General features: G+C 36.6%; 2 protein-coding genes across 6 annotated transcripts in view; one reads left to right on the top strand and one right to left on the bottom strand.

Moving 5' to 3' along the window:
• The window catches only part of LOC132108053 (small G protein signaling modulator 2-like), a 48,752-nt gene extending 27,014 nt beyond the window's left edge, over nt 1–21,738 (top strand). Inside the window, exons 4-24 of one of the 3 annotated variants that reach the window (XM_059514521.1) lie at nt 4,005–4,169; nt 4,698–4,765; nt 4,961–5,109; nt 5,202–5,336; nt 6,109–6,233; nt 6,648–6,715; nt 6,880–7,043; nt 7,783–7,915; nt 9,908–10,042; nt 13,486–13,651; nt 14,950–15,014; nt 15,121–15,266; nt 15,381–15,509; nt 15,603–15,785; nt 17,522–17,887; nt 18,647–18,771; nt 18,986–19,068; nt 19,483–19,592; nt 19,716–19,812; nt 19,914–20,081; nt 21,275–21,738. In XM_059514521.1, the coding sequence (XP_059370504.1) occupies nt 4,005–4,169; nt 4,698–4,765; nt 4,961–5,109; nt 5,202–5,336; nt 6,109–6,233; nt 6,648–6,715; nt 6,880–7,043; nt 7,783–7,915; nt 9,908–10,042; nt 13,486–13,651; nt 14,950–15,014; nt 15,121–15,266; nt 15,381–15,509; nt 15,603–15,785; nt 17,522–17,887; nt 18,647–18,771; nt 18,986–19,068; nt 19,483–19,592; nt 19,716–19,812; nt 19,914–20,081; nt 21,275–21,363 (2,869 nt within the window). In that variant the 3' untranslated portion in view covers nt 21,364–21,738. Of the gene's footprint in view, nt 1–4,004; nt 4,170–4,697; nt 4,766–4,960; nt 5,110–5,201; nt 5,337–6,108; nt 6,234–6,647; nt 6,716–6,879; nt 7,044–7,782; nt 7,916–9,904; nt 10,043–13,485; nt 13,652–14,949; nt 15,015–15,120; nt 15,267–15,380; nt 15,510–15,602; nt 15,786–17,521; nt 17,888–18,646; nt 18,772–18,985; nt 19,069–19,482; nt 19,593–19,715; nt 19,813–19,913; nt 20,082–21,274 lie in introns of all 3 variants that reach the window. The other 2 variants (XM_059514519.1, XM_059514522.1) reach the window with 2 other exon arrangements.
• Nucleotides 21,739–24,387: 2,649 nt separating this feature from the next.
• Nucleotides 24,388–68,383, bottom strand: LOC132108052 (protein-tyrosine sulfotransferase 1-like). 3 transcript variants are annotated; one of them, XM_059514516.1, is made up of 7 exons: nt 68,017–68,383; nt 53,136–53,163; nt 52,162–53,100; nt 38,676–38,874; nt 26,951–27,001; nt 25,588–25,650; nt 24,388–25,088 (listed from the first exon to the last, which is right to left on the bottom strand). In XM_059514516.1, exons 2-6 carry the CDS (start codon nt 53,156–53,158, stop codon nt 25,615–25,617), a joined length of 1,248 nt encoding a protein of 415 aa, XP_059370499.1. In that variant the 5' UTR covers nt 53,159–53,163; nt 68,017–68,383; the 3' UTR covers nt 24,388–25,088; nt 25,588–25,614. The 3 variants fall into 3 exon arrangements, with proteins under 3 accessions (XP_059370499.1, XP_059370501.1, XP_059370500.1); XM_059514518.1 differs by having other exon boundaries at nt 52,162–53,163; XM_059514517.1 differs by lacking the exon at nt 26,951–27,001 and having other exon boundaries at nt 68,017–68,382.
• Between the last annotated feature and the right edge of the window lie 3,706 nt (nt 68,384–72,089).

The following is a 72,089-nucleotide window of genomic DNA, read 5'->3' as shown; positions in this document are numbered from 1 at the left end:
TCTGGTGTGCCTGCATCTGTGATGTGGTTTGATGTCCGGGCTGGAGGGAGATTGATGGCTGTGGGGTGTTATTGGCTTACACCCATGATGGACTCTCTCAGCGGTGTGCTCAACATTACAGCAGTCCTCCCAGCTCTCCACAGAGTCCGAAAAGATCTCAGACAGGCTTAGTCATAAAGACTGGCTTAAAGGAATAGTCCAGGTTTATTTTCAGCCTGAAGATGGGATTGTTCATCCCAAAATAATTTATTTACTCTTTACTTTTATTTACTTTAGTACTTACTTTTTTTTTTTTTTTTAAATAACTGGTTTTCACCATATAGTAAAAGTCAATGGGGTCCAAAACTATAATGGGTGGGGGGGGGGGTTGCTAAATAGAAAACAAGATATTTTTTAAAGAAAATCATACAGTTTTAAAATGACATGAAGGTGAGTAAATGATAACAAAACTTTCATTTTTGAGTGGACTGTCCCTTTAAGTCTTTTTTTTCTCTCTCTCTCAATGGTGCCACAATTTTTTTTTTACCCCCAAACGGCACTATTCATTCTTGGCTTTCAGCACTTGTGACAGTACCCTAAAGCTTGATTTTTTTTCTGGAATCTTCTGTGATTTCTTTATTTCTCTGAGCACAGCGACGACTCTGAGCTGGTGTCTAGTTCTCAGTAAAAAATAACATTGCTTTCTGTAATGCCATCTCAGCCAAAACATACAGTACAGTACTGTTTAAAAGTTTGGGCTTTGTAAGATTGTTTTCATGTAAAAAAAAAAAAAAAAAAAAAAGTCTCATAGCATTTATTTGCTTGGAAATACAATAAAAAAAAAGTAATATTTTGTAATATTATTACAATTTAAAAGAACTGTTTTCTATTTTAATGTAATTTATTCCTGTGATGGCAAAGCAAAATTTTCTCCAATCTTCAGTCACATTATCCTTCAAAAATCATTGTAATATGCTGATTTGCTGCTCAAGAAAGATTTCATATAATTATCAATGTTATAAACAGTTGTGGAAATCATAATAAATTTCTCTTAGGATTCTTTGATGAATAGAGAGTTCAAAGTAACAGAAAATGTATAGAAATGTATATAGGCTAAAGGAAATGTACTATCACTTTCGGTCAATGTAATGCATCCTTGCTGAATAAAAGTATTAATCTCACTTGCTGACCGCAGATTTTTAATCAATAGCTTAATTGACCCTTCGCAGATGGTTTGATTGACAGGCACTCTGACCAATCATAACGCCGGAACTGTGTAAAATTGTTTATTGAAGTCTTGGAACAATATACCTTCTGATATTTACTCAGGTTTATTTCTAGCTAATAACAACTAAAGAGGAAGAGATGATCGGTTAACGTGCCACTTAAAACGAGGCTCCTGTCACAACACATTGTAGAGCCACAAAATGGTATTTATTGTTTGAATGTCTTAAAAAAATGACACTTTGTAAAGCCAAAAGTAACCTGCTTGTCTTGTCTGTCGATACATTTTCAGTGTCCTCTTTGCTCCGTGAAGTATTTTTCACTGTGAGAACATGATGTGTGGTGTGAATGAGAGTGCCATGGCTTGTCGGACATAACAACAGAAACTAAGGGGGGCAGGTCTTTGCGAAGGGTCAGTTACGGGGATTTTGTCCGACCTGCTGTTGTTTGTCTGACCTGCTGTCGGTTTTTATAATTATTAGTTTTTTCTAGAATCTTTATCTTACTATCACTCTCTGTTTTTTAAAGTGATAAAATATAACTTAATTCACACCATATTTCTGATATTATCGATCAATCTTATCAGATTAATTTTGATCGTTGACTTTTATTTTATATCCGTGAGTGCAGTACACCTGCAAAGCGTTTGCACTCGTTAGCTTGTCATTAGCGTTTTCATTCGAACCTATCGCTCTTTTCTTTTCTCCTCTCCTCTCCTCTCCTCTCCTCTCTCTCACTCCAGTTTTTCACAAGTTCATCAAACAACCGCAGTAAGAATATTTCATCAAGCACGGTGAGTAATGGCTTCTCCTGCTATTGTTATTTGCACCTCTTGCCACATGTACAGTTTATCTCTGTCGCAGATGAGGGATTCACATGTGATAAATGCAGGAAAATAGTTAGGCTGACAGAGAAGATTTCAGAATTAGAGACACGCGTCCAAACTTTAATTGAGTACAGTAAGAATGTTAGGGCTCTAGATACGGCTTTGGATGCATCTAGCTCAGGGATTCCTGTACATTGTTCGGTTCCGGCAACAGAGCCCCTGCAGCAGGGCAACTGGGTGACGGTGAGGCAGCGTAGTCATGGGTCAAAACACCGCTCTTCTGTTCCGATCAAAACATTAAACAGGTTCTCCCCACTCAGTGATGCACCCACTGAGAAACCTGATGAAAGTGCTCTAGTTATTGGTAATTCTATTGTACGGAACGTGAATATAGAGACACCAGTCACCATAGTCAAATGTTTACCGGGAGCCAGAGCGCCTGACATCTTGGCTAATTTAAAAGTGCTGGCTAATGCTAAACGTAAATACAGTAAGATTGTTATTCATGCCGGCGCTAATGATGTTCGACTTCGCCAGTCGGAGATCACTAAAAATAACATTAAAGAGGTGAGTGAACTTGCAAGCACGATGTCAGACATTGTAATATGCTCGGGTCCCCTCCCTGCTTACCGTGGTGACGAGATGCATAGCAGATTGTCATCACTCATTGGTGGGATGTCTAAGTGGTGCCCACAGAATACGTAACATAGGTTTCATAGACAATTGGACGAGCTTTTGGGGCAGACCTGACCTGTTGAAAAGAAGGTCAGCGTAGCCACCAGGATCCAGTCTGTATCCAGATCAGAGGGTCACTGCAGTCACCCGGATCCAGTACGTATCCAGACCAGATGGTGGATCAGCACCTAGAAAGGACCTCTACATCCCTGAAAGACAGCGGAGACCAGGACAACTAGAGCCCCAGATACAGATCCCCTGTAAAGACCTTGTCTCAGATGCCACCAGGACATGACCACAGGAAACAGATGATTCTTCTGCACAATCTGACTTTGCTGCAGCCTGGAATTGAACTACTGGTTTCGTCTGGTCAGAGGAGAACTGGCCCCTTCAATTTAGCCTGGTTTCTCCCAAGGTTTTTTTCTCCATTCTGTCATCGATGGAGTTTCGGTTCCTTGCCGCTGTCGCCTCTGGCTTGCTTAGTTGGGGACACTTCATCTACAGCGATATTGTTGACTTGATTGCAAATAAATGCACAGACACTATTTAACTGAACAGAGATGACATCACTGAATTCAATGATGAACTGCCTTTAACTATCATTTTGCATTATTGACACACTGTTTTCCTAATGAATGTTGTTCAGTTGCTTTGACGCAATGTATTTTGTTTAAAGTGCTATATAAATAAAGGTGACTTGACTTGACTTGTTGATGGTTTGAGTGTCTTCTATGTCCGATGATGCAACTCTAATCTTAGATGTTCCGGCTCTTGTGTTACTAGTCTTTTATCTGTGGGATATATCTCTTTTAATGCTCTGAGGTGAGTCTTTTGGGATGACACATGCTCTGTCACTGTCATTGTGTGAATATGTGTGTGTTGTCCCGGTTGGCTGAATGGCCCGGCAGGTTCGAGTGGGTTTTGTGACTTCATCTGGCCCTCCTGCACTGTTGTAGATGAGCAGCCAGGTCATCCTATTGAGATGCTGTATGGAGAAGTACATGGACTTAGAAACATCCACTGACAGGCACAGTCATAATCCCTTTTGTGTCTCTTGCTTCTTTCATAAAACCAGACAATGCAAGTATGGGATTTTAGCAGGTTATATGAGGACAAATAGAAGCCCAGTCTTAGCAAAAACGTTCTTTTTAACTTTTGGGGGGAATTTGTTCTTTAAAAAGATTATTACTATTGTGTCACTTGGTCGCATAAGAGAATTTGGTTTGTAATGACTCTTTTCGCTTATGTGTTGTTATTATGTGTATGCATTTTTGAACATTTTATTGATGGTCTTTCTCAGGAGAACCCAGAGCACAGGACAGGAGCCCCTCCGGAGGCAGGGTTCCTCTGTCGGCCGAGCGCCTCAGCCACTCTCTGCACAGGCCATCAAGCACATATGGGTCCGCACGGCCCTCTTTGAGAAAGTCCTGGACAAAATACTGGAGTATATTGTGGATAATGCAAGGTAATTAGCATCAGTACTGTACTTCGGTTCATAAAACTTTGTATGATTTTGTTTTTAGCATTTAAAAAAAAAGTATAATCTTTAGCAAGTCTACAAACAATTATCAGTTTTTTGTACTTTACATTATAATGTTGTGAAATTTTAAAATTGACAATTTATGAGTGATTATTTGAATTTATTTAGACAAAATATTAAAGAATTTTAATACCAAACATTTATCTGTTATTAGCATAACATGAAACATTTTTTTTTAAATTTCGCTTATTGATATCAGATGGAATTGTAATATATACGTGTATGCCTTTTTTTCTTAAATAATAGTGGCTGCATAACATGCATTGCTCATCTCTCTTATGCAAAGTGGCAAATTTGCCAAGATTAAGGTTTGACATTTATCATTTGTCCACTGTGATTGTTTGGGCTGTCATGTGAAGCTTGTAAAATAATGTGTTATTTGTTCAGCCTTTGAAAGAGGTCTCTGGTTATTGACATACCCATTGTGTGTTTGCTGTTTGTGTGTGTCTGTAGTAAGTATTATGAAAAGGAGGCTCTCATGCACGACTCTGTGTTTGGCCCGATACTGGCGGCACTGCTGGGTGAGTCTATCTGATGCATAAAACACACTCGATCTACTCCTATTACAGCTAATCGAGATTTATAGATGTTCTTCAATAAAACATTGTGTTCAAATGGTGTTAGCATTTATTATTTTATTATAATTCACTCTTGCATCACAATATGTTATCATATTCTATTTGTTTTGTGTAAAAATCAATATTTTTCGTCTATAGTCGGGCCTTGCGCTCTGGAATACACTAAGCTCAAGACGTCGGATCATTTCTGGACAGACCCATCAGCAAATGAGCTGGTCCAGAGGCATCGCATTCACGGGGCCCACAGGGGCCAAGAAGTGTCACCGGGCTGCAGGCCTGCACTTGGGGTGAGAATAGCATATGTATAGGGGTGCTTGTGCAGTAGTTTTGTTCTAGTAAATAATACATTTAAAATCCAATATTGATGTTTTTTCCTCAGATACGAAAGCGTCAGTCCTCTGGAAGCATGTCTGAGGACAAGTTTGCAGCCTCGGCGAGAGAGTACGTTGAATCCCTGCACCAAAACTCACGCATTAACTTGCTCTACGGAAAAAACAATGTACTCGTTCAACCGGTAAGACAATACACACACACACACACACACACACACACAGATGCAAATGCACTTACAGGTAAACTAGTTTAAGTAGCATCTACAGTTCTTTTGATGAGTGTAATTAAAAGGGATTGATTTTAGATCAGTGATCCCATCTAATCGATATTTGGATCTCAAGGGCTGCAGATTATGGGGTTTGAGCCAGAGTGGTGTAGATAGGTAGAACTGTTCAAATTGTTGCCTTCCCTTGTGTAATGAATGGTCAGATGGTTTTCCCTGGCATTTTTAACGGATTTCCTGGCTGCTAGTTGGCTACTCTTGTGAACTGGAAAAGGCAGAATGGATTAGACTTTACACCACATTAGATTTGTCATCAAATGAGTCAGGCACGAACTGAATGTGTGCATGAAAGTGTCTGTGAGATTTGCAATGGTGACTGATGTAACTGGGCACAGAGAATGCTGGGTCTGGCAAGGACATCTAGAAATCAATAGTTTAGGCAACCCTTGCCAAAAGGTTTGCAGTGATTCAGGTTTAATTGGATTTCTGTGTGAAACCTGATGCATGTCGCAGCTCTCATCGTCACAGTAAATCGTCAGAGACGTTTTATTTATGTCACTCTGTTGCTTATAACACTCATTTTTCTTTAGTTTCTCCTTTTTTATTCTCTTTTTCTTGCATGTTAACTTATAATGCAAAGAAAAGTGTATTGCTGCTGATTATATAAGATATTTTTATACACAGTTGGGGAAGCCACTGTGTTTTATTGAATAGACTTTGTTCTTTGCAGAAGAAGGAAATGGAAGTGCTGCGTGGTTACCTGTCTCTTCATCAGACGGCCGAAACACTCACACTAAAGTGGACGCCCAATCAGCTAATCAATGGCACTCTGGGAGACTGCGACTTGGAGAAGAGGTAATATATGCTAAACACATGGGGAAATCTGGTAAATTAGGTCATCAGATAAAATGGGCCGGAAGAGCTTGGAATGATTTGAGATGGTCAATCACTGCAATTCATTTAGCTACAAATGTACTTAACATGTAGGAACTGAATTGATTTGTCCGAGATTACTAGGTTATACAGAGCAATTACTTTAACAGAGGATGTACAGTACAGGAAAAGCATAAGATGAGTGTCCTGATGTGCTGATTGCTTGTTTGTAAAGATAAGGTTGAAATGTTTGTAAGAAACAAATAGCAATTTAAATGTGAGATTATTTAGCAAAAACAACATTGATTATTTTATTGAAAAGACTGTTAGGTTGATGATCTGTTTTAACAGAACAATTTTCTCTCTCTCAAACACACTTTGTTTATCACCCTGTAGTATTTACTGGGACTACGCTTTGAGTGTGCCTTTAAGACAGATCGTCTGCATTCATTGTCACCAGCGCCGTAAGTCTGATTTTATTTTATTTTATTTTATAATTAATATATTTATTATGATATTAAGCTTCAGTGTAGCACATACTTCAGTATCAGTTATTGATTTTATTCACATTATATCAGATTTGTAATTATATTATATTTCATTTAACATTCATGTGAATTTCTGTTAGCGGACTGTGGAGGTACTCTGGTGTTAGTAAGTCAGGATGGGATCCAGCGGCCTCCTCTGCATTTTCCTCCTGGGGGCCACCTGCTGGCTTTCCTGTCCTGTTTGGAGACAGGTTTACTGCCCCGGGGTCAGCTTGAGCCCCCCCTCTGGTCCCAGAAGGGCAAGGTGAGTGTTTTGCTACAGAAGTTATTACAAATCATGTAATAGAATGTTGAAATTTGTCAGTAAAATTTCAAACATCCAAATCATTAAAAAAAATTTAATGAAAATTAAAATTAAGATGCTGAAATTTTACTCACCCTCAAGGCCATCCATGATGTAGATTTGTTTTTCTTCATTGGAACAGATTTGGAGAAACTTAGTAATATGTCACTTGCTCACCAGTGTATCCTATGCAGTGAATGGGTGCCGGAACAGATTTGGAGAAACTTAGTAATATGTCACTTGCTCACCAGTGTATCCTATGCAGTGAATGGGTGCCGGAACAGATTTGGAGAAATTTAGTAATATGTCACTTGCTCACCAGTGTATCCTATGCAGTGAATGGGTGTCGGAACAGATTTGGAGAAACTTAGTAATATGTCACTTGCTCACCAGTGTATCCTATGCAGTGAATGGGTGCCGCAAGAATGAGAGCTCAAACAGCTAATTAAAACATCAGACTCCAGTTCATCAGTATGATTTTTTTAATGGAATCTCATTCTGACGGCACCCATTAACTGCAGAAGATCCATTGGTGAGCAAGTCATGTAATGCTCAATTTTTCCAAATCTGTTCTGATGAAGAAACATCACATTCTAGTTTTTTGCTGGTTGACACACTGCAGATTAATAACGAAATGTTCCTTATTTGAAGTGAAAAGCCTAGTTTAGTTTAATTATGACTTTGTGTGTTTGCTTAACAGGGTAAAGTCTTTCCTAAGCTCCGTAAGAGGAACAGCACAGCCCGTTTATTGGATCAGGATGGAGATGGCGAGGAGCAGATCGCTGCAGACTATGTGTTTCGCATCGTCTATCCAGGGCACCATCAAGACTCAAGTGAGGCTCAGCAGACATCTCTGTCTCTCTTCACACATCCAGCATCTGTCCATCTATCCATCCGTCTATCCATCCATCCATGACCCCAAAAGGATCAAACACTTCAAAGCCACACATTAATATTCATGAATATTTAATTAAATTAAATTAAATTAATATAATTTGAAGTGTGACTTAAGCATCCAATCTACATCTTAAAACCCTGTTGGTACTCACATATTCATTACTCCCAGCCACTGTTCAGTCAGACCTGATTTCCCTGATGTGTGAATGCTGAAAAGGGCTGCATCTATGGGATGATATTAGACTCAAAATGATTAATAGATCCATGCACAACTTTCCATGTACTGCATAAATTTTATGCATGTATCTACCTAACCACTAACAGATGCCTTTCAATTTGAGTCTGTGGAATTCAGGATTAAATGATTTGAACATTATTTGTGCATTCATTCACATCTCTTTCAGAGTCAATTATTGAAAATATTTTTTTTTCTGTAATTCAACGGCACGTTGTCAGTTATTCCTTCCTTGTATTAATAATAATAATAATAATAATAATAATAATAATATGGATTGCGAGCTGTGTGTGTGGATTGGACAAGGCTGAAAGGGCAGAACGGAAGTCTCAAAATTCAAATGAACAAATTGAATCGACCCAGAAGAGATGTGATTGCCTGATCCACAAATGCACATTTTAATCACAATTATGATACTTTAATACAAACTATAATATTTGTATTTACAAATATGTCTCTATTTGAACAAAATGCTGCAAATTGATGTAAATCTTAATTCTGCAGACACTAGTTGAAAGCATTTGTTTGAGTATGACGCACATTTGCGAATTTCTCAAATCATGTACATGTTAATGTATCACACTGGGCCTTGTTCATTGGTAGTTGTGTGTGTGGGCTTCATGAAATGCTGTGAACAATGAAAATTAAGTCTCAAAATCCAAATGAACCAAACAAGATGGACTCGAACAAGATGTCAATAAATGCACACGTCACCTGATCCACAAATGCATTGATTCCTTTTTGCATGTTTTAGCATCTTTTAGCAATTTATTATGTATGAATGCAGAACAGAACATTTTTATTCACAAACGTGTCTGTATTTGTTCACATTGCTGCACAATCATTTAATCCTGAATTCCACAGACTCATATTGAAAGGCATTTGTTTGTGGTTAATAAGATACATGCATAAAGTTCATGCAGTACATGGATAATTGTGAGTGCATCTATTAATCATTTTGAGTCTAATATCATCCCATATGGATCAGACACCATCCCCACATATCATTGTTGTCTGTGTTTTGTTATCACTTTTCTGTGGAACATAACAGCCGTTGTGGAGGCTGCTGGGAGGGATGTGAGTATTAGACGCAGCCTTTAGATTTTTGAACTGTTCTGACTGGGATGACAGTGCTCCTTTTTATATCTGTGTATGTATGCACTGCAAAAAAAAAAAAAAAAAGATTTTGGCTTAATTTCCTGTTAAAATATCAGAACATCCTTAAAACAACATCCATTTACTTGAGAAGCAAAATTGCTTAAGATATCAAGCCTCGTTTTCAAATGATTTACATTTTAATTCAATAAATAATAAACATTAGAATTTTTTTAAATACTTTTTTTTATCAGTTTATAATTTTAAGATTGAAATTTCATATTTAGGATAAACCTTTTGTGTTTTGATCATAAAAAAAATTAAGTTTAATAAATTGAAATTTCATAAGGCTTAAAATAAGGTTTTGAAACAAGTAGAAACAATTTAAATAACTATTAATTCAAGATGCGTTCTCTGAAAACAAGACTTAATATGGTATGCAGTTGTGCTCATTTTAAGAATGTTTATATATTTTACTGCAAAACAAGAAAAAAATACTGATAAAATTTTTTTTTTGCAGTGTGTGTGTGTGTGTGAGTGGAACGTGACTTTGCCTCAGAGGCGGGTGCTAAACTGTGTTCTTTTATTGCCCAAGCAGTCACTATAAACTACCACCACACCACGGGCAGTCGTGCGCCCTCTCTGGACGACGATGAGGAGGAGGAAGATAGACTTCACGCTATGATCTCTATGATCTGCTCACGGAACCTCACAGATCCTAATGCCATGAAAGGTTTTTATCTCTAGTGGCCCACTTCATTCTCCCTCCTTCTTTTCACCCTTCCTCTCCTCCCACTTTATTTCCATCCCAACTGTTACCTGGTCCCCACCACCAGCGACCCAGCAGTGTGGCCGGTTGTCTGTCAGTGAGGACAGATTGAGACCCGGTAGCGTCCTAGCGACCTTGAGCGTTATGGTTCCCTTGTCAGTCTTAAAAGTGTTGGCCTGATCTGTATGCTTGTAACCATGGTAATATTTGCTGCTAGGTCAAGTGGCACAAGACCCTGAGTGTGTGGAGCACACCTGCATTCCATTGCACAAGAGAACAATTGATAGATGTATATGAAAAGTCACTAAACACCACATCTTAATTTCCATTAATTTCCATAATTTAATAATAATAATAATGTTGTAAGTACAACATGCATATACTGTTTGTAAAACTAATATTTTTTGCTATAATGAATAGTTCTAACCCAAAACAATTTGGTAAGAAAATTATTGGTTTAATTTGCATAGTTTAAACTGTCAAATAATTTTTATTATTTTTTATTATTTCATTATTTTGTTTATTATATTAGATATAATAAATTGTTATAAGTACAATAAGTATAAATGTAAAAAAAAATCTATTTAGCTAAAATGTGTATAGTTCTCCACAATAACTAAAAAAAAAATCTAATTATTGAATTTATTTACATAATTTGAATGTTGACTTTTTTCATTCTTATTTTATTTTATTTATTAAATGTATTACATTTTTATAAGTACAATATGTATGTATATGTGTGTGTGTATATTTTGCTAAAATGTATTTCCTTTTGAAAAAAAAGAGTTTCCTTTTGCACTCTTTGGTTTACCTAAGTAAGTCCTTGGAGAAGTCTTGGTTATTTTTAGGTTCTGTGTCTTTATTTGGTTTCACTGGCAAATGCTTGAGGGCTTTGCATGTCAAGTTTGCACATGTTATGTATTACATTTCTTTTTCGTTTAAACTTTGCAGCGAATGTGCTCCACTGCTTACTTGTCAGAACTGTGTCTTCTTCCCTTTGTGAATTCTCTCTTTTCCTCTTTGGTTTGAGTTGTCGTTGTTGTTTTGGTTTTCCTCCTGTGTTGAGTCGGTTTTCTGCAATGCTGTTCACTGTAATTCTTCACTAACTGCAGTCACCTTTCATTATATCAGTTAGGTCCTGTGGGGTTCTGGTGTAGTAGAATCAAGAATCGTTCCGTGAATGCGCCGCCCATTCGATCATAGCCTTACCAAAGTCCCATAGCCCACGTCAGACTTTTAGGGAAAGATATTGAATATATGCTCTCCGTGCACATTGTTATTTTGGTTACAGCCAGTGTATAGCAGGTCACCAGCTCCAACCTGAAGAATTAAGGTGAAGAGCATTTACTATTGACTTTTTTGGTTCAGTTGATTCACTCTCTTCATGTTTTTTACAACTACACACAGTGTACATTCCTCTTCTTCATTTGTCTTTATTTTTGTCATGGTTAAATCTGATGCATCCAGCATGGTAAGAGTGGTTACTGTCTGTCCCTCTATACGACTCTCCAAGCTCTACCAGTGCCTGGCTTGATTTGTGACACTGTGATTGATTGATCGAATGATTGGCAGGTCTCCTGGCATGGCATCCCTGCATCGTTTTACACCTTTTCCTTCTGTTCATTCATAGATGCATGTTTTTGATATCCTTATATTTTAGGTTTGCTTTGATTTCATTATGTGTGTTTAAGGCCATTTCTAACAGGAAGAAATATCTGGAAAAAAGAAAAGTACATCTAAATTGGGGCTGTCAATTTATCCTTTTTAGTGGTATTATTTTAAAAAGAACAAAATATGCAATTAATTGTTTCCGCACCTACACGTTAAACAGAGCAGTTCTAGCTTAAAGGGATACTCCACCCCAAAATGAAAAATTTGTCATTAATCACTTACCCCCATGTTGTTTCAAACCCTTCAAAGCTTCATTTGTCTTTGGAACACAATTTAAGATATTTTGGATGAAAACTGGGAGGCTTGTGACTCTCCCATAGACTGCCAATTTGTCTCCTCTGTTTCTCTCCACATTGCTGTAGCACCATTTTGGAGAATATGAGCTGAACGCAGACAGCGTACGCGCTTCTGAGTCAGCCGCGCCACAGGGTTGTGCTGTTTTCTTTCAAATCAAGGCGTAAAAATACATAAATGTGGAGAGAAACAGAGGAGACAAATTGTTGAATAAAGTCATTATTTTTGTTTTCTTCATGTACAAAAAGTATTCTCGTCGCTTCATAACGTTACGGTTGAACCACTGATGGCAGATGGATTATTCTGACGACGTCTTTCATACTTTTCTGGGCCTTGACAGTGAAACTTACTTGGCAGTGTATGGGACAGTAAAAAGCTTACTGGTTTTCATCCAAAATATCTTTAATTGACGAACAAAGCTTTTACGGGTTTGGAACCACATGGGGGTAAGTGATTGATGACAAAAATTTTATTTTGGGGTGGAGTATCCCTTTAAAGTACAATCTTTAGGCAACACTTTTTGACGAACCACACTTACAGTATGTGATGCCAGCAACATGTTCTTACATCAAAAAACAAAAGAATGGGGCAGAAGAAAGGGATATTTAAAAAGCCAAACTACTGTAAACCAGAGATATGGTGTTTTTAAAATTGCAGTGCTCATGGTGAGAGATGCTAAGAAACAGCATCACTTGACTCGTACAGATACTGTTTAAAAAAAAAAACAGTGTAGACATTATGCAAAAGTAAGTTGTGTGTAAATGGCCCCTATGGATAAACGGATAGTTTTATGTTCAATAATATGGAAATAAAACACATATTACAACATCTAGAGGCTCTTTTCTTAATTTCGATTATGTAATTTGGATCTGCCAAAATAACGTTTTAAAATCATTTTAAATGAGATGTTTTATCAGTCATAATTGATATGAGTAAATGTGTTTAATGTTAATTAAATTATATATAATTTAATCAATGTAATGAATTTCTTTAATTGATTGACAGCCCTAATCTAAGTACCATTCAAAATTAACAAATTGCTAAATATATAAAACATTTAAATCAGATATATTGCATTTTACTCTTCCTTAATTATATCATGGTTGAGCTGAGGCCTGAAATTCAGTGAGCTGAATAAGATGTCCATCCCAAGAGCCTAATTTCCAGTAGAGATGTTTGATGTCCAGTAGGGATGTGAAATGAATTCCCATATGGCAGCTTTCCACCGTACAACAGCTTCTTATTGTAGAGTAACTCTGAGAGGAAAGAAAATACCCACTTTCAATGATCCTAGTAATATTAATGATCCTATATATCTCAAATATGTTCTTTTAAATGCAGGTTACTGGAGCAGGTTTCATGTTTGCTTATTCATCTCTTATTTCCTCTCTCTCTTTCTCTTGCTCTGCCTCTTTTCCATCTATTCCACTCCCACATCCTAGTAGACCACGGGGACATGATGCAGGAGATGCAGGGTTTTGGCAGCAGCCTGTTGTCATGGCAGCAGGGCGAGTGCACCAGTCATATGTCATCTTGTCTGTCCTGCTCCACTGGGGGCAGCAACGCTTCCGTCGAGCTTCCAGAGAGTTGTTCCTGCATGCATGACCGGTGAGAGTTTTATTTGTTAGAAAACCCATTAAAAACAGTAATATTGTTAATTATTAATACAATCGAATACAACTGTTTTGTATTTGAATACAAATGTAATATCTAATTTAATTACATCAAAATTAATTTTCAGTACTTGTTACTCCAGTCTTCAGTGCCATATCCTTCAGAAATCATTCTAATGCATTAATTCGTTGCTCAAGAAATATCAGTGTCAAAAAACATGATTTTACAGGATTCTTTGATGAATAGAGAGTTAAAAGAAAGGCATTTATTTGAAACAGAAATCTTCTGTAACATTATCTTTACTGTTATTTTTGGTCAATATAATGCAAACTAGCTTAAAGTAAATATATTAATCGTATAGAATATGATCTTATTTCATAATCTTATTTAATCTTATTTAATATTGTCGTTTCCATCCTGTATTGTTTTTGTTATTATGTGGTGGAAACATTTCTGCAATTCTGGAAACTTTGTTTTGCGTAGCATTTTATGCATCCTAAATATGTACAAATAAATAATATTCTTACACTTACGCATAATTATTTCAATTTACTGGAAATGACAGTAGGGTGATGATATTTTTCTTAAATTCTTTATTTGTTTCATCTCAAGGTCATTACTTGCTCTGAGACTAACCATAGTGAAAACGTCATTAGTAGTAATATTGTTGGTTGTATCAGTTTTTTTCTTTTCTTTTTTGTACAGATTTATATAGATCATTATCACACAATAAATATCAAAATTATTTATTTCTTAGTTTGTTTTGGTTTTCAATGAATTTTCATATTTTAAAATGTAAATTCTGACATTAAAACTGATACATAAATCAACAAAAAGTGATGAAAGCATACTGAAAAATTTCCATGACATTTTTAAAGTGACTTTCATATTACCAAAATAAAACAGATGCAATCCCTGAGACATAAGTACCCAGATAAAAACTTTTTGATTTGATTGCATCATAAAATAATTGCTGTTAATAGTGCTCATTGTCTGTTTGATTACGTATTTAATTGATTTTTCTGTACATTTCTGCCATATGTACATTAACTGACAGTCACCACTGATAAGCTACTACTAAATATTGTAGAAACTTAATTTTCTGTAAAGTTGCTTTGCAACGATTTGTATCGTGAAAAGCACTATACAAACAAACTTGAACTGAATATATTAAATATTTTATTGAGTGCAATATATATGCTGTTTGGCTGTAGTTTGCATACATGTTTGCAAAAATCATCTGACTAGTCCTCCTGTATTGGATGTTGCGGATGTTTCCCTTCTGTGTCCAGTATTCCACTGAAGATGCTGTGTCAAAATATGAAGAGACAGATTGTGTCTCGAGCATTTTATGGCTGTAAGTCCAAAGAAAATCTGTGCAATTTTTCATATCAATTAGTATAAAACACCCTCAGCTGTGCATATAGTGTTGTAATGCTCTCATGCCACTTTTCCATCTGTAGGGCTGGGTTACTGTCGGCACCTGTCCACTGTGAGGACGCACCTTTCAGCACTGGTCAACCACAACATTGTCCCTCCGGACAAACCCTGTGAAGCCTCCGGAGGGCTCAGCAAAGATGTGTGGAGTAAATATCAGAAAGACTGTAAGGTTAGCCTAGTACTCTTCAGTTCCGGTCACTAGAGGGTACTAGCGGTCAGTGGCATCTACCGTAGGTTGCAGTAGTCCCGCTGTCTCCATCTGTCCCTTTTTCTCTCTTGCCAGAATTATAAGGAGCTGGAGCTGCTGAGGTTGGTTTATTATGGAGGGGTGGAGCATGAGATCAGGAAGGAGGTGTGGCCATTTCTGCTGGGCCACTACAAGTTTGGGATGGGCACGAAAGACATGGCTCAGGTAAAGATTTATAAGCACTCTTCTTTGTCACAATAGTTTGTTGTGGTGTGATGTACGTTCTGATTGTCTGACATGCCCTCGTGTGTTTCATAGATTGACGAGAAGATCACAGCAAGGTATCAGCAGGCGATGAGGGAGTGGAAGGCATGTGAGGTCATTGTGAAGCAGCGGGAAAAAGAGATGCAGTCGGCCATCTTTGCCAAGTTGTCGTCAGGGAGCAGTATAGACAGCCACGTCCTCAGACTCATCCATAGGGACTCCACCATTAGCAATGAGGTCAGTCACAAGCTCTGTTTAAGTAAGTATAGGTTATTTACTTACAAACCTAGCAAGCTTCCTTGCTGCTTACATAGGCAGCATAGTAACACTCACAGAATCACTTAAGTGAATGCTTTGGGATTCTCTTATAAAGCAGAACCTTATATGGCACATAATCCTTTCTTACTTGCAGATCATTTCAATGTAGTTTGTAATTAGCATGTTCCTATACTGAGTGGTCATCGGTAAACATAATTATGTGCCTGACACAACAATTGTTTTGTTTTTATTTATACGTGGGAAGTCGTGGCCTAGTGGTTAGAGAGTTTGACTCCTAACCCTAGGGTTGTGGGTTCGAGTCTCGGGCCGGCAATACCATGACTGAGGTGCCCTTGAGCAAGGCACCGAACCCCCAGCTGCTCCCCGGGCGCTGCAGCATAAATGGCTGCCCACTGCTCCGGGTGCGTGTTCACGGTTTGTGTGTAAACTTTGGATGGGTTAAATGCAGAGCACGAATACTTGGCTGTATGTCACTTCACTTTTACTTATTACAATATTCAATACCACTCAGAACTTAAGTATGGATAAACATACATGCCACATATAGATATTGGGTAAAACAGTTCATTTTATATTTCACTTTTCAATACTTTTGAGTTTTGAATGAAATGTATGTTATTTATCATGTTAGCATGTTGCTAAGCTAACTGTTCAATACTTGAATAAGCATACGCAAATTTTGAGTAATATTTGGTAATAGTTTGTTTTTGATTACATACCAATACTTTTTTAGTATTAAATGTTTAATAATAATGTGTTGTTGGGATAAGCTAACTGTTCAGTAATTTAATAAACATTAACATATATGCCACACAAAGATGTTAGGTCAAATAGTTTGTTTTTGATTAGGCCTACATAATTTTGAGTTCCTAATGAAATGTATGTTTATTTGCTGTTTGGTTTTAGCATGTTGCTAAGCTAACTGCTCAATTCTTTAAAGGGGTCATCGGAGGCAAAATTCACTTTACATGTTGTTTGAACATAAATGTGTGTTGGAAGTGTGTGTATGCATCCACCCTATAATGATAAAAATCCACCCAGTGTTTTTTTTTTTAAATCCCTATATTAAAATCCCCTTTCTCAAATCAGGCTGTTCTGAGATTCCTGGCAGAATGATGTAGTTCTGCACAGGCCCCTCCCATGATTGACAAGGCCATCTTACCATTGACCTGCCCTGAGTGAGCTGTGAGCTGTCCGCCAATGTGTCGACTCCGGTGCAGGGGAAGACAAGAATGTCTTCGATTAAGTGATTGAGGTGTTTTGTTGTTGGATGTAATAATGAACATAGCAGTCGTCATTAACTGACATCTAAACCACTAAAGAAGCAGAGGATTAATGTTACTTTCGTTTTTGAAGGTAATGCGCCCTCTGATCTGCCTAAATGTGTTTATGTTCGCGCAAATCATTCATGATCCAGTAGAAGGTTTTTTTATAATCTTTGCAAAGCGCCTTTCCTAATAAGTGGTAGTTTGCAAGTTTCGTGGCGGAAGTTTACAGTCTGCTCGTCACACCACGGAAGAGAGGGGTGGGGTCAATAGAGCTCATTAGCATTTAAAGCAACATGGACTAATACAGCTTGCTGAAACAAGAGCTGATTTTGACAGGGTAAAAAGGGTGTTTTTTATGCTACCATTTAGAAATTTCATTTCTAAAGTCATCATATCCCATCCATCCCATCTCTTCTCTGTCTTAAGGTATTCATGTCTGTGGATGAGTCTGACGCAGGGGGTCACAACACCTCATGTGAGGGAGGAAGTACTCCCACCTTAACAACTGTGGTTACCCCAGCCATGTTAGCCCCAGACGAGAGGCCTCTGGTGGAGTTTGACTCTCCAGATTCAGGCCTGCCCTCCTCCAGGAACTACTCTGTAGCATCTGGACATTCCCAAATCATGTCCAGCATTGATGACGGACAGAGCATGGAGGAGGACACTACACCCACTGGGGTACTGGAGGAGCAGGGTGGACGGGACTCTCTGAGTGAGGACAAACTCTGCAGTCAGCTGGACAAACTCACAACCACTACTGAGGGCACGCCACCATCCTTCTCCTCTTATACGGTTGGTTAATACACTGTTTAAAGGGATAGTTCACCCAAAAATGAAAATTCTGTCATTCATTACTAACCCTTATGTCGTTCCAAACCCATAAGACCTTCATTCATCTTCGGAACACATTATTTTTGATGAAATCCAAGAGCTTTCTGACCCTCCATAGACAGCAAGGGTACTACCACGATCAAGGCATAGAAACGTTGTTAAAATGTGACATCAGCGATTCAACCATAATTTTACTAATTTACAAGAATACTTTTTGTGTGCAAATAAAACTAAAATAACGAATTCAAATTTAAATAACGAACGAGAGTAACATTGTTTACGTTCAGATCAAAGCATGCTCATGCATCGTGATTCTCTCCAAAATGGCTACAGGGTGACACGGAGGAGACGAATTGTTGAATTAAGTTATTTTTGTTTTCTTTGCACACAAAAAGTATTCTTGTAGCTTCAGAAAATTATGGTTGAACCACTGATGTCAAATGGATTATTTTAACGATGTCCTTACTATGTTTCTGTGCCTTTATTGTGGTAGTACCCTTGCTGTCTATGCAGGTCAGAAAGCTCTCGGATTTCATCAAAAATATTTTAATTTGTGTTTCGAAGATGAATGAATGTCTTACAGGTTTGGAACCACATGAGGGTGAGTAATTAAATTTAAGTTGATACACCATTACAGATTTACTACATTTATCACAGTCAAAATTGTAAAGGACAATGATTTATTCTGGTCAGTTGTTTTGTCAATGTGCTTGTGAGCAGATTGAGCTGTTGGACACAGTGGCTCTGAACCTGCACAGAATAGACAAAGACGTCCAGCGCTGCGATCGTAACTACTATTACTTCACTACCAGCAACCTGGAGAAACTGCGAAACATCATGTGCAGGTCAGTAGAGGGCCGTGTTGATCTCGCTGATCTGTTGTCTTCTCGTTCGGCTGTGTGTGTCTCTCTCAGAATAGCAGCTCATTGAATTTCAAATCCGTCAGTCTGTTAGATTAATTGAAACATAAATCACAGACTAACTATTTTTCTAAAACGGCTGAACTGAGGCTCAGTCGACCTCAGTCTCTTATGTCTTTGTCCTTATTTTATGATCCAGTTACGTGTGGGAACATCTGGAGATTGGCTATGTGCAAGGCATGTGTGACCTTCTAGCTCCACTGATGGTCATTCTGGATGATGGTGAGTAAGAGAGAGATTGAAACATAATAGACATAGAGACATGTAGTCTTCTTGATGTTTCACCTTGACTTGTATATTTATTATATGTGACCCTGGACCACAAAACCTGTTAGAAGGGTAAATCTTTTGAAATTGAGATTTATACATACATACCTAAAAGCTGAATAAATAAATATATATATATATATATATATATATATATAACGCTTTTTAAGTTTTCCAAAATAAATTCTTAGTAATGCATATATATATATATATATATATAGTCCTTGGTCTAATTTGATATATTTAAATGTTATTTAACATATTTTTGTATTAGGAACTATTTTCAGCATTAAAATTTTCGGTAAACATTTCATATAAAATATTCTAATTTTATAATTATGTTCTCTTCTTTTTTTATCCCCTCTAAAGAGTGCTTGGCCTACAGCTGTTTCACTCAGCTAATGAAAAGGATGAGTCAGAATTTCCCTACCGGAGGAGCCATGGACACTCATTTCGCCAATATGAGGTCACTAATACAGGTAACATGACACATGACCTTTCTTCCTCTTCCTGCCTGAGTCAGCGCTGTTGTCTTGTCTGTTCTTCTGATGCCGTCTGTGACATAATGAGTTCTGATCATGAAGGTTCTTATTTATTTTCAGATCCTTGACTCAGAATTGTTTGAGCTCATGCAGCAGAATGGAGATTACACCCATTTCTACTTCTGCTACCGCTGGTTCCTCCTGGACTTCAAAAGAGGTGAGGTTCATTTCAGATACTTTCAAACACGGTGAAGATGCCATATCTCAGATTGTACCTTCATTGCTTAACTTACTGTGTACCTTGTGTGTCTGTGTCAGAGCTACTCTATGAGGATGTGTTTGCTGTCTGGGAAGTCATCTGGGTCGCCCCTCGCATCTCCTCTAAGCACGTTGTCCTGTTCATTGCACTGGCCTTGGTGGAGGTGTACAGGGACATTATCCTGGACAACAACATGGACTTCACTGATATAATCAAGTTCTTTAACGGTGAGTCAACTGAATAGAGGACAGCTTTAAAGATGAAGTGACTGTTTTCAGATTTTCCAAACGCATTCCCTGCCTTTCATTGATTAAACAAAATGAATTGCTCCAACCCCCAAACCCACGCCATTGGTTGAGCCAACTTTCTCCATTGGCAACTGTTCAAAAGTAGCAGTGTGTTATAACAATTTTTTTTTTTTGTAAGCAACAAAAGTAAAAACCAAAATAAAGTAAAAACATCCCAATTGTGAAAACGGTTACAGTTTTAAAGAACTATTTCCCATTTTAATATATTTTAAAATGTAGTCAGGCCTGGGTTTGGCTAGTGAAATTTTACAGATTTCTAAAATAATGTGGTTAATCACAGTTCTTTCATGATTTAACAGGAAGGGGCAATTAACTTAGGACCAGGTAGGTATGGAAAGATCTTTTCTCACGTAACATCACTTAAAATTTGGTTTTTGTATTTACTTGCTTTATCTTTGCGTAATATTCAAATTTGTTTGATGATCTGAATCTTTTAAGTGTTAACAAATATACAAAAAATAAAAAAAAAACAGGAAAGGGGCTAAAACCTTTCATGGCACTGTATGTATATATATATATATATATATATATATATATAATAAATGTGCTACTATAAATGTTGTTACCTATATTAAATAATTGCCTTTTATCTGGTCATTTTACAAAAGATAAAAGCACATACTTTCATTTAGTGTAAAAAAAGAAATAAAATAAAAAATAATAATTCTACCCAGTATTACAGTAATTAGAGATGTATAAACCTGAAAACCTGAAAAATTTTTTATAGCACTTCTCTATGAAAAACTTTCAAATGTAGTCCTTGGAAAGCAGAATGAAATGGCACTATTAAAAACTGTGAATGTGTTAAAATGAAAATAAAATATATTACATTTTTATTATTATTTTTTTTACAGGAACACACTAACTTTGCTATCCCTTATAAAAAATGTTTTGCTCACCCTGCAACACCTCGTTGCAGCCCCCTGGGGATGCTTGAAGCTCTATTTGAAGAACCCCCTTGCAGGAGATGTTTTACTATTATACAACATAAAAAACAGCAAACTTCAGCTTTAAGATATCACAGCAGAGTTTTAAACCGGAAATGCAGCATGTGGCCATGTGAAAGTATCATTCTATTGAATAACTGTTTTCTTTGTGTTCCTCTCTAACAGAGATGGCCGAGCGCCATGACGTGCAGCACATCCTCCGAATAGCGCGGGAGCTGGTACACAAGGTGCAGACCCTTATCGAGAACAAGTGAGAATAAGAGTAGGCTGCCGCCCACCGAGTCCCGTCTGGCCAAATCTCCTCCTAGAGGCTCGAGACCGCCCAGGATCTGCCTCGACGTCTCGACTCTTAATATCGTTTGCCTGCCACAGAATGCCGTTGTGTCAGACCCTGGCGTTGTCTGCATGCTTGTGGTGTTTGAGCACACTGTGACTGAAGTTTTTTCCTTTCTTGCTGTACATGCCTCCAGTACACACTGCACAGATCAGGTCCTTTTAGATCTGCTTTTATAAGAAATGAAAAGCCTCGTACAGGGGCACAACTGTTTCCCTTCCCTAATGGCTGCCAAATGTACAGTAAGTATTCCACGATGAATAAAAACTAGCACAGTTTTGAATCCTCAAACCAAGCCACGAAGAAGTCGTCCAAACAGTGTGTGACCAAAAGGACTGTGCCAATAACCTTGTGCTAGTATTTATATAACCTCGTTTTATCGTTTAGCGTCTCTATTGCCCCTTTTCTTCATCAAACAATGTTTTGGTTGATGGTGATAATGACGATGATCTCAGAATTCAAGTAGTTGACGTCGCCTTTGTAACACATTTCGTGACGTGTGTCCATACGTTTGCACTTTGAATCTGTGGCTCCATGACCCCCGTGATGCTCCTCACTGACAGGTGTTATCAGGGGGCACTACACTTCCCTCAGTGTCCTAAAGTCTGGAAAGGCTCCAGGCTCTTCCACGGGTCAGAAAAACTGCTTCCATGTGATCTGACGAGACTTATTAGTCTTTGGTGTGTCGCTACCTTCAGGCTTTGTTCACACTGCATATACTGTACACTACTGTTCAAAAGTATGGGGTCAGTAAGATTTTTGATCATTTTATTCTGCAAGGATGCATTTGATTAATCAAAAGTGACAGTTAAGACATTTATAATGTTACAAAAGATCTCGGTTTCAAATAAAAGCTCTCTATTTTTCAAAGAATCCTGAAAATATATGTATGTATGGTTTCCACAAGAAAACAATCAGCAGCACAACTCTTTTCAACATTAATTTTAAAGGAGATTTTGAAGTTTTGAAAGATTATGTGTGACACTGAAGACTGGAGTAATGGCTGCTGGAAATGCAGCTTTATATAATTACATCTTAAAATATATTCAAATAAAAACCAGTCATTTGTGAAATGATAATAGTATTTCACAATATTACTATTTTTTATCAAATACATGCAGCACTGGTAAGCATAAGATATTTAAAAAAATCTTACTGACCACAATCTTTTAAAACTGTATACATAAATCTTGTCATATTTCCATATCCAATCTTTAGGACTGATTATTCACATTTTGACCATGTCCAAAATTATGAAAAAGAACTTCAAAAACTAGATTTTAAATGAGGACTAAATTTGACCTGCTTAAAGCATGTTATGGTTGTTTCTCATCAAATGTGTCTTGCATAATAGTTGCACATTTTAAGAGAAATACAGTCTTCCCCATCTTCCAAGTAATTAATGCCTAAGGTCGTTTTTAATTGAACATGAGCTAACTGAATCCTTCACACAGTGCTGAAAGAGATTTTTTTTTTGAATAGTATGTGAAATAAATGCAGCATGCAGCGTGGCATCCAATCATCATTTCGGAAATAAAGCTTATTTATAGTGAAAATGTTAACTTTTGATATTCTCTTCAAGTGAATCAATGATACTATATTGGAAATGGACTGTTAAGGCAAGCACGTTGCATTGTGGGATATTATATTCCATGCAGTGTGCTGTTATATACTACACATTTGGTCGTCAGGGTATTCCACACATACTGCAGAAGTACAGTAGTAGTATGCTATTCCTAACAGCCTAAATCCCCCAAAACAAAAAGCAACTGTACTTTTCTAACAGCTGACAGAGATTATGGGAGAAGTGGTCTTCTTATGATGTGACTATCAGTCACTGCCTCAAATCTTGGCATTTTCTTTTGTCAAATGCATGCGAGTGCGAAGGATGTTTTAACCCTTCAGACAGGAGCTCATGTACCAAAGCCTCTAAAACATCTGCATCCTTCATACACACATGCAATGTTAAACCACAACTCGAAGACTGTTGATCAGGTGTATAAAAGACAAATCATTTATTTTCATTTCTACTGCGAGACATTTATTATCTTCCTTTATGTGTGTATTACTGCACTGTAAATAAAGAGAGAAGCGCTGAATTTCTATGAGGACACTACTGTCAGCTGTTTCAGACTCTTATTTTTTAACTCTTATAGCTGTACAATTTGAACCATGGGAAACCTTTGTTACTTGTTGACTGTTATGTCCCTTATCAACGTTGTGCACTGGTTTGTGATCGTTTCAAATATATATGTACATTTTTGTCTGGACGCCAACATCAGAATGAAGTATGTATTGTAACGGATGGATCATTTACCTTGAATGTACATTCTGGAAATTATGGAAAAAAGTTGTTCCTAAAGATTAAAACTGAAATAGTGTACATTTTGAATCCCCTATATATATATATATATATATATATATATATATATATATATATATATATATATATAGCAAATCAATTTATGCATTACATTGACAGAAGGTAACAGTAAAGACATTTCTAATGTTGCAAAATATTTCTTTTCAAATAAATGCTGTTCTTTGAACATTCTATCCTTCAAATAATCCTGAAAAAAGAAAAACAGAAATTGCACAAGCATAAGCTGCACAAGTGTTTCTGAGCACTAAATCAGTATATTAAAATGATTTCAGAAGGATCTTGTGACAATGAAGACTGGAGTAATAATGATCATTTATCTTAACCGTCACGGGGGATAAATTACATTTTCAAATAGAAAACGGTTTAAATCAACATTTTAAATCAGAATAATGTTTCACAATATTACAGTTTTACTGTATTTATGATCAAATCAATGCATTCTTGGGGAGTACAAGACATTCGTCTTCAATTCCCAAACTTTTAAACGGTACACAATATAAAAGAATGGAACTAGCACATAAAATGTGCAGTGTTTTAAAGTGATGTAAGAATATCAGCACATTGGCTGCCAACAGCGCTCTGGGTTTATTTCATTGAAAGAAATTAAAGAGTAGATAATTATGATTTACACTTAAGTACAAAAATAACAATCGTAAAAACAACAACAAACATCACAATGTGCGGATCTCTGCCAATGGAGAACACGTCAAAGAGCCTCTTCTGTTCAACACTGGCAGCTCATTTATTACAGCTCTCAATGTACATAAGGTCACTCCATTGTGAATGCAGAGAACAAAATGCATGTCTATCTCTACACAAGATTGAAGTCTTGCACATCATTCAGTACCCAAGGAATTGCACGTTACGAAGTCATGAAAAAAAACAAAAAAAACTTTAAAATATCGTCTTCTAAAGCTAACGCTCCTCCATAAATATTTCCTTGCTGCTAATTAAATCCACTGTATTTTCTTATAACAGAATCACAGGTTTGTGTAGCTAGGAAAATAAATGAAACTTGGAGTACAGTGTGGAAAAAAGTAAAAAAAAAATAAAAATAAAAAACAATGACATTCTTAGGCCACAATTGTTACAGTACAACATCAAAGGCCAAAACTGTCCTCCAAAGAGTGGTCCGGATCCAAAGGCCTGTGTGTGTGTGTGTGTGTGTGTGTGTGTGTTAGTGTTTCCATGCATGGAGGTCCCAGCATAGCGGGGGTGATGCAGTTCCATCATGGTCCCACGACATCTGTCTCTACTCAGCCCTGAAACACAGCAAGAGCGCAGCAGCTACGTCACCTCACCTCTACTGACCTCACAAATATTATGATGCTTTCACAAAACATACTACATACCAATCAATCTTTATGCTATATAGGAAGTTGAAATTAAAATGCAGGTATCAAAATATTATTATTATTATTATTATTAATTCTATACTAGTGTTATTATTATTAATAATAATAAATACATTGATAAATTATAAAAAATATATACAATTATTAATAAATTACTACAATTACTATTAATAATAATAATTAATATTAATAATGAATGATACTAAAAGTCAAATAATGTATTAAAAAATGGGTCAATATTATGTCTCTGAACCACGTGGTAAAGTACATTAAGACTTAACACAAGCCTGTTTCTAGAATAATACTTTAAATATATATTTAAAATATATTTAATATAAATATATTTAAAACACTACTTGATACAAAGAGGGAGCAAAGTTTGCCAGTAAAGATGATAATAACTCACTTCTGTTGATAAAGCTCTGTTCTTCTCCTAACTTGGGTTGGGCTTTTCTAGGGACTTCTGTAGCTGTGATAAGAGAAACATCTGTTACACATGTGTGGACACAGGACAGTACAGCCTAGAGCAACGCATGAATCAACAGGTTTCACTGTATTTGTATTGTTGTGATGTTAGCTTTTATTTCTTCTCGTGATCTCTGATGAGAGTGCATGTTCATATGTATTTAGACATACATTATTCAAAGAATAAGAAATAAACCCTCAAACTTCTCAACACCCTATGAACTAGTGGTTTTAAATTTTTTTGGAAAACAAATATGACAATCTTCTTGCAAGGCACATCTTTACCAAATGATTAAGGCCGCTTCATATATTTAATGCATACTGTACGAGGAATCGATATGTGACCGTAGATAACTTAAGTCTTAAGTCGCTGTAAACTGTACAATCAAAATGATTGATTTTCTTTTATGCCAAAAATCATTAGGATATTAAGTAAAGATCATGTTCCATGAAGATATTTTGTAAATTTCCTACCGTAAATAAATCAAAACTTAATTTTTTGATTAGTAATATGCATCGCTAAGGACTTAATTTAGACAAATTTCAAAGGAGATTTTCTCAGTATTTAGATTGTTTTGCACCTTCAGATTACAGATTTTCTTGGCTAAATATTGTCCTATCATAACAAACCATACATCAATGGAAAACTTATTCAGCTTTCAGATGATGCATAAGTCTCAATTTCGAAAAATTGACCCTTATGACTAGTTTTGTGGTGCATGGTCACATATATGATATAATAAAAAACGTTTGAATTTTTGTTTTTTGCTATATATTTGTCATTTTCACCATAGAACTACTAAAAACATAATTCAAATACTAATTGAAGGTATAATCATAAGTTGTAAACCTGTCATGATTTGATCATTTTATAATAAATTTTCTATGTAAATCAGTTACTTTTTTACTCATATTTTGATGATCAAAGATATAATATAAAATCACCCCCAAACATTCCCATCATCTGTCCAAGAGGGGGCAGTATAGGACTTCTAGACAGCAGAGCAGCCTATAACTAGGAAAGCGCGTTTAATCTACACATCTACAGCTAATGTGATCAGATCACAAAAAAATGAAAAATTAAAAAATTAAAAATCCAACCTTGAGATCAGAGGAGCACAGGACACCGCATTAACCAGTGTTATGATCAGAAATTACGTGAAGAGCAAAGAATCAGAGTGAGTGGAAGCAGATGGGAATTAAATGACCACGGTTTTATTTACATGGAAAATAAAGGAAGAACAAAATTAATTTAAAAGAGCAATTTATGAAGAGCTTAAGGACAGGCAGAATATCTACCATACCTGTGTTTGTTCTTTAAGAAAATCAGGTAGCTGAAATTCACCCTTAAAGACCTGGAAAAACAGAGAGGCGTTTTTAGAGACTGTCACACTGTGTGCAAACACAGGAGCTACAGCCTCTCCACACAAATCAAAGGCCACTGCTCATTCATTACACAGTTCAAGCTCAAATTCTTCCCTGCTCTGTTTTTATTTCTCCACCTGAAGCTATTCTAATCTCTGAAAACATCCTTCTGTAAACCGCAGCGACACAAACGGTTTTATACTGTATGCCTCCAGAAAGCAGTAATGGCCAAATTAAAAGTCTGGCGCTGAACAGAAAACAGAGTCCTCTTATGTGAAGCGCTCTCTAGCGCTGAGGATATTGTGTGTCAATTCCCAGGGTGTCTAACTTCACAAAATTCACAAGCTCTCTCCGGGGATCAAAGAACGAGTGAAAGACTGTGAGAATAAAAGGAGAGCTAGACTGAATGCTGTTCAGTACGTCGGTTCCAGAGAGAATGACAATCTCCAATTAAAACTCATCCAGCTGATCTCATTTCCTGGCTTTCTAAGCTTAGGAAATTGCGAATGAGGAGCTCATGCAAGTTTCTGGGGTATGTTTGTGTTTCATAGGAAAGAAGCGCTGACCTGATGAGAAGTCAGACAACTTGGAGATTGAGCCATTTTTTCTAAACCCTTTCTGCTCAGGTTCAGTCTTTTTCTAGACTGTGAGAAACCTGAAGCTCGAGCTCTTTATCCACTACTGCTGGGACTGTCAGTTACTGGAGCTCTATGAAGGTGTTTTTCTTTTAAACAACTCGATTCATTTGTGTAGCACCTCTTGTTCAGCCAAAAAATGTATTTATTCATGAATAAATAAACTCTTATGAACCAGTTATTTTAAATCTGTAGGATACACAGCCTTATTACACAATCAGATGGACAAATGCCATTAGGTTGTGTCTTTGTCTTGTCTTTTTGCTTGTACTCACTGTGTCACATAAAAAACACTCCAACTTACAGTCAAAAAAAAAGTATCAGGTTCCATTTCATTGCTCTCCATCTTTTTTTCTTGTTCAACACAACTGTGATTCTTATGTAAATGCCCTCAAAAGCATAATCGGGGTAATAAGAATCTGAAACGGCCTATATAATTTTAAATGGCTCAAAACAAATATGATTAAACACAACTAGTGGATTTTTTTTGTCTGAGTGAATCTGGCTCACTCTCCCCATCTCAGCCAGCTCAACCGTGGGATACAGCTGTTACGCAAGGCTTCAGACCCGATTTCCGAGAGGAGTCTCCGGGCCGCTGGTTAGAGAGAGCTGGTATCACTGGTGGGTCAAGAGGTGGGGGTTCAGCCGGTGGGTGTAGGAGGAAGCGAGTTTGAGTCGAGTTGGCTCGCCAAGATTGCGGTTCAGAGCCTGAGTGGAATTCATTTGCAATGAAAAAGGCGTGAATGTTTCCCATTTCCCATTTCGTAATAATCCATCACTCGTCCAAGACTGTTAGCCACACTAAATCCTGTGAATGTTGCCCTAGAGGTGGAGATTCGTAAGTCACATCACCATGGCAAGAGAACAAACAAAGGTTAGGAGAAAGACTCACATGTTTTGGCTGTGACTAGATCTGGTTCATTCATTGTGTTTAAAACAAAGAACAAATGAATGAGTAAGATCTGCAGAACTCAAAAGTCCAAAATAAAAGGATATTTTATCTAATCACGCCTCCAAATACTCATTCATATCCCCGTAAAAACAAGCCTTTGACTAGCAGGTCTGTATTTGCTGCAATGATGTAACTGGTTCTCTATGTTGGATATAACAGCAGTGACATGCAAACTGAGACAACCAAGACCTCATACGACATTTGTTTGGCTCGCAACTGCTGTGAAAGGGAATTTTTCACTGCTGATGTAATAGGAAACACTTTGTTGTATAAGTATAGAGAATAAACTGATAAAACCTGCGGCTAAGCTGAGGGTGTGCATAAATGGGGCCTTCATCGGGTACAGTTCTTCAGATCCTTACAGATCTGGAGCTCCAGGGAGGAGGCCAGCAGGAGAATTCTCTTTTGGAATGTTTACATTCAGCCTCCTGCAGCTATCAGCACGAGCTGCTCACTGAACAGTAGGTCTGACTTCTATAAATACACCAAGCAAGAAAATTCATCATCCGAAAGATGCAATAATTAGCAAATATGAAAGGAAAAAATATTATGTCTTTGGGTTAAAGTTTGAAAAAAAAAGTCCATTTGATTCGTTTACTATATTACAACCCTTCTGAAGCCTTAACAGAGTGCATTATATGTAACATATTGTTTGTTCCACAGAATTAAGTTCAAGGTATAGCACCATTCAAAATGTTGCGGTCAGTAAGATTTTTGTTCTTTTTGAAGAAAATGATACTGTTACATAGCAAAGATGCATTACATTGATCAAAAGTGACACTAACGCTTTTATAATATTACAAAGACTTCTATTTCTAATAAACGCTGCTCATTTGAACTTTCTATGCATCAAATAATCAGGACAAAACGGTTTTGTTTTGCGATGTTTTCTTCATGATAATAAGTATGTTTCTTAAAAACAAATCAACATCTTAAAGTGCTTTCTAAAGGATCATGTGACACTGAAGACTGCTGGAAATGTAGCTTTGCACTACATTTTAAAATATATTATCATAGAAAACATTAATATAATTATTACAATATAATAAAACAGTAATTTGTAATATTATTTAACAATTTTACTGTTTTTACTTTAGTTCTGTAGCCCTGGTGAGCATAAGAGACTACTTTTTTACATTTATAGTTTCTTCTACTTTTTACATTTTATATCTAATGCCCACTTCAAGCTAATGTTTAACAACACAATGAAAGAACCAGGGTTGAATGATTGGTGAAGTCCTGCATACCATACATATGAAATGTCAGACTTGGTGTGCAAGGAGCTTTACTGTATAGTTTTGAAACAAAAGTAAACAAACACCAAATCTCTCTGCTGTCTTGAAGATTTAATTTAAGGATCAGAACCAACAGAGGTGGAAATAGCAAAGGAAATTGTCTTTCCTTTCTTCCTTATGTAAAGACATGTACAGTATAATGGGCTTATAGTGTGATGGCTCAGACACAGTAGGGTGGTCTGGTTTATCTCTAATGGTAGCTCAGACTGCTGTCAGCAATGAGAGGTGGCGAGCAGACATGGATGTTGACAGATCTGTGCAGCTGACTGCGTCTCATCCTCGGGTAGAGGATCTTCCCAGCAGCACATCTAGAATCACCTGCAGTAGCCTCTGACAAGAGACGCAGCCGAGCGAGGACGAAACCGCAGAAGAGCTGGTGCTCACTGTTCCATATCACAGAAATAGCAAAAGCGATTCATCAAAGACGAATTCAACTGCGGCAGGATAGTCATAGACCAACAGCTCCTCTAATGCAGGATGACACTGCTGACTCAATGTGTTAACACACAGGGTTTTACCCTCGTACCATGACTCAAGACTCTTTCACACCTTCTCTTACCTTGGGCAGAACTACAGTAAAAACATATAATAGCTTATGAATTAAACTTTAGATTGCAACTGCCACACAATTTGTGCTATGAACCTGAATGATAACCAATGTTGTTATAATTGACTAAAAATATAAAAAATCATACCAGTATTTCACAAAAGATAGCTGAAATAAAATAAATAATTAAAAAAAAAAAAAAAATTAGATGAAAAACTTAACTTATATTTTGTATTCTAAAAATAAATACGTTTAGGTACTAAAACTCCTTATCATAAAAATATATATTTATTTTCTAATAAATTAAAGCTAAATAGAGATATTAAAACAAGACTAATAAAAATTAGTACATAAAATTCAAATGAAACCTGAAAACAAAGTTATTCAATAGGTAATTCAAAATCTAAATTAAAAATATTAATAAATACAATAGTATATTAATACTGAAATACCTTCAATCATGGCTTTCCGGGGAGCTGTAACATTTTCTGTGTATGGTATTAAAAAATATATATATTAAAATTGTAGGTGTTATATGAGCCAGTTGTTATTTTCAAGTTATGGCCTATAAATTATCATATTTATAGATTTGCATGATAAAAAAAAAAAAAGTGAATTTTGTAATTAGAACATTATGTACAGTATGAAAAATTGATATTTGCTAAAGATTACATTTTAACAGTGTTAAATAAGTTAAGCAACTGCTGGCAACATGCTTTGGCAAGAATCACACATTTTCTTATGAAAATCTTGTTAATATAAAGTGTTACATAATTTTAAATCAAACTTATTATTCACAAAACCTCCTTTTCTGGTAAACAAACTTCCAATGATTCTGGCCTCCAATTCAGTTAAGCATGACCGTTTCCACATAATGCTACTAGCAGCACTGTTGAGACAGACTTATTGATCTTAATATCAATTTCCCAACATGAATCATAACGAAGCTGCAAAGTCACTTAATAGGCATCGACTGTGGCTTTGGACAGGACTCATAATGTACTAAATCACAGGAGACCGATGACAGACAATTAAAGGGTGGAAAAGCAAGACTGTCACTTACTCTCTGCATCCTGCAAAGTATAGAAGCTTTGGTGAAGAGCAACAATATGGGCCGGGAAGAGTCAAACTGTTGTCCAAAACCACTGAAACTTGATATGATAATGTCACTGAAACTTGGGCAACATGTGTCCTCATGTTACTGCTCTCCTACATAGTTTAGGTGGATCATGTTGAATCTGCCTGAACTAACCAGATGGAAGCAAGATAAGCAAAGGCCACCAACAAAGAATTTTTCAAAGTCTTTACAGCTAAGACAGTACATGAGATAGCTATAGAAGCAGTTGACAGGAAGTCCATTAAATACAATTCAAGGTTGTTGTCCTTTAGTCTATGTATATTAGCATTGAAGCCATTTATAGTCTTTAACAGCTGTTATATCTCCTTTCTTGTTTACTCTTGGCATGACCGCACAGATTACTGTGACCTGGTAAAAATGTCAACCAGTCCAAAATTCACAGGCTCCAGTAGAAATACAAAAGTGTTCCTTGTACCTTGCAAGCATTGAATTACGCTAATCTGCTTATTTTTCACTAAACAGTAAGACAATGGACATGTGATAGTGCTACCTTCATTATGCCAAATTAGTCTGGAGTGCTCAGATCAATATTACCGCCTCATTACTTAATTGTAGAAACGGTGCTTAACTGCCACAAGAAATTAGGTTTAAGTTTAATCACCACAAAACACAGGCATTTAAAAGTGAAATGATTTTGAGGAGGGGTTACACTGACTTTCAACTTGTTGCTGATGTTTAATGGCAGAAATGGGTTCTTAAAGGGACAGTTCACTGAAAATGAAAACTTGTCATCCTTTTCTCACCCTTATGTTGTTGTCTGCAAAATCACAAAATATATTTTGAAGAATATGGGGTTTTGTGTGCAATAAAATTAACCCCACTGAATTCCAGTGATATCTTCAACATCAATGACTTTTATTTTAAAGGCAAGAACAGTTAAAAGATCATTGGAAACATCTTATTTTATGTTTCACAGAAATAATATAGCCATACAGGTCTGAAACAACATGATGAGGTGAACTGTCTCTTTAAAGACTCAATGATGTCACTTAAAGTTTTGAGCTTTATATTTTTCACAATAGTTTTTAAAATATCACATATTAAATGCTCATTATTTATGAGTGCAATAGCATTTATATGTCGTCAAAACTAACAAACAGACTAAAACGCAAAACTCTCATTTTGATTTAATCAGGTCTTAAAGGGATAGTTCACCCAAAAATGAAAATTGTGTCATTAATTATTCACCTTCATGTTGTTCCAAACCTGTAAGACCTTCATTTATCTTCGGAACACAAATTAAGATATTTTTGATGAAATCCGAGAGCTTTCTGACCCTAGACTACGAGCTATGAGGATACTATTTGTGCGCAAAGAAAACAAAAATAACGACTTTATTCAACAACTTCGTCTCTTCTGTGAAGAAATTGATGAATAAAATACTTTTTTTTTCTTTGCCCACAAAAAGTATTCTCGTAGCTTCATAAAATTACGGTTGAACCACTGATGTCACATGGATTATTTTAATAATGTCCTTCCTACCTTTCTGGGCCTTGAACATGGTAGTTTCCCTATAGTCTATGTAGGGTCAGAAAGCTCTCGGATTTCATCAAAAATATCTTAATTTGTGTTCCGAAGATGAACGAACGTCTTAGGGTTTAAAACAACATGAGGGTGAGAAATTAATAACAGAATTCTCATTTTTGGGTGAACTATCCCTTTAACAAGGGACTTTATGAAAGTAAATAAATAGTAGTAAAAATGCTTAGAAAGTTGGCCTGTCTCAGGTATTTGATATGATGCAACACAGAGTAATCTTTGAAGTTAAATGCAACACAAATACTTAGTTTTTACCAAGAATTCGTCTAAAAAAAAAAAAAAAGAGGACAAAAACATGCATGTTAATGTCAGAGCAGCTGCAAAAGTCATCAAATCTTACGAGACCTCAGCTGTAACCCCGAGTTCATGAGGTCTCATCTACAGACCTGCACCATGACTCTGCAACATAGCCGCTTTTTCTCTGATGAGCTGGAGTCTTGCAGTCCGCCTCTGTTTCCAAGGAAACCTCGCTATTGAGAGGCCTGCGACTTCAAAGCCATTTCCACAGCCATCTAGATACTGTAAAAATGGCAGGGGGACTTGCATTCAAAGCATATTATAAAAAGCCACAATGGCCTGTTTACAGCAAGGACATCATGTGAAGGAGATCAAGTGTATCTAGAGCCAAATTAATCAAAAACATGTCCGGTCGCTGTGGGAAAACAAAGTATTCAAGAAATGTACAAGCCTAAATGCTCCTCTCACACTGAGGGTTTGCTCATTTTTGAAACACTCCAGGCAGTTTTTCATATGCAAATATTTGCAGTAGGAAGAGAATTTTGAGTAATTTTATAGTCGATTGCTCTAACACTTACAATGAGCAATCAATTTCTGTACATTTAACTAACCCTATGTATCTAAACACCACTTTTTTTTAGCATTTCACATGTTTGAGGTGATACATGGTGATAGTTGGAGTCTGTTGTGCATGATTGCTGATAGCGATCTGACAAGCCACAGAATTTCTTTGCCACTTCTCACTTTTGTTCCACATAAACAGATCCTCATCTGGTGGGATGCACTACTGTAACAAGAAGCAAAAATACCAATGCGAATCACACTAGTGCCACACTTGGATGCTCCTGTAAGAATAAACCATCACCTCTCATCAGCTCAAAGTTGTATCTATAATGTCACCAATTGCATCCAGTTGCTCCTGTGAGATTTGGGTGAGAGATTCAATGTGAAAGAACACGTCATTGTTGCCTATGGCAGAAAAATCAATTTGCGAGTAATTTGAGTGGTGTTTTCACTAGTCAACTAGCTATTTTCAAAACAAGTTTCTCATTTCTAATGCACGTTTCAGTGACACGACAGTCGTTTCTTATGTGGATCTAATAATTTATTCAATTGATACATTAAATTGCATTTTTGATACATTTAAATGCAATTAAAAATGCTATTTTTATTTTTAAGATCAATTTGGTTGTAAAACTGATGTTGATACTCTAAAATTTTAATGGTATGCATGAATTAATAATGTTTGTAAAAAGTTTTACCTTTAAATATACACTACTGTTTAAAAGTTTGGGGTCAGTGGGATTTTAAAAAAATAAATGCAAACTTTTATTTCATAAGGACACAATAAATTGTTAAAAAGTGACTTTAAAGGCATTTGTAATGTCTCATAAATGCTGTTCTTTTGAACTTTACTACCGATCAAAGCATCTTTGATATGCAAAACATACATGCATCACAGTTTCCTCAAAAATATGAATCAGTTTTCAACAGAGATAGTTAAGAAATGATATCAGCATGGCACATGTGCTGAAACTACATTTTTAAAGAGTTCCCTTTCCGTTATTGTGGAAGCTCTTATTAGTCATTGACCCACATGCTTAGTCCATGTCAATTTCAGCAATGCAAGGCATGAAAATGCAAGAGGAGCAAACTAATGGCCTACTTGACCTATTATGACATCACTGCAATACTTAAAGCACAGAGAACCCCTGCATTTAATGGATGCTAAAACGATTCGAAATAAAACGGCTCATATTTTTCAACTTCTGAAGCACAGCTTGCTTCTCAGACTTCAAAAATAGAGTCACAGCACAGTTCACCATTTTTACTGCACATGCTCGGTGTTACAGCATGTCTGCATCACACACCTTGTGAGCAGATCTTAGATCTTCACTGTTGTGTGTGTGTCATACTTCATGTCAAAGTATGGAGGGGGCAGGCTTAACGACTGATGCATGCAGCTGTGTTTGATCCAGGGGAAATACACATTAATACGCAGCAGATGTGCTTCTCCCTATGTCTCTCTCTCTCACACACACACACACACACACACACATATTTATACACACACACTCAGCCTTGAGTCAGAAAGATCTGGCTGTTGAAGGAAAGGGACTACAACAATAGCTTTTCAAAGGAATGCTGAATGAAGTCCGAACTGCTGCGTAGGTTACAAGCATGCACAAAACTGGCCAAAATATGCAGAAATACAAACAAATGCAAGAAAGATTAAATACAATACAGTTACAAACAAACAACACACTCCTGTGCCTAGTTTTAAAAGCTGCTGCCTCCTTTTTGGAACGAAAGATCAAACATTAATGCTTTGTCCAACTTGCAGAATTTTCTAGTCGAATAATTGTTCTTTTCACACAAAACAGGGCTTTGAAGATTGCAGGGTTTCGGTGAGAAGAACGGCATGAGTTTTATTCAACAAGCGAAACATATGGAACTGAGAGAGATTGGCGCCAATTGAATCGCTGAGAGTGAGTCCAAAAAAAGCAGAAATTTCTCAACTAAAAGGAATCTTCTGTGTGTGGGAAAGAGGGAACAACTGTCATGGAAAGCAAAGCACAACTGCAGAATAGTTCAAGGTTGACAAACGCTTCAGACTGTCAAAGCAGACATGGAGTATTAAAGGGACAGTTCACCGAAAACTCACGCTCAAGTTGTTCTAAAGCTGTATGACTTTCTTCTGTGGAACACAAAAGAAGATATTTTGAAGAATGTTTTGACCTTATAATGAAAAACAACATTGGATCCCACTGTTTCAGTTAGGGCTGGGCGATATGGGCAAAAAAATTATCACAAATTTTATCAGAGACACTTTAAATGGCTAAAAATGCCAAAAAAATTATCACAAATTTTATCAGAGCAACTTTAAATTTCAAATCTTTATTCCTTTCCAGTTTAAAGGCAGATTTTTGCTCCCAAGTGAAAGATGTAGAAACATGATCATTAATGGTGGTTTTAAACTACTCTTTATGGTCAGAACATGACAAACACTTGACGTTTTTGAATTCTTTACACTTTGAGTCATTTTATCAAAATGAGTTTCTTTAATATTTTTTATGCATTTCTTAGTTCATGCATATTCTTATAGTTCATATTGTTTCAAATCATGTATCACATACATTATATCGAACATTTTTCAAATTCTTGTTAGCATTTTATTGATAAAATTAAATCATATATAATAAAATTAAATCATATTAATTGTAGTTTGTTTTATTGTCCAGCCCTACTTTCAATGTATAGGAAAAACATTGAAATATCTTCCTCTATGTGTGAACTTTTCTATGGGTGAACTTTTACTATAAGAAAAACTTTCCAATTGGAATTCGAGACGTTCTGACCACAAATACATTCCTACATCTGAGACAAGGGCAACTAGGATGAAGTTGTAGGATGAAAACCTTGCGCAGCTGTGTCAATGCCACTGATAGTTTTCCAAGGATAGGAATCTGACACGGCTTTTCCCCTCCGACTCTCTGAGCCGGACTGGCACATTGAGAGAGCTCGACAGGGGCCTCTTCCCGACCTTAGAGGAAAAAAAAATGCCCCAATATTTAACCATGACTGTGGTTCGCTGCTCAAGTAGCACAAAAATGCTTTCCACCACAGTCAGCACTCCATCAAGTCATGCAATTTTCCAAAGTTTGTTATGTTTCAACATGGAAAAACGCTAATAGAGTGAAGCTTTATATCAGGCCTTTCATAGTGAATGACAACACCACCGAGCCCACCTTGAGTGGCACGGCATCCATTATTTAGTAAGGAACAGGGACACTGCTACAAGCAGAAATGTTTTCTCACAGAATTTCAAAACCTGTCTGCTCGAAGAACACAAAGAGCCTGAAGCCATTTTGATCAATCTTAAAGTCTCTTACGGGGTTTTAAACACATTTTATATTCTTTTTTTCCCGATGGTTTAGCATATGATTTCATCATTAACCACTGCTAATGGATAGCAGCTGTGAAAGAGCATGGTGTAATACCACTGATGTAAGAACTGAGCCTAAATTCTCTTTATTAAAATGAGACTTCCAGTCTGAACGAGAAGAAAGGGTATAGCTGCTACAGCTTCTCTTGAACTATCATCATAGATTGTATTAGCATCCAAATCGTCTTGATCTTTAGCTCAGTAAACAAGGCAGAAAAAGGAATTACACAAAGTATTGAGATTAATGGGAAATAAATGGTTGGTCAATTCACAAGCTCGGCTCGTAATAGAATGTACATTTATTAATGTTTGACAGCGGTAAGCTGGGTCTACATAAACCAGTGAGCCTCGAATCATTAGCAATCAATAACATCAGAGAAATGATGATGGAGAGATGGATTCAACAGAGTGTCAATCAATGTTTGCTCCTTTGTAAAGAACACCCACTTCATCTAAAAAATGAACTAAACAAAATGACTGAAATTTTATTGTATTATCCTTCATTAAGAACAATTTTCTTTGAGATAGGCGATGTGAGATTTCTAGTGTCTACCTAGGAGTAGATTATTATTATTATTATTATTATTACCAAATTTTTCGGACTATAAGTCGCACCTGAGAATGAGTCACATCAGTCCAAAAATACGTCATGATGAGGAAAAAAACATACAAGTCGCACTGGACTATAAGTCGCATTTATTTAGAACCAAGAGAAAACATTACTGTCTACAGCTGCGAGAGGGCGCTCTATGCTGCTCAGTGGTAGACTACAGGAGCACTGAGCAGCATAGAGCGCCCTCTGGCGGCTGTAGGCGGTAATGTTTTCTCTTGGTTCATTTCTCTCGGTTCATGTCAAATTAATTTTGATAAATAAGTCGCACCTGACTATAAGTCGCAGGACCAGCCAAACTATGAAAAAAAGTGTGACTTATAGTCTGGAAAATACGGTATTATTATAGATCTACTCCTATACATATATATATATAACCTACTGGAGCTGTAATGGCTAACATTCAGATTCTCTAATCTGCATAACCGTCCTTTGCTTATCTCAGAGATGCAACTCACACCTAAGGACCCGTTTCACACATGGAGCTGCTCTCTCCTGCAGGATGTGTGGAATGCAAATGTTTTTTTTAATACTTGGATTAAAAAGTAAAAAGCACAAAAGCTAAGCGACACTAAATCCTCTGATCCCAGTCTCATAACATACAGCCTAGCTTGAGGAACACTTTCAACCAACATAACATGGCTATGTGTCCGAGACATATCTGACCTAATAATATCAGCAAGATGATTTACTAGTGGGCGGAGGAAAATGAGGTCGAGGTGCTTTAAGGTAGAAATGAATTAGATATTTAGTAGAGATGCTCACTCTTCTAGTGTTATCCAGGACGAGGGGGTCGGGCCGACCGTAGTTAGGAGGGTTGGCGTGGGGATCATAGCCGAGCCGGGCCAGCATGGGGGCGATAACAGGCATGTCCCGCAGCACATCTGGGGGGATCTTACCCACCCACTTGGATAAGGCCTCCACGTTGACAGGCTTGATCACCTGGTCTGTAGATCTCTCTACCCTGTGGAGCAAAAGAAGTGGGTCAGTGGAGCAGGACCATGTGCACACGTGCTTTACAATCTTACCACTGTGGACTAATTGGCTCTAATTAGATTGAGCAATGAAATTAAAGAAAGCTCTAGGCTGTGTATGATGCTTCAAACGAACAACCTTTCATTCTCTCCAAGATCATCACCCAAATGCATCCCACTTCATATTCCACACTATCCTTGTGTTTGATGAGGTACAAACGACATTAATGGATGTTTCTTGATTTGCTAGTCTAGATGTAGAAATTTCAATGTAGAGTTTCAATGGCTTTATGCTGACATAAATGAACTTACCGGTTTTATTGAACTCCAATAAATTATAATAGTCTAGTTTTCACTGCTTACTGCAGCTAAACAAGCTGCTTCCATCACTTCACCATAAAACGTGTGTGGATTCAAATTTGCAGAGATATTAAATATGAATCAGGCATTATGTCACACCCTAGGTAAATTATTCATATGTCTGAAATTAAATATTTACAAAGCCATGGACAAACCAGTCCATGTCAGGTTTTTGTTGATAGAGAACACATAGGAGTGGATTACTTTTTAGGAGAGGTTCGTTTACCTATCACTGACATTTGCATAGGGATGATACTTTTTTCCAAGAAAATTGAAAAATCTACTGAACACCCATCATTGTTCTCTTATGACAGCAGATGGGAACTGCAAATATTGGGTCAATCCCACAAAGCCCACAACGAACATTAGCACGTTATATTACCCTTAAAAAAAATCAAAAGAAAAGATATTATTTTCTTGACTATTTGGCACATTATCCCACCATCTCATCATAATATATTAAGATAATTTAGTAATTATCTATTATTGTAAATTTAAAAAAAAAAAAACGTATTATTAATTAAAAACTATTGTTTTCAGTGTAGATGCAAATAAATTGCAAAATGAAAAACTGCAAACAAAATAATAAAATAAAATGAATACATTTCTTTTGACAAAAATAGTTTATAACATAAGATGTTTTTTCTCTGTCTGTGTGTGTGTGTGTGTGTGTGTGTGTGTGTGTGTTTAAACACACACACACACACACACACACACACTCACACACACACATTTATTTCATTTTTTCACTCCATTACAAATGTTCTCTTTCTCTGTTTTTCCAACTTTGAATGGATCTGCCTCTTGTTTGGACTGAGTTGACTGCACTTGGAGACGGACGGAGTCATTGAGGCCATATCCCCCCCGTTTTTATTATTTCTTCCCTCATAGAGAAGACTGGCTCCAGATGGGAAACAGATTACTACACTCAATCCCCATCTGCAGCCAAGACTTCACTGCCGCCCCACATCAGAGTGCTGTGTGGATCCGATATACAACACCCTGAGGTGCTTACCATCCCTGAACACAGCAAATAATTACACAACAACCAGTGCTAAGACTCATGCTGGCACATTTAGGAGTGTGTTTGTGTGTGCATGTGTAAAACCAAGTGAAGGACCCAGCAGTCTGCGTGACAAGCTGCCTCGTCATCCCTTCTCAAACATCAGTTACAGAGCCGTGACAAGCGATGGGAAAAGCAATCCTTTCTCTTTCAGACATTTTGTTAAGTGAAAAAGTTTCACCAGTTAGTTTAAGTAATCACACAAATTCTCAAGGCATTTCATGATATAGTCATGACATTTTAATCTATAACTGATTTATGTTCTTGGACATGAATTTCTCTTTTTTTTTCGTGTCACTCGGCATGACTTTTACTGTAAAGTATTTCAGCAGGAATTGTCTCAGTGCAGGGTACAATTTCAGTGTTTAAATCTTTGCATTTGTAAAACTAGAAATTATTAGATAGAAAATCTTGTGACTATGTCACGAAATGCAGTGAGACTGGGTTGAACTGAAGTCTGATGGGTTTGGAACAACATGAGGGTGAGTAATTAATGTCAGAATTTAACTCTTTTGGTAAACTATCCCTTCAAGGCACCTAATAATGCTGTGAACCGTGGATGTTTTACATGTCTAAAGCATGTAAAGTAAACTAGTTCTAATCAACTCACATTTTCACATAAATCATGAGAAACCATAACCTGCATTATGAACCTCATTCAAGTCAACTGCTTGGTTCACACATGCTCATGTCAACAGCTCATCAATTTAAGATATGTCTAAGTCAAAACTGTTTCCTGTGACTTAAAAACTGTTCAAACCATTAACTGACTCTTTACTTGAGAGAGAACCACATTTAGTATACTACATTTGTCTTGAGAACTACTTTCTAATCACCTTTTAAAAGTAACTGGCACGACAAATAACGGGACTGTTAAAAATATATTTGTCATTGAATCAGTCATTCAAGAGATTTGTTCAAAAGCGCCGATTCATGCAGTAATTAAATAAGTTAGGTATTTATGAGTGAGTCATTAAATCATTCATTCAAACCATTTGTTCATAAGTTTATTAAATGTATTTTTAATATGTACATATATCGATTTGATAAAATGTTTCACCCAATTCACAAAAAAAAGAAAAAAAAGAAAGAAAGAATGATTCGTTTGTGAACTGGACATCACTAAATGTAAATGGAGAAAGTCATGCGCTTCCATCTGCTCTTCAGAATTACAAACCTAAGGTCTTATGCTTTGAGGTGTGCATTTAGCAATATAAAAATGTTAAACTGAGGAAAATCTAGTCTCCTCTTATTCCTGGAATGTAGGAACATAGCGGTATATGAGTTATTGAATTCACCTTCCCATCACACCCTCCCCGACCTCAGCCTCAGCACTAGAGACCTGCATTTCTCCCCAGGCACCACAAAGTCCATTTATATTGGCAAGCCGCTCCGCTGTACATTTCATTGTTCAAGTCCCTGGCCAACGCAGTCCTTCACTTCTCTAATCCATTTACATTGGAATTGCACTTCGGCTGCAACGTGATTAATAGATTTACTGTTTTCCAAGACAGAGAGGACTGTTTTCTTTCTTTGCTGCAGTTATTTTCTTCAGTGGAAAACTCAAAAATCATTAATTGAAAAACAGAAAAAGCAAGCACACGTAAACGTGGACAGGAGGAAAAGCCATTTCTGACAGCTTGGCAGTGGATACGTCATGCCATATCAGTTGCCATGGCCAACACATGCCAAACACGCAGTCTGCATGCGCTGACGCGAATCGGTATGAATCTCTTTATGATACATAGCTGACACCCTTTAAGGTGAGATTTGCATCTGCAAGCTTTGTATAAGCACAAATACTGTATGAAAGAAAACATCAGGGATAAGCGGTTTGATTTAAAGGGGACATATGAGGCGATTTCAAGTTTTCCTTTGTCTTTGGTGTTACAATCCGTAAGGTTGCAAAGACGGAAGTCTCAAACCCAGAGTGATATTCTTTATAAAAGTTAAGACTTGTCCACGCTTTCCTAATATGCCTCATTAAAACACGCCCCCCACATGTCTATGTCACTATGCCAATCACAATGCACTGGATAGCTGGCCAATCAGAGCAGTCCAATGAGCTTTGTAAAAATCTACATGTTTCAGAAAGGGAGGGCAGAGATGACCAACAATGTGTCTAATGTGGAAAATAATGTGTTTTTTGATCCCTTAAACCGTAAAAACATTCAATTACTCCAAATACATAAAATAATGTTCTTTTTTGCAACATCATAAGATCTCTTTAAACAGAACTGGTTACACTAATATACCATATTTCATCAATTAATTTCATGATATGGCGATTTATTAATCACATTATGCATTTAGCACATGCTTTTATCCCAAGCAGCTTACAATAGAGGAACATAAGCAATTTTTCACAGACCCAACAATATGCAAACAAACATGTGCATATTAGTTGGAAAAAAAAGACCATTTAAAGCTGGCATATAGATATTTCAAGCCTTAATTGATTCCTAATGAGGATAAGGAATTAGGGATGGGCGTTTTCCACAAATATCACATTCGAATATTTGAGCTCACAAAAAACGAATATTCGAATATTCGTTTATTTAAATTAAGTTTAATGAGTCAGACGTTATTTTTCAGCAACATTTGTTTTCGTCATTTTTAACAAGCTTACAATAAGCTTGAACATTACACATCGTGTTTTGTAGCTGAAAACCTTTAACAATGCGTGCAAACAAACAAAAGTACAGATTAAAAGCAAAAAAAAAAAGTGAAGAAAGAAAAAACGTAATGCAGCCTGCAGCAATTAGGCTATTGTACAGAATTTAGCTTACACTTAACTTTTAAACTGTCAGCAAATCTTTTTTGCTTTTTTTCTATTGTTTCAAATGTTCTTGTTAAGAAATACGGGCATGTAAACATGATCGGAGGAAAGTCGGCTCCTTAGTCTGTTAACAATAAGGCCAGCCGCGGAGAAAACACGCTCTGACGGCACAGACGTTGGCGGGACTCACAAATAACGGTGTGCTAAGCGAATAAGTTTTGTGAAGCGCTTCGTGTTTTCGTTTCACCACTGAATGGGATCCTCATCTGGTGGAATACATGGCTCCAGCAAGAACTGTTTCCACTCGTCTCGGCTGGACTCTCTGTAATCATCGCTGGAGAACTGGCTCTGCCTTTTCCGATCAAGTGGGCATTGCATCTTCTTCATCGTAGCGGCTGCATCCGCACCACTCGCATCAAGGGAAATCATCCGATAATGTTCAAAAAAGTTTTTTGTTTTTCTTACTTCTCTCATGTTTTCATCGAGAAACCTGAGATGTTTGTGCCGAGGGTCTAGGGCAGACGCGAGAAGAGGAGTTTTCACTGCATTCTCCAAGTTAGCGGTGTTTATTCGTTGCTTGAGAGATGCCGCAACAATGTTCTTGGATCACTTTCTGTGATTCTCCACGGCATATTTGAAGTACTGTAGAAGGCCGCAGCTCTTAGGGGGGCGTTCACATATCGCGTCTTTTGCATGCTCAAGTTCGTTATTTCCAATGTAGGCGCGCGGTATGCGCGCTCATAATGGAAGCGACGCGGTCGCGTTATTTCCAGGCGCGTCCGCACAGTATCGTGTTAAAAACATCTCAACTTTTCAGAATGCCGCAAGCAAACCGCGGGTCATGTGACAAGAACTAAACATTCAGCTTCATCCTTTCCTGTAACAACGTTGAAAGCTCAGCCAAGATGAAGGAACAGCTGATCATAGCTGTATATGGATTGCCATTTTGAAATAAATTTAGTAGCAGAGCTACTGAAAGCGATTTTTTTTGTGCTGCAAATCCATTTATCCTTTGCTGAAATTTCCGCATCTTCATGGAGAGAACACGTCGCCTCAGGAGCGCTTCTGCCCGAGCGCTTTGGAAAGAAGGAGAAAGCGGCGTGCATAGCCTTTTCCACGCGTTATTAGGCGCGATATGTGAATGGCCCCTTAATCATTCATTAATTACTTTTTGCTTGCATACACCTTCAAATATGCCGTGGAGAATCACAGAAAGTGACCAAATTAGGTTTTATTGTGAACTTTTTTTTTTTCTTTTTTTTGGGAAATTCGAATATCATTTTTATTTATCGAATAATTAGAGCAGAATGAATATTCGAATGTTCGACTATCCGTGCACATCCCTATAAGGAATATTAATAACTCTGGCTAATACTGATATTATGGACAATAATATTTATCACAACATTATAATGAAAAGTATGAAAAAAAATATTTTACTTCTGAATTTTTAAATTATTAACTTATAAGAAATAAAGAGTATAAATAGAAATAATATCAATAAATAGAATAATATCAATGACACTATTCATTTAAAAAAATTTTATTGTTCTAATAATCAACATGGTACTAACATATCAAGCTTCCCCTTGATATTAAATAACTATTACAAAAGGTTTTTTTTCTTTAAGTTTTTTTTTTTATAAATGAGATATTAATTGTATTAATATTATTATTAAATAAGATGGGTACGGAAAGTATTCAGACCCCCTTAAATTTTTCACTCTTTGTTATATTGCAGCCATTTGCTAAAATCATTTAAGTGAATTTTTTCTCCTCAATTTACACACAGCACCCCATATTGACAGAAAATCACAGAATTGTTGACATTTTTTTATTAAAAAAGAAAAACTGAAATATCACATGGTCCTAAGTATTCAGACCCTTTGCTCAGTATTTAGTAGAAGCATCCTTTTTATCTAATACAGCCATGAGTCGTTTTGGGAAAGATGCAACAAGTTTTTCACACCTGGATTTGGGGATCCTCAGCCATTCCTCCTTGCAGATCCTCTCCAGTTCTGTCAGGTCGGATGGTAAACACTGGTGGACAGCCATTTTCAGGTCTCTCCAGAGATGCTCAATTGGGTTTAAGTCAGGGCTCTGGCTGGGCCAACCAAGAACAGTCACAGAGTTGTTGTGAAGCCACTCCTTCATTATTTTAGCTGTGTGCTTAGTGTCATTGTTTTGTTGGAAGGAGAACCTTCAGCCCAGTCTGAGGTTCTGAGCACTCTTGGAGAAGGCATTCATCTTTCCATCAATTGCAACCAGTTGTCCTGTCCCTGCTCCTGAAAAACACCCTCACGGCATGATGTTGCCACCACCATGCTTCACTGTTGGGACTGTATTGGAGAGGAGATGAACAGTGCCTGGTTTTCTCCACACATACTGCTTAGAATTAAGGCCAAAACGTTCTATCTTGGTCTCATCAGACCAGAGAATCCTTCAGGTGTTTTTTTAGCAAACTCCATGGGGGCTTTCATGTGTCTTGCACTGAAGAGAGGCTTCCGTCGGGCCACTCTACCATAAAGCCCCGACTGGTGGAGGGCTGCAATGATGGTTCACTTTGTACAACAGATTCTCCCACCTCACGACTGTATCTCTGGAGCTCAGCCACAGTGATCTTTGGCTTCTTCTTTACCTCTCTCACCAAGGCTCTTCTCCCCCGATAGCTCAGTTTGGCCGGACGGTCAGCTCTAGGAAGGGTTCTGGTCGTCCCAAACGTCTCCTATTTAAGGATTATGGAGGCCACTGTGCCCTTAGGAACCTTAAGTGCAGCAGAAAATTTTTTGTAACCTTGGCCAGATCTGTGCCTTGCCACAATTCTTTCTCTGAGCTCTTCAGGCAGTTGCTTTGACCTCATGATTCTCATTTGCTCTGACATGCACTGTGAGCTGGAAGGTCTTATGTAGACAGGTGTGTTTTTTATATACTTTTTGACACTCTTTATTACAGAGGAAAGTCTAAAATGTTTAAAAACAAAAGTAAATGATGGGAATAGATGAGGAACAGGATGGAAGCCGGATTCAAACTTGTGTCGCCCACATGTGTAGGAGCACGTGTACCAGCCGCTAGACCACGTCTCCTCTGAACGACACATTCAATCATGAATACCTTACTTATACTCCCATATTTCTCAGAGAAGGTGCGTATCTTCAGTGTGTTCACCACCCACGGCCCATATGTACAGTAACTGCTCCAACAGCAACACAAATCACCATGCTGTCTATAAGCGGCCGGGTTAGAGATGAAAGAGATAATTTAACTCTGCTACTGCTACATCCATTACTCCACAGTGGGAGCTATATGACAGCAGACGCTGCATATATCATAATACGATGACACAAAGGGTGGTGATCCACTAGATTTTTTCCACCAGTCACTCAGAACAAACACGCTGGCCTTTTCTCGCCATATTGCAAGACCACAAACACACATATACGCGTTCGTAAGGTCATGCAGAGCTCCCTTCTGGAAGAGCGGCTTAATGGTCTCTGGCTGTTTGTCAATTATTCATGGAGGGCGCTAGAGCTTTTTAGCATGGCGGTGTAGTACTAAAGCCAAATAACAGAGCCCTTAGCTACATGGGCCACTCGTACTAATGGTCATGTCTTCGCCACTAGTCACTCAAATCATGCATTCAGAATCGATGTTTATGGACAGGTCTGGTGGCCCATATGTTGGTCAGAGAGGCTCATAGGTGGTGAGCCGCTGATCAATAGCAAAAAAAACAAAACAAGCAGATAGAGACCCGGCACTAACAAACCTAAGTGCAGAGAGCCGCTCCCCTGGCAGGTGTTGTGGGCCAAATTTAATGGACTTGTATTTGTACGTCCCCTCTGGGATAAAGGGTGGTGTCAGTGTTTATTACTAGCCATTAGTGCCCTCAAGGCTTCCCTCTGCCTAAAATCATATCAGTGCCTTCTCTGAAATGTGCTATGGTGGTTCAGTTCCCCTCAAGGACTGCAAAACCATGAAGACTTGAGCTGGCATGCTTTTTTCTGATGCCTGCAAGGACAGCAAAGGCACCTCTTTGGCCGAGTCCTACAAGGCAGCTGCTCTGCTGGGCATCTGAGTGATGAAATATTTATGCATGTGTGCACAATGGTAATTTATATGAGGCCTTCAGATCGAACGTTACATGACAGGTCTAACCCGCTTTATCATTGGGCCCATTAGGCTTAACTAACCTAAACTAACCTAACCTAACCTAAACTAATAAAATAAGGCCCCTCTGATGTGCCATTTCATTTCCAAAGTATGAAAGTATATACCTGCTTATTGTAATAATAATTCTCAGTAACATTTGTACTGGACTTTAAAAAAAAAAAAAAGTTATATATTTAACAGTTTGAAAACAAAACACAACCGGTCTAAATATGTTTACCTTTATCCAATTATGTACAAAACAAAAAATCTTAGTAAGAAATAAGGCAACATTTAAACCAATTTTGAATATATAATAGTTGAAACCCAGTACCTACATTTAAAAGTGTGATATAGCATATTCTCTCCGTGGGCAATGAATCTTGGGATAGTCTGGACTGGACTGATCCTTAGGTTTTATCCTTCATGTCCCAGGAAATGAAGGATGCATTTCGAGGATGCATGGCTCATTTAGAAACCAGACTGATCCAGTTCTCTAGTTCATTTCAACTGATTGAATATTCTAGCCTGAGTAGGCTAAGGCATGGTTCACCCAAAAAAACTAAGAAAATTTTGTTATCATTTACTCACCCTCAGGTTTTTCCAACCCTGTGTGAGTTTCTTTCTTGTTCTGAAGATAGTCTATAAAAGTCAATAGCTATCCTTAACTGTTGGGTTACATATATTTGTAAAAATATATTGGCAACATCCGAAGAAAAAACTTGTACACGCTTAGAACAACTTGAGGGTGAGTAGATGACAGAATAATAATGTTTGGCCGAACTAACCTTTAACATCTCACTTGAGGCAAATACGGTTAGTGAATAAAAACTTAAAATTATTTCCTTTTCTGATATATAAGGCACAGAATCATACCTATGATAATTGTTCGGAGCTTTTAAACACTTTTTGAAACTTCACAGCCACAGTTACAATTATACAAAAAAAAAGTTGTGTTAAGGATACAATAACTGAGTTGCATATGAACTTCAAAGAACAAGACAAAACATTTGTCCATAATGAATCTAGAACAAGCTTCATATAATGCCCTGTTTTAATGAGCATTTGCTTCTAATCAATGGAGACAGTGTGCTAAGGAATGCACATGCTACTGTCTGGACACAAGACGACAAGCTCCATCCATCCCTCCTCCATCTCTTTCTTGAGGGCCAGTTTAAGATCTCAGTCTCTCAAGCTCACTGTCACGGAGACGTGACAAACAGCAGTACTGCTCACTTAGCGTACATTAAGGAGTTTTATGGATATCCAAAGCAGCCACCCAACCCCAAAGCCCAGTGAAGGACAAGAACAGGGATCTTGTCACTAGAAGGGCTCTAGTTAAATTAACAGAGCCTGGGTTGGACTCAACAGAGTAGACACTAGAAGCACTCAAGCCTTGCCTCAGGACACATGGGATAAGGGTGCAGAATAACAAAAACAGTAAATTAACTTTTCCTCCACAGATCCTCCTGTGAGATTATTCCTACAAAAAAAAAAAAAAAAACAAGCTCACTGAAGACAAGTAAACAGTTTAAAAGTAAACAAATTAAATAAGAATAAGAAAATATTTCGAGGTAAAAGGACAAAAAAACTACAGTAGAACAAAACAATAAATTCTATGCTATGTAAACAAATGTATAAAAATGTATAAAAAATTAAATATTTCTTTCTTCTTATTAAAGTTATAAAAGTCGCATGCAAGAGCAGTGAGAGGTTTTCTCTCTTTGGTTGTTAGACTGCTGTCACTTTAAGAGCTACCCAGATCCAATATACTGTTACACATGTGTTTCTTTCTCAGCTGTTTGCCTTCACTTACTGTAAGACCTAAGGTTACTGGTTTTTAAGAGGATACTTGCAAAGACAGGCATTTTGAAACATACAAGTGTGTGTATGTGTATTCAAGGCCTGTGAAGCAGCAAAATCTCATACATTGACCACATACAGCCAAATGAGTTCTCTTTCACTGCTGATTGTATTGCAACAGCTTAAAGTTTATGTTTTTAAACCGCAATACTTAAAAACGCACGCAAACTCAAAAAAGTTTTTGTGACCACAAGAATAACAACGTCACTTGAGCATGCAACCGCGACAGAGACGATAGTTGAAAACCGATTGACAAATTTCTAGCAGTTAATCGTGTCACACAATCGTGTTGCACAACTTTGGAAAAGAGGACTCTGGTTTCTTAATGTGACTTAGTTTCCTTCAGATGCTTGTTGTGTTGTGTTGTGTCCTAATATGCCTATTTACCTACTATATAACAAGTGAAAAATATGAAATGAGTAGCATGTCCATATACATTTATTTTAATTTTTTATAAAGTGGTACCCCAAAGTACCTGGATGACTTACTGCTTCCACTGAAATTCATCTGATGGATATTTATCAATCCCATGGGGCTTACTGAGCTTAAATATCAGACAATCCTAGTGATTTGCTCAATTAATTTAATGTGAAAACTGAAAATGAATCATTCATTTAGGAAAGGTTGAAACTGTCAGTGTCATCGCACAAACATCCACTTGTCCATTCAGTGGCTAACGATACCGTGTGTCACTGAGCCCTTCATTATGTGGTTTTGGAGGAATAACAGAGTGTTCAGCAGCTGAGGTGTTTTTAACTCATCCCTTTCCTGTTCCACAACAGACCATATAAAGAAGCATGGTAGGGCTGAGTCATACAGTATATACTGACAATGTATCATATATTTAGCATTGTTTTGATGGCAGTGTAAAATTAAGCAAGAGCTTACTTCTTGTATGAACAGTTTTGTAACTACAGTAACTTTGCATTTTGAATGATCCTGTATATACTGTATATTAACAACAACACCATCCAATATAAAATATTGTTAAAAGGCAAATAAATAAATAAAATATTTAAAAAAAAGTTTTCGTTATATATCCCAGCTCTCATCTAAAGAAATTGGTAAGGCCAGAAAATGATAAAGGAAGGACAGAATAAGTATGCAGGTTACCCAGCTCACAGATTTTTGACAGACCACAGATGAAAGACAGACCAGAGATGCTTTGAGAACAAAGAGGGGAAAAAATTTATATGCTACACCATCCAAATAAAAAAGAAAAATCTGTGGGCCCTCTCTGACCATAAGCTTTTTATTTCTAAAAATGGACACCAGACAGAAGCCAAATTTCTTTGTGGGACATAAATGGGCTCGACTGATTCATGTGTTAATGGAGGTGACCCTTTGTGCTTTCAAGATATCAATGATTTCTGCAGGCCATGTGTTTATCTAAGTGGCTTAAAACACATCCACACCATATGACCAAAACTTTGTACTTTATTTGGGATGTTTTCTGGAGTGATTAATGAAACAGTGACTAACCTTGTTTTGTTCTTGAATATGTAACTCCCTGAAGTGCAGAAACAAATTACCTCTGAGTAGCATTTGACAAAACGAGGTTGCATTTACAAAAAAAAAAAAGTATTTTCATTATACATCAGTTTTTTTTCTATTGGAAAATAAAACATCAGGACTCACGTTCCAACATGCAACAACATGTTTTACTGCTGCAGGAATGTCGTTGGTGATCTACACCCTTCATTTGCTCTGTTCAGGGCATGAACTGTGCAGAAAACTCATTAGATTTAAGAACATGCCCTAGAAGCTGCTACACAACATACTGTGGTCAAGGAGAACGTGTACTCAACTGCACTCGAGGGATTATCAAGTTGTTTTCAGCCAGAACTGAAAATAATTTAGCACTGGTCAGTGAGAATTTTAGCACATGTACAGTTATAGCCTGACAGAGAGAGAAACACCCACACACATCTGCACATACACATAAATGAACACTAAGTGTTGTTTATGTTTGGAATAGCACACTACCATACTAGTCTGAACATTTCTGCAGTATACAGTACATAAACAATCAACAGTATGGAACATTCTGCATGCATGGAATAACCAGGTGATCTAATGCCCTAATGCTGGACTTTACCGCCCATTTACATTGTGATGAATAAACAGAATCAAATCACAATATTTAATCGATTTTTTCCTAATCGTTTGATCAGACTACTAAAATTAGAATATTTTACATAAATTACATACACATTCTAAAATATATACATCATTTTATTTACTAAAAACGCAAAACAGCTGTACCTATGTTGTTAAATAAAATTAAAACTATCAAAAACTAAAAGGCTAAAATAAAATAAATGAGATGGAGAACTTAAAAAACATCTGAAATATTGCAGATGTCATCTGAAATAAGTTTCAATTGAAATACTAAAATTACTAAACTGATATATAGATGTGTGTGTGTCTAAAAAAAAAATACTATTTAAATTACTTAAACTGAACTAAAAATAAAACTGAAATTCTAAAAATGTAAAATATTATCACTGAATTAAATTTACAAGTAATGTGACAGCAATGTAGTCTAGTAATTGTTTTTACAATCTTAATTAGTAATGTGAATAATGATTTTTTTATTTTATAGATCAAACTAAATATTATACAATATAAATAATTATTAATAACTTGTTATTAGTTATTATTAATATGTTTTATATATAATATTTACAAAAATGCTAAATATTTGTATTTATTTCTGTATTTATAAAATATGTAGGTCTTGTAAAAGCAATGTAGCATACGTCTATTCAAAATGTCATTACACATGCTGTTTCACACACTATTTTTGGAAGAAAAAAAATAGTAGGCCGTAAGCATCACCTAGTATGCCAAAAATAGCCTGTGTGACACAAATGGCTGGTGGCATTAACTAGATAAGATAACTGAACCAAGCTTAAATAATCCAGATGGCTCATAAACCCAAGATACTCATGCCGGAATGCAGTGCTTAAAATCCTGCTTTGTCTTTGACAAGAAAACAATTATAGCTTATCATTTAACCCCTGACCCAACACAAAGTAAACTAGTCCACAAGTCAAAAGCACTTACTTGGAGAGCGAAACACCTCCTGCTTTCCCAATGAGCTCCTCGTGGTGCAGAACTGCATCATTCCAAGGAACGTTCAGGAATTTCAGAAGCGTTTTCATCCACTTCTCTGGGTGCAGGACAAGCTGTTCGTAGTGCACAGGAAGGCACTTGTCCGCTGCCTCCAGACACTGAGTGTACATTGTTTCTATGGCCCGGTTCCACTTTGTCAGGCAGTCCCGATAGCTGCTCAAGTCAAACCCGGCGATGGTGACTTTACGGGAGATCATGGAGTGGACGGAGGCCCTGCCGTCACGAATCATGAGGATGAACTTAGCGTTAGGAAAGATCTTAGCCAGATACGAAAGCGATTTAAGAGCAAATGGGTCTTTATTACAAAGGTAGTTGGCCGGTTCCCCATGTTTTACGATGATCTCCAGAAGGAAAGCTTGCATGGCTGAGTCCAAGACCTCGTCTGTTACTCCGGCTTCATCTAGCCTCATTTTCTCCCGGCCAGAGCGGCTCCACATCTGCTTCATGGCCAGAATGCGAGGAATGACACGGGTTTCTTCTCCACAGCGCACATCGGGATGAGCGTCCAGCATGGCCCGCATAAGAGTGGTGCCACTGCGAGGGACACCACCGATAAATATAAGAGGCATGTCTTTATTGTAGAGGAAGGGGGTGCTGAGGTTCTGGCCCGTGCGCAGGGTGGTGCGCAGGCTGCTCACCAGCAGTGGGCTGCGCTCCTCTATCCGGTGGTGGCACTCCATGGCATGCCGACCCAAGTAGAAGACCGTGACGGAGCTGATGACCAGGCAGGCCACCAGTAAGTTCTGCTTCAGCTTGCCAATCATCTCGGGGGCGAGCTGGCGGGGCAAGCGGTAGAGTGAGATGGGGAAGAAGCAGAAAAAGGGTAGGTGAGGTTGTGGTGAACGCCCGATACTCAGGATTGGCCGTAACGGAGCAAGTGGAAGCTGGGATCTGCTGCATGCAGCTCTCGTCGAGTACCTGAATCCATCAGGCCTGAAACACAACAGAACAGATCCTTCAGTCAACCTCATGTGATTACAGCATGTGTGGCTCAATGACAAATAAGAGTGTCCGTTTATAAATATATATCTAGTTTAAACACACATTCTTGGAAATTAGGTTTAAAAAATGTTTTAGAACATTTTCAAGAAAGGCTTAAATTTAATGACTCTGAAAATGTCATGTGATGTAACAAACCATCAAGTATAACAAAGACATATTTTTCCTTACATCTTCAACACATATGATTGCACACATCTATTTATAACTTGTGTTTTGAAGGTATTTTTTTATAGTACTTTTAGTTACTTTATATATATATATATATATATATATATATATATATATATATATAATTTTCTTTTTTTTTTGTATAAATTATTATTTAATAAATATTTGTATTTTTTTGGGGAGTCACATCAAATAACAAATATAGTTTTCTTGTCATTAAAAGTTCTGATTAGTTTACGGCATATAAATTGTACATACACATTTTAATTTATTAAATAGATTTTTAATTTTAAATTAATATAATGACCACTTTGCACATGACAGAGTTCACTCAGATTTGTTTTTTCAAATAATAATACACTTAAATAAAGCACTTTTTAAGAAAGGTTTTAATTTAATGACTCAACGTCATGTGGTGTAAGCAACCATCAAGTAAAACATAAAGATATATTTTTCCTTACATCTTCAACACATATGATTGCACACATCCATTAATAATTTGTGTATTTTTAAGGCATTTACAGTAGTATTAACATAATATAATAACATAATAACAGTAGTATTTTAGTTATTTATTCAAGTTTTATTCATAGTTTTGATGCCTTCAGTGTGACTCTACAATTTTCATAGTCATGAAAATAAAGAAAACTCTTTGAATGAGAAGGTGTGTCCAAACTTTTGGTCTGTACTAATATATATATATATATATATATATATATATATATATATATATATATATATATATATATATATATATATATATATATATATATATATATTCTTTAGGAAATCCTAATTAGAGCTGAAACAACTAATCGATTTAATCGATTAAAATCGATTATTAAAATAGTTGTCAACTAATTTAGTCATCGATTAGTTGCTAAACAACTTTTATTTCCCGTAAGCGGCTCATTTTGTGCAAATTTTAAATCTGCGATGACCAAAGTGTGGCAGTAATGAGCCACCGGAGGTTTTATTCAGCCAGTACAGCAGGAAAAGTAGCGAATAGCCAATAGCTGGCCTCGTTTTATGTCACGTGCTTCCCGAACTGCGTCTGCAGCATTCAGCGAGATGGTGGAGACAGACGGCAGTGGAGGAAGCTTGAGAAAGAAAAAGAAAGAAAAGGAAAAAAGCGGAAGATACAACTAATCGAACGAAGTCATCCAAAGTGTGGGAGAACTTTACTTTGAGCCTTCAAAAAAGAGGAGTAACCTGTAAACTCTGCACTACTGAATTGTTTAACTGTTTAAGACTTTTATTTGTGCAGATTCTCCAGTACAATGTTGTTGTTTGCAAATGTTTAGTCGTAAAAGCTAATAACATTGCTTTTTAACAGTTAACATTAAAAGATTTACAAACATGTTCTGTGATCAGTTTGTCATTTACCAGTTCATAATTCAGTCTTGCAGCCTAATTATGACTGAATGAGAGAGGTAAATGTTTAAATGTATTTGAAATGCCCTTTTTTCTAAGTATTCACTGGTCTTTTTCACACAGCAGGTTTTTTGTGTTTTTTTTCTGGATTTAAAATGTGAGTTCCATTCAGGTTTCATGCCACTGGCACTTTATTCGAAGGATTGTTTACAATTTCACAGCATAAGCTATAAAGCTGGTTCCCAGGTATAAGTTGTGTGTTTACAGGAAAAAAATAATAAAATGCAATGTACTGCAAAATTATTCAGTTTTATTCTTATTCTTCGTGAAAATATCTTCTGAAAGATTCCTTAAGCTTTGTTCGGGATGTTAAACTACTTTAGGAGCCCTGAGGACTGCCATGGTGAAAACATTACTTGAAATCTCCTTGTGAAATTTGCTAGAGTATGGGTCAGTGTTTTGATTGCAGAAGAGTTTGACAAAGAATTACTAACACATAATAAAACAAAACTCCGGGTATATTTTTGATGAGGATATGACAATGCAAAATGGTTAAAATCTCTAAAAAGTCTATGTAGAATGATAAAGACCCTTTGTTAATAATTTAATTGGAAAAAATGGGCAAAACTAAAATATAAGTACATAAAGATTAATCGATTAATCGTAAAAATAATCGACAGATTAATCGATTATCAAAATTATCGTTAGTTGCAGCCCTAATCCTAATCATAAGGAAATCACGACACAGTGATAAAATATTAAAAACAAAAATAAAAAACAAGATCATCATAGAATGGATGTATTCGAGTAATTTTGTATATGAATTGCATTTTAATTGTATTTTTAAATAAATTGCACTACAAAAACACGCGTACACACACACACACACACACACACACACACACATATATATATATATATGTATTTAAACGAATACTAGCTGCCCTGTTCAATAGGGATGGGTGTTTTCCACAAATATCACATTCGAATATTTGAGCTCACAAAAAACGAATATTCGAATATTCGTTTATTTAAATTAAGTTTAATGAGTCAGACGTTATTTTTCAGCAACATTTGTTTTCGTCATTTTGAACAAGCTTACACACAATAAGCTTGAACATTACACATCGTGTTTTGTAGCTGAAAACCTTTAACAATGCGTGCAAACAAACAAAAGTACAGATTAAAAGCAAAAAAAAAAAAAAAAAAAGTGAACAAAGAAAAAACGTAAAGCAGCCTGCAGCAATTAGGCTATTGTACAGAATGTAGCTTTACACTTAACTTTTAAACTGTCAGCAAATCTTTTTTGCTTTTTTTTCTATTGTTTCAAATGTTTTTGTTAAGAAATACGGTCATGTAAACATGATCAGGGGAAAGTCGGCTCCTTAGTCTGTTAAGAATAAGGCCGACCGCGGAGAAAACGCGCTCTGACGGCACAGACGTTGGCGGGACTCACAAATAACGGTGTGCTGAGCGAATAAGTTTTGTGAAGTTCTTCGTGTTTTCGTTTCACCACTGAATGGGATCCTCATCTGGTGGAATACATGGCTCCAGCAAGAACTGTTCCCACTCGTCTCGGCTGGACTCTGTAATCATCGCTGGAGAACTGGCTCAGCCTTTTCCGATCAAGTGGGCATTGCATCTTCTTCATCGTAGCGGCTGCATCCGCACCACTCGCATCAAGGGAAATCATCCGATAATGTTCAAAAAAGTTTTTTGTTTTTCTTACTTCTCTCATGTTTTCATCGAGAAACCTGAGATGTTTGTGCCGAGGGTCTAGGGCAGACGCGAGTAGAGGAGTTTTCACTGCATTCTCTAAGTTAGCGGTGTTTATTCGTTGCTTGAGAGATGCCGCAACAATAATGTTCTTGAATTCGGTCACTTTCTGTGATTCTCCACGGCATATTTGAAGTACTGTAGAAGACCGCAGTTCTTAGGGACCGTTCACATATCGCGTCTTTTGCGCGCTCAAGTTCGTTATTTCCAATGTAGGCGCGTGGTATGCGCGCTCATAATGGAAGCGACGCGGTCGCGATGCGCACGCGGTGGGACGCGGTCCTGTTTTCTCCAGGCGCGTCCGCACTGCATCGAGTTAAAAACATCTCAATGCCGCAAGCACACCGCAGGTCATGTGACAAGAACTAAACATTCAGCTTCATCCTTTCCCGTAACAACATTGAAAGCTCAGCCAAGATGAAGGAACTGCTGATCATAGCTGTATATGGATTGCAATTTTGAAATAAATTTAGTAGCAGAGCTACTGAAAGCGATTTTTTTTGTGCTGCAAATCCATTTATCCTTTGCTGAAATTTCCACGTCTTCATGGAGAGAGCGCGTCATTGTTGCTTAGCCTCAGGAGCGCTTCTGCCCGAGCGCTTTGGAAAGAAGGAGAAAGCGGCGCGCATAGCCTTTTCCACGCGTTATTAGGCGCGATATGTGAATGGCCCCTTATTCATTCATTAATTATTGTTTGCTTGCATACACCTTCAAATATGCCGTGGAGAATCACAAGAAAGTGACCAAATTAGGTTTTATTGTGAACTTTTTTTTTTTGCGAAATTAGAATATCATTTTTATTTATCGAATAATTAGAGCAGAACGAATATTCGAATTTTCGACTATCCGTGCACACCCCTACTGTTCAACCAAAAAAAAGAAAAAAGAACAATGGAAAGAAAATAAATTGAAAAAATTAATTTGCAAAAGAAACTAAATAAAAGAGGCTTTTAACAAAGCAAATGGACTGGATGAAAAAAAAAATGCTAGCAAGAACAAAAAGTATCAGACTTCAACATATTGGACGATAAGCACAATTGGATTTTTAAGAGCAACACTTGCGAGATATAGTTGTCTGAAATAAGAGACAGATCTGATCAGATATCTTAAGATTGACTCATGTTTCCTCCCACTCTCTATCTACAGAGAACACATCTCCAGCAGCTATAAGATGTATGACCTTGCACCGTGCTCTACACAATCTTAAGAAGTGGGCGGCCAACTCAACACAAGCAGCACACATAAAACTTAGCCACACTGTTCTGGCTCTGGCACACTGGGTTTGCTACAAGGTTTTCCTGTGCTATTCTTTGACCAAAGCGCTGATCAGCGAAGCACATGTTGGCCTGTGTCAGCATTGTGCTTAAACACACTAGTAGAGGAGAAACAGCAAGGGATAATCTCTGGAGACCATGATGAAAAACTCTATTTTTATATTTCTTAAGCAAATCTGAGCGATGTTTGCCTGTGCACGGTGTTGAGAGCCATTGCCATGTGGTTACTAAGATGATAAGGTTGTTAGGTGGTTGCTTTAGTCTCCATTAGAGACGCACAATAAATCAGCCAATATATTTTTTCAGTCAATACTGTATTTTTTTATAAAGTATACAATAATAATAATAATAATAATAATAATACATATTCTTTTAATAGATAGATAGGCAATAATTACATAAAAATACAATGGTTCATTTTGAATCATTTAGTATATTATTTCTTTATTTAGATATTATAATATTTTAATAAAAGCCATTTGTTGGTTATGGGAGCAGGTTATGGGAATTGTTATTAGTATAATTACCAAAATTTTTTTTTTTTTTGTTAATTAAAATAAAGTTGAACAAATATATACAAATATTGGAGTAAAAAATGTACAATAAAAAAAAAGACTGAAATAAGTTTAAATTGAAGCATAAAAAATTATTAAACAGTAACATTAAAGAAAATCATAAATAAGTAAAATTCAACTGAACACTGAAAATATAAAATCTAGTATAAAATTATAGCATATAAATAATATTAAAATAACATTCCTACTCTTGATATCTTAGCTGATACAATATGATATACAGTATAATGTCATTTCGAACCAGAATCATGATATGTATCAAATAATCGTGGTGGGATTTAGTTTGGCCACATTATGCAGGTTTTAACAAGCTCCAATTATGTCTTGGCACTGCTTTGGTAACTTCCAAGTGCTAGTGAAACATTGGCCTTTAGTGCAAAATTAATCTTGTCAATAAGCTACAATTGTTGTTTTGCTTTTTTTTATATAAGCTCTTTAACTGCCAAACCAAATATCTGTGTACAAAAATGGCCTCCAATAAGCTAATTTCAATATTCCAAAGACTAATATTTGAAACATTCGAAGGAGGTTACCCACCCGGGAATCCAGCCAATAAAGTTTCTTGAGACACCTGAGCCTGGTTCCGCTGGGAATCTATTCCAGGATGCTGGTAAAGTGACCCTAAATTGACACAGCTCTTCATCTCTGTCCACATTAAGGAGATTATGTGCGATCACCATTATTCATTATTGTCAATAATTTCTTAAAGCGCCCCATTATGGATTTTTGAAAATTTCCTTTCATGCAGTGTGTAACACAGTTCTAATGCTAATGCAGTTCTAATGCTAGTGTTGGCACTAGGGATATGCTGGTATCAAATTTTCCTGTTGAGATTAATTGCTAATGCTTTTATCACGGTTGTAGTCCAGATTAAAATGAAAAAAAAAGTTTGAAAACAAATAGTCTATTTAGTCTAAATATTTAAGTATTTGGCGCTGTGATGAACACCATAGCAAATCCACAAAATCTGAATGGCTATTTAAAATTATTTAAAATGTTTTAGAAAGTAGCTGCTTTATTTATGGGGTTTCCAGGGTAAGGGCTGTATTTTCTGCAGTTTAGCACCATCTGCTGTCAGAGAGTGAATGTACTTTTATTCAGCATCTCTCATGTGTTCCCCCATGTACTTCTCATGTGTGCTTGTTTACATCAGAGCACACACGTGTCTTTCTAGCAGCATACAGCGTTGTGCATTTTGACCAGTTGATGGGAAAATTATTCTTAAAATGCATTTCAAATTCAGAATAATTTGTAATATATAATTATTCAAGTTACTTAGAGGTACCCACGATAACAATATCATGCATATTCATTATCGTGATATATCGCATTACTGAATACCGGCACTAGGGATGTGCGCTAGCTTGACTAGTCAACTAGTCTAAAAGCAAGAACCCCCCAAAAGATGGTAAGAATAATCAAAAAAGTTGTGCGTGCATGTATATAATAGCCTACATTTGAAATACTTATTCTATGAATCAACCTGTCAAATCCCTCAATGAATTCAGCTAAAAATAGGTCACAGTTAAGCTCTAGCCTATGCTTGCCTCGTGTTATCATCATTTAATTTTAGGTGGCACACTCAATGTCAGCCAATGCTTATTTATTCAATTCAGCTGGGGAAAAATGCAGAAAAATGGAAAATATATGATCTTCATATAAAGTTAGCCAACATATTAAAACAAGACAAAAACTTATTTTATCAAGAAATAGCATTAAAACGGCTTTTAAAAACATATTTCATCATGTAGGCTATATCATCTAAAAACAAAACGAACAAAAAGAAAGACAGGACCTGAGGTGATTAACAATTCCTGGATTTGAAAAAACATGCTCTGTGGGAACTGAAGTTGCAGGCACGCAGAGATAATGAAAAGCAAGCCAACAGAATTTCGGAAAGCGCCTGGACATCCCGCACCACCATCCAAGTGAGTCTTCGTTAGCGGAATAGACGGCGCGGACGGGATCGCTGTGAATAACGTAATTGACATTAGCTGGGTTTGGCTAGTCTCTAAGCTAACGCATACGTGCCTTTATTGAATATGATTACACATTGCTCAAGTAGAGTTATTGTAAGCCAATTTGACATAACACCGTTTACACAAAACTTTTCCATTTCTTTCTTATTCAAAATAATCCCACACCTTGCTTGTCTTTCGTGAGGTCACGTTTGAACTCGCCACAACTGACATGAAAACTCATGCAAGGTCAGAGGTAAAATGCCCAGATACAATTTAAAAAATAATGTATAATGTATTTTTTTTTTACTTATTTAAAATGTTTTACATGTAACAATATTAATTTAATGGTAAATTTAAATTATGGTAATATGAATGATAATTATATTTTATTTTGTCATGTAATCGACTCTTGTTTTCAGTGTCAACTAGTAGGAGCTGTACCGTTTAGGGGCCATAATAGGGGCACTTTAAAGAAACGATATTGCATTAACTTACATTTTATGATGCGAATCTGAAGAGAAACACTAAGGGACTGAAATACCTACACGCAGACACTTATCCACACAGACAGATTCAGACGGCATTAGGGAATCTATTAAGGCTGCAGGGAACAAATATTGATCTCCAAGACTGCTTTTATAAAACGGATAGTTCCTGTCCTGGATGCTGATTGGTCAATACAGAGCTCCACTGTTCTGTTAGAGTAACAGCTGATGTGAAACACCTTTCAATCTGCTGTGTTTTTAGCATTGTGGATGGCACATGAACTGGATGGCAACAGAATAGGTTTACAGTTTTTTCTCAAATGATTTGACACTTTTCTCCAATGCAATGTACTTGTTCTCAAAACAATTAGCACAGCCATCCAAACACAAAATGATCTTAACCAAACAGTTCAGCTTTATCACTCACTGCTCTTGACTGAATCACTAACTTTAATAAGAATCAATATATATTTAATTCATACAGTGATACAGTGTTTTAAAAACTCAGGTTTTAATGACCATTTTGACAACTGATTGTTTAATGCAATACTGTGTTTTTTTGTTGTTGTTGTTTTTTTAACTACAGTATTTAAATGCATATGACGGTATGAAATTTTCATGTTGCAATTAATTGCTAATGATCTTAACATAGTACAGTATATGGTATTATCGCGGTATTTAAGCTGAAAAAAAACCAGGTTCAATAACTTTAAGAACTGACCATTTACATACAATAATGTAATACACAAAAAGTGTATAGAGTAAAATAATTTCACACACATTAAAGTGCAAAAGAGTTATAAAGACCAATACGTAACACTTTACAATATGATCTTATTAGTTAACAGTTAAAGCATTAACAATAAAAAATGAGCAATATCTACATTTGCTACTGAAGTTATTAATCTTTGTCAAAAAAATACAACTATTAGTTCATTAAATAAATTAAATGTATAATTCATTAATTGCACCTTTTGATTTTAACAACATGTTATTAAATATTGAAATTACCTAAGATGAATTAATGTTTTGAAGAATTTTCCATTTACATTTATGTTAACTAATTAATAGAGCATAAATGTACTCTAAAGTGTGACCAAACAATAAAGAATCAAAAACATTTCAAACAATATCCAGGGCACGTCGTAGTCCAAATAAAAATATATATAAAAAAGTTTGAAAATAAATAGTCTATCAAGTCTAAATACTTAAGTATTTGGTGCTGTGTCACATACAAAAATCTGAATGGCTGTTTAAACCAGGGCTTGATACAATGCAGCATCAGGCCCAATTTGGTCTTAATCCAGCCTTGAAGGCGGTGCATTACCATTGAGGTTTGCCTATCATGAGTTCACAGCATTGCATATGCTGTACTGCAGGTTGGTTGACAGCAATTTTCAAATATTAAATGGAATGATAAAATAACGTTATTAACCGGTTAATGGCCATTTCAAATTTTCGATTCTGTTCGGAACTATAAAATTTAATTTAGTTTCTGTTTCTGTCAAAATTTCGTTTGTTTCAGGTTCTTGTTTTCGTTCCTTGAACCGGTTCAGAGCCCTGGTTTAAACCACAGATTTGTATCTATGGTTTAAAGCATTTAAATACGTTTTTAGAAAGTAGTGCAGCTGCTTTATTTAGAGGGTTTGACGCAGCATACAGTGGAGTTTTGTGTTGTGACCAGTTGATGGGGAACATATTCTTAAAATGCATTAAATCAGAATAATTTGTAATAAATAATTATTCACAGTATTTTGACGTGCCAATGATAACAATATCATGCATATACATTACTGTGATATATCGTATCACCAAATACCAGCACATAAGTACTTAATAGTACATTTCAAAATTCAGAAGATCAGGATTCAGATCGAGGATCGTGATTTTGTATTATAAGATTGTGATGTGATATTCTGGGAAGATAGCCCACCCATAGTGTACTGCTATAGAGATGCATTTATATAAAACATTTTTTTTTTTTTATTTAAAAACTTAACTTGAGAGCCTCATTTTTAGTATGCAGTGTCATATACAAGATGCTGCAAAAGTGCTAAGCACACAGTCAAAAACGACAATCTAGACAAAGCAGTTTAAAAACTTTTTTTTTAAATTTACATTTTAAAAACTAAAATTTATCGTAGGTTCAACTGAACCTAACCGTAAATTAAACTGAGCCAAATGAAAGTCAACACTGTATTCTGCGGTCTATGAACAAATCATCTGTCATTTTATTTGAAGTAATTCAACAATATTTCCACAACAGTATCATTTCTACAACATAGCAAATGACGCGTTGTGTTTGTGCTTAATACACAATGCAAAATCATTTTTTATCCACACTTCATGTCTCATATTTAATCTCAAATTCTTCACTCACACTGCTTTTCTCCAGGCATACCAGCTTAACCATTAACATATTCCAATTTCTTAACATCATTCATCATCTATAAACCACTGACTGTCTTTCCTTCTGTGTCACTCGCAGAAATAAAACTGCTGTGACAAACAAACACAGAAATCCATGTTGATGTTATTGGTAACGTCTATCTTACAGTGTTAATCATACACTCAGATAAACGTCAGAGTGAACCTTGAACCTTGACATCCTGTGAACATCAGCCGCCTCTGATAAGTGAGAGGAACTTAAAGCTGTCTTTCAAGGTCTGTGCAGAGCTTCTTTGTTGGAGAGGAGCCTTGCACTTGATGGATTTCTTGGCTGCGGGCTGTTAGTACTGACAGATGGTAAACAGGAATTCCACACCCAGAATCCTCAGTGTAATGGATGAGGCTCTCCACAGGAAGAAACACTGTTGTTCAGGAACATCTTCCTTGAACTGTGTCACACAATGAGTCACGGTTTCATCCTCTTCCCTGTCTGCTTTAAGTTCGAGCTCACTTATAAAACCATCATATGCTAGAAACCCACTCCAGTTTAGCCCACAGAGGAGACACGAATCTCAGTTGTGGCATACACACAAGCTGAGTGGGACGTTCAGACTAGTAAAGCTAATGAGAAGGCTACATCACTAAACAGAAAGAAAAGACTGAACAAATGAAAGACATGGATGTTTGCTCAGTCATTAACAGACATTTAAAAGCTAGCATCATCTGGATGTGAACCACTCCACTCCAGTGAGGACAAGCCTCTTAGCTGATTTACTATTGTGGTTAAGTGATGTTTGGTCTCGCGTTTCACATTCATGAAAGAGAAATCAAGAAGGTGTTGGTGTTAAATTAATAGAGCTTCCACACTTCTGTTACGGATATCCTCCACTGGATTTGACATTGATCTGTTTGGGAATCCTCCGTGGCCCTGTGCTGAAACCAGACCACAGAATCACTTAATGAGAAGAAGATCCTGAGAAGCGTTTCTTTAACAAGACGTGAAGGGTTTCTAGCTCTCCTATAACAAAAAAATGAAGGGGGGTTGCATTTTCTGGAATAACGAACGCATCATTGCTTTTGGTTGCCTCTTGTCTTGGTGTCGTCTTATTGGCATACTTGAAATTTCTGATCATGGTTTTCACAAAAAACTTTTTTTTTCAACACTGATAATAAGAAAATCTGAATATTTGAATAATTTCTAAAAGATCGTGTGACACTGAAGACTGCTAAAAATTCAGCTTTTCCATCAGAGGAATAAATAAAGCAACTATATATTAAAACATAAAACAAATAAGCTATTTAAAATTGTAATTAAGTTTCACAACTGTTTACTGTGTTTGATCAAATAAATGTAGCCTCAGTGAAAGTAAATAAAAATCATACTGACCCCAAACTTTTGAAACTTACCAGCCACCTTAGAGATTAATTTAAAATGTGGTTAATTTAATTCATAAATTTTTAGTTAATTGTAAGCTTTTAGTATTTTATTTTTATTTTATTTATCATTTATCATTTTCATCCATAACATAAACAAAATTATAAGCTTGTCAGTATCGCCCAGAATTTTTATATCAGTGCCTCCCTATTTTTTTTCCACTCAAAATCACCATGAAATCAAAATTTACTATTCTTATTTTTTATGGAACACTGCGGTATTTATTAAAAATGATTAATCGATGCACAGATTTATTTTTTATTTTTTTATTAATGTGCCCTTGTAATCTTTTATTAAAATAAATTCCCCTCCCTCTTGCTACGACATCTCTTCTCTTCTCAGATGATGTGTTTACTGTCACTCACATGAGACTGCGGCATTAAAAACGACTACCGTTCAGTCAAAGACCTTCTTCCCTACTTTTTTCAAGAAGGAGGTTTGTTCAAAATGGTGTTCCTGAGCTGAAATCACAATTTCACAGGAAATCACAGGAAATGCGTTTCTGTGTTAACACACACAAAAAAAAGAAATTCTAACAATTCAGACATGGGAAAAGATCAAACTCAGTAATCTTCCTTTTCAGACAACACCGATCCTTCCTAAGGAGGTTCAATCTGGACCACTTGAACAAAAGCCTTCAGAAAAGATACCTCAGAAAATGAAATCCAGCACCGGTGAATGAGCAACAGACAAAATGGGCAAGACACTTTTCATTTTAGATATGAGGGCTTCTATTCAAAGGACGAGGAGAGAATGGGAACACTTGATGTAGAAAGCGCTTCGCGAGCAGAACCATGCAATCATTCCTGAAGTTGACAGCCGTGTGTTGATGGCATTTCTGAACAATTACAATAGACACAAAAGGAGTGCTCAGGTCTTGTGGCAACTGTTCTTTATCAATCACGCACATGCACCCTCTATCTACCCATGTCACCTGTCTAAGCTCAATGCAAACATTACAGCTGCACTGAGAAAAGCTTTAAGGTAACCTTAATAAATAGAGTTAGCATTGCACAGTGTATCTTTACCTTATTCATAATGTGAATCACTTAATATTAGTGTTTTTAATGTATCAGCTGGGATTATAATTATTCCATCACTTAAAGGGATAGTTCAACTGAAAGTTACAGTTTCTGGTCCCCATCGACTTTCATAGTACTTTATCTGTATTATGAAAGTCAATGGGAACCAGCAACTGTTTGGTTATCAATATCTTAAAAATATCTTTGAAAGAAATTTGAGAGTGAGTAAATGAGTCAATAATCAGTCATTTCATTGTGAACTATCACTTTAAAGCTAATCTTTAAAAACAGTAAAAATAATTTAATAACACAGATTTAGTTTTTTTTACATATGTCTTTCTATAAGGCGGTGCCTGGCATTTAAATTTAATTTTAAATGCAATTTATTTGTTATTATTTTTGCTTGCACCAAACTATATAGAATTTTAATATCATCTGTAACATCAAATTATATCAGCATTTTAATGGTGCATCCCTAAAATATAGCAATGTCAAAAATGTTTCATCTGATGGCCATTGGCTAAACCTGAATCTTCCATCGAGGCTGAATCAGACACTGGGATAAAGAGTGGCTCGAAGGCACTCGCTAATCTGTGATGGTTTTATTTCTTGTGACCTCCAACCCCGAGGCTTGCTGCAGAAAGCCTTTTAAGATCGCATTACTTCAAATTAGTACGTCCACATTTTGACAGCAATTTTCTTCATTTTGAGAGAAGCTTTTAGGTTCTTGAATGAATCGGGCGATGCTGAACACATTTTGCAGCACATTTAAAATGATCTATGACAATGTGGACTTGAGAAGCAAAGGGCCTAATCTAATATTCAGATGCACCGACTACAGTGTTTCATCTAAGATGCCCAAAGTGCGGTGTTGCAGTGCTAAAACTGATTTGAAGTGGCAATTCAATCAGCTCAAAAGTATAAAACAGCAGTTCACATTCAGTACAAATGATAATGTTTGAGCATCAGAATTGGCTGAAAATCTCTGAGTTAAAAACATCTCAAACCCCACTGCCTTCTAGTGGCTGGGTCAAAACTATCTTCACTGTTGGAAAAATCCTGAGTGATCACGCAAAGAACCACACAAATTAATCAGCATTAAAAGCATGACTACAGAGGCAGTGAGTGCATGTTTTAGCCTCTAAAGAAGAGACACAACACCACAGGAATGTCTTTGTTGAAAGTCCATATTTCAGGTCTCTGTATCATGATTGCGCAAAATGCAAGGACAGATCAATACGCAAGTGTCGCGCTTGTGAGACAAAACCACAACAGAAGTTAGTGTTACAGCAGAAGTGCTAACAAAAAGGACTGTCCATCAAATAGATTTTCAGTTTAAGCAGACACAGTAGTGTGACAGTAATCTAATGCCCTGAAATGTTTCATTCTTAATAACTTAATAAATTCAAAATGAAGCTAAATATACCAATGAAATAAATATATACATAAATATAAAAAAATATTTAAAAAATAGATTAATAAAAAAAATTATTCATTAAAATAAAATAAATATATTCTCATGAATTTTACCAGAAATGTCAACTTTTCAAAAGTCTAGGAGACTAGTAAACTTTAGGGGTCCACTAAAACCCCAAGGAACCATCAAGAATATGTATTCTCTCTCACACACACACACACACACACACACACACACACACTTCTGTGGCATATATCATCACATTTATCTGTCTCTCTATCAATTCAATTCTATCAAGAAAATCAGTCGGCGGAAATCAGGGATTTCTATTGTCCAAAATAGTCAAAAAAGTGGGCTGTCTGACCATAAATTATGAATTTGGCTGAAGTGACCGCCAGGCCTTGGGGCTACAGACTGGCTCTGTTCACAAAAACCTAAACAGAAACACTTGTCAATCATCAAATTTACTTTTGCGAGGAATAATTGTAATTTTGACACAACTGATAACATGTTATTCCTGTTTATAGAATCAGGACGAGTAGGTGCTTCAAATCAAATGATTATAAAGGCCGTCTCTAACTCTATTTCTATCTTTGTCTCATTTGACATGCACACATCAGGGTTTGACAGACAAAGCAGAGTGATGTCACACTGACAGCTCGGCTGTCGTTCTATACTGTTCGATTCAAATGTATGCACGTGCAAAGTCCGCATCATTTCCCCCCAGTCCAAACATACAGACATTAGACCGTTTTTTAAAAAACTCAAAACTTAAGGTGGACTAAAACAAGGAAATGGTTGTTTTTGTACTCATCGAAAGAAAGTAGATTGAGATGCGGTTATAACGGACGGTAATGCAAATACATTGTAACGCTGCAACACTTTTGGATTATGTGTAAAGAAACGCACCTGGTTTGGTAGATCCGTCACGACAGATGATGAGTGGGTTACACAAGAACTCTTTGTAGTCGAGGACCGCACAGACGTGCCATTCGCTTGATCTGTTCCATTCACCGCTTTAAAATGCGACACTGTAATTCTCTCGACGCTGCGCTCGCCACAACTGTATCGCAGCGAAGCGCGTCACCTTCACTAGGTTGCCAGATGTCCGTTATTCGCCTAACGTTATTCTCGCCTCAACTTTACATAGATGTTTTCCGTAGTGCACTGTTTCAAAAAAGTACGGCCTGATTAGTTGCGCAACGCATTGGACGATTATTTGAAATAAATAATAAATATAACTGAGCCGAAATCTCCTCTGACTGAATCATAAACAACGGTCTTTCGTGTGGAGCTTTTATCCCACATAGGCAACACGATTACTGGTTCACTGTCTGAAGAAAAAAATAATAGCAACACTCCGATTGGTCCAGAGGCTATTTGACGTGTTTGTCTCGGCGTATGCTATTGGTTAAACGAGCAGTTGGCTTTAACCCCGCCCTCTTTAGTTGTGTTTTGCAAGAGAGCACCGTGGTCTTACAGGGTTCTTAAAGGGAAAGCGCATCCTACTACTTCATTATTATTTTTTTCTGGAATAAATATCGCTAATATGAACAAAGTAAACTATTTAACAACTGAAATAATTTGTAGTAATATTAATAAGGGGATGATTAAAAAATATATATTTTAGAATCAAATTCATGCAGATGTTCAGTTTTTTCAAATTTTTAGAATACGTTTGAACTGAATGTTAGAACCTTGACTCATGGATGCATTTTATCTGATTAATTAAAGTTTATTATTAACTATGATCTCCCTGAGTTCATGACATCAACTGTGATTTACTGTGTTCGAAGTCCGGCTTCAAGTGAAATTCTGTTCCACTGTTTCTTGAAGAAATTGGAAAATTCCGACATCCTGAGTTGGAACGCATGCACAATTACTGGCAAAATAATCCTCATTCCGAATAAGTTGAATTTGACAGTCATTACTGCACTAATACACCATAACATGAAAACAGAGCACTCAGCTGCCCCAGAGCCAAGATATTTTGAGGCCCTAAAAGCTCCCATCACCATAGTTTCTCAGCCCATGTTTCATGTTTCTTGCTAATGCTGTGGTCAAACGCACTGGAGACGCGGAGCTGATCTGACATTCTTCAAATAACAGATTTCTTCAGCACACCTTTGTGCAAAGTCTTGAATACAGAGTTTTTGAGAGCATGTAGAAAAATATTATATTATATTATATTATATTATATTATATTATATTATATTATATTATATTATATTATATTATATTATATTATATTATATTATATTATATTATATTATATTATTATATGGACAGCACTTGAAGAATGGAGTCTTTCTGTTTTCCCTTAAAACGAAAACATCATAGCTGTCAGATCTCTTTGAACAGGGGCACTTTAAATGGAGATTTAACTATGAGGTAGTTATGATTTTTCCATAGGTTTCTTTCAGTAGGAAGTTCTTCATAGTTCATGGGTTGTGAAAAATTATTCACACCATACATTTTAGTGAGATGACAATCAAACAAAAGTCACAATCCCTCCGGGAGGCCGTTTTTTCCTGGTCTGTAGCTCCGGCTATTCAAATATCATCTGTGAAAAATGACAAAAATATGACCGACTATGTAATGACTAACAAGCAGGTGGGTCGGACATGGCATCTTTAACAATATGTCCCCGGAGAGTTTAATGCATGGTGCTGAGAAAGCACACCAAAGTGTGGGAACAGATGGGTCCTGAGAGAATGGCAGGAAAGCAGACTGTGTGGTGTAACACGGCGTGTCGTCGTATGGGCCTATTCAAATCTGCAGTGGGACAGGCACCCCCGAGTGTGCACTCTTCCTATGGCCTCATGTGGCTGCTTGCATAAACACTCACTGCATCATAAACATATAGCAATGACTGAATGAAACTGCGCATTAAAGAAAACCACAGAACCACTGAATGTTGTCTTGACTTGTACAAGTTATTCGATGAGTTTAAAATGATTAATTACTAAATTAATTAAATTTTTTTATGTTCATTTTAAATTATTTTCAGTAGTTATCAACAGCATTCAACAGAAGCAGTGATTCTTTATTGTTGGTAACCCTGAGAATTTCTTTTCCCATTGACGTGCATTATATCTTTTGACCATTCACTGGAAGTCCATGAGAACTGTACCAATAATATCCTTTAGAATGTCTCTTTTAATGTTCTACCGAAGAAAGAAAGGGTTAGTATGGAGCAATGTGAAGATGAGTAAATGGTGATACAATTTACATTTTTCTGTAAACATCCCCTTAGAAATAACTTAATAATTGAAATTGTTTTGGACCCTATTAACTATCAATGAATGTGTAAAACTTTCTTTAAAATAACTTTATGATGACAGAATTGTAATTTTTGGGTGAACTCCCAGAGTTCCCATTAAAGAGTAACGTTCCCATAATGAATGCAAAATAAAAAAATGATAAAATGGAATGTTCCCTATCATTTGCATAACCCAAAAGTATATCACTTTAAAAACAGACATTTTAAACCTTCACAGCATAAATAAAAAATTTTGTAACTTAGTAGGAACTTTAGCAGAATGTTCTTAGAATATATTTTTGCTAGCTGGGCTATCCTTTAAAACTGCATTTCCAGAACCTCAAAATAATCCTTAAAAAGTTTATATTTAAATTTTCCAACTTGACCATAAAATCTAAATTACTGTGTTAACTGTTGTCAGAGAAACAAAACACTGACTGCGGCTTAAGAAGATGAATCATACACGCACAGCTCTTGTGTCAGGTCTGATCTTACCAGCAGTGCTTGGAATCCACAGTCCTACAGAGATCCATACCAGTGCACACGTTAAAAACACAAGCACACAGCCTCATTCTTAATTAAAACCCATTCAGCTGCCTATTGAGGTCTCCAAAGAAGGTTTGATGCAATAATGAAGCTGGTTGGCTCTCATTTACCAAGAAGTACTGAGAGAAAAGGATCATGTGTCTTCAGACAGTTAGCTTCAGGTTAGCGTCGATACTTTATTGGAAACACATGTTTCAAGAACCCACAAAATTTGAAGCATTTGGAATTATTTGGAAGGACACTGTGTATAAGGTTAGAATTCAAAGACGTTGATTTATTATCATTTGTGATGTGCAACGTAATATCTGTGACAAAAGATGGATGTCTGGATGAATGTGCATGCGTGAGCTCTCTGTCCTCGTCCTCCTCTCCTGCAATCAAATTCTTAATCAGTCACACAGTGTCTGGCTTGATTAGGTAAAAGCCTTCAAGCTCTGCCAAAACCAGAAGATTGGGGGACAAAGGGGAGGGTGATGGAGTGCTTGGCCCAGATAACTCGCCTGTTCATACTCAAGGGTACCCACAGAAACTAAAAAACCCCGAAACTATTTCACCTTGTACAAGCACACAGCCAAATGTACATCGACACCTGGACGTCATACCAGTTGTGCTTGTTGACCATTTAATTGAAAATCCATGAGAATTGAGAGAGAGTTAGCCATCCAAATGCTGCTATAACTGCTTCCACTCTCCTGTGAAGGCTTTCCAGTACGTACACGCTGGATCTCGGATACTGGGAATTGCTCCCATTCAGACACAAGAATATCATTAAGGTCAGACTTTGATGATAGACGACTGGGTCTGGCTGACAGTCGCATTTCAATTCATCCCAGAAGGCTGATGTTTGGTGAAGGCTAGATAAGTTTCTTTCATACCAGATTAAAAAAACCAGGGGTCTTTAATTGGTCCTGTTCTATTTATATAGAAATATTTGTTCAGAAAGGGATAATGTATACAGAGGGCCATTGTATAAGACTGAGAGCTTTATTTTGCGATAACAACCGGCAGCACGTACAGTACAGTATCCCGCTTATTACATGGCTAATTGCCACAAAACTAAATGAATAGACACAAAAAAATTATTTGAGTTGAAATATTTGAATGCAAAGCTTCCGTGAAAAAAAAGAGTTGCTAGCAAGTGACATGTTCAAAATAGATGTTCATTATGGTGCAG

The sequence above is a fragment of the Carassius carassius genome, chromosome 28 (assembly GCF_963082965.1).
Source record: "Carassius carassius chromosome 28, fCarCar2.1, whole genome shotgun sequence".
In the NCBI taxonomy this organism is placed as follows: Eukaryota; Metazoa; Chordata; class Actinopteri; order Cypriniformes; family Cyprinidae; genus Carassius; species Carassius carassius.
Note: the sequence above shows the minus strand (reverse complement) of the source record. Positions and strands in the feature narration are given on the sequence as shown.

Coding starts and splice junctions, on each gene's coding strand:
- LOC132108052 (XM_059514516.1), bottom strand. CDS start 53,158: ATGGATTCAGGTACTCGACGAGA. Junction 53,101..53,135: donor GATTCAGGTACTCGACGAGA/GCTGCATGCAGC, acceptor TCCACTTGCTCC/GTTACGGCCAATCCTGAGTA. Junction 38,875..52,161: donor GGAGGTGTTTCGCTCTCCAA/GTAAGTGCTTTT, acceptor TTTGCTCCACAG/GGTAGAGAGATCTACAGACC.